The 72,089-nt window shown below is 44.2% G+C and overlaps 1 long non-coding RNA gene across 2 annotated transcripts; it reads left to right on the forward strand.

Moving 5' to 3' along the window:
* Positions 1-4,334: 4,334 nt before the first annotated feature.
* On the forward strand, positions 4,335-22,688 carry LOC148522860 (uncharacterized). 2 transcript variants are annotated; one of them, XR_015878501.1, is made up of 6 exons: positions 4,335-4,416; positions 18,061-18,102; positions 18,233-18,308; positions 19,638-19,761; positions 21,777-22,110; positions 22,537-22,688. It is a non-coding gene; the product is annotated as an uncharacterized LOC148522860 (long non-coding RNA). The 2 variants fall into 2 exon arrangements; XR_015878500.1 differs by lacking the exons at positions 4,335-4,416; positions 18,061-18,102 and having other exon boundaries at positions 18,117-18,308.
* Positions 22,689-72,089: the final 49,401 nt, after the last annotated feature.

Genomic DNA, 72,089 nt, shown 5'->3' on the forward strand with positions numbered 1-72,089 from the left:
CTTCCTATAGCTCTAAAGAGCTTTGTCCCGAGACACTGTCTTGAGACATACCACTGAGCTAAGCCATGTGGCTCAACTCAGTACAGTGAATCGATCTGCCCATCCCTACTGTTTAATCTCCTGTAACTGTCACTGACTTGCTCTGCCCTCACCGTGAGGCTCCGTCCCTCCTGTCTGTCACTACTCTGACTCGAGTCTATTCTACTGAATATACTCATTGCCTGTCCCTAGCCAAGACCCTGCCCCTCACACAGAGTCCCCGCCCCCTCATCTACCCTGACTGACTATTCTATTCCCTCCTGGCTAAGACCCCAGCCCTTGACCGAGACCCTGCCCACCCATATACCCTGTCTGAATCTTCTAATCAACTTCCTCATGTTCCTTGCCAAGACCCCGCCCCCTTGCCCCGAGTCTCCACCCCTTTCCCAGTGTCCTGTCTCTGAATTATAGTGCTGTACCCTGGCTTGGAGCTCTGAAGGGACCAGACACTTCCTCCTTCTGGTATGTTCTAGTGGATGGGTGAAAATGTTTAAATAATATCTAGGGAGATGGTATATTTGTGCAAAGGGGGAGGGTTGTATTTGTTTTGTTTTTTACTGGGGGGAAGGTTAATATTGTCTGGGCTGGGGATGGTGTATTAATGTGTGTGCAATGCATGGGTATTATTATTCTGTGTATGTGTGTGAGGGGTGTATTCATGTTATCTGTTGTATGTGGGTCAATTATGCTCTCTTCAACAATTATCTGGTGGTCACTGCGGCGCTCATCTGACGGTCACTGCAACTATCTGCATTGTCTGGTGGTCACTGCGATGCTCTCTGCAATATCTTGCGTTCACTGCAACGCTCTCTGCATTATCTGGCGCTCACTGCAACACTCTTTGCATTATCTGGTGGTCACTGCGATGCTCTCTATATTATTTGGCGGTCACAGGGATGTTCCCTTTATTATCTTACGGGATGTTCCCTTTATTATCTTACGGTCACTGCGATTCTCTCTATATTATCTGAGGATCACTACAACAGTCTCTGCATTATCTAGCAGTCACCTTTAATTTAAAATGAACTCCACAGTGCTGCAATCTATTTTCGTACTAAGATGGGTCTATTTCAAACTAATAGTAATTTTGTACATGAGTTTACACGAATGGTCATGCACTGCTGCCTGAATGAATTATCAGTTTTGTTTATAGTGTCATGATTTAGCTCAGTAATATATACTGTACAGCTTTTCCTAATAATATCCTATAGGTTTACAGGTTTACTTGCTGTTTATAAAGTTTGAAATTGCTTGTTTTTCTAACAGCCCGGGAGATTACAGAGAGGGTGACCAATGAGGGAGGTGTCTGTCGCCAGCAGGGAGGTGCAAGGCTGGAGAGGCACAGCTACAGCCCTCTCTATAAACTGGGTGCCCGCTGAGATTTTGTTATCAGCGTGCGCCCGGCGGCTCCCTCCCTGCAGCCAGAAGCCGCATAAACCAAATTTACTATCTTTTGCTTATGCAAGATTCTGTACAGCTAATGCGAGAATCCATGCGTTTTCAAGTGGGAAGCTGTGCCGCCCACTTAATTAAAAAAAACAACTGCCTCAACCTTCATCTTTAATATTTGTATTTGCACTAGCACTATGCTAGGTGCAAGCGATCCATAAGAAATAAGCTTCTGTTCTCTGTAAGCACAACTCAGAATTGCAGGGAGCTTTAGCTACACACCTATGACACTCCCATAAGACATATCTCTTGCATGTTGCATTTCATGCCAAACAAGAATCAACAGAGTTCTGTCCAGGGGCAGCGCAGTCCAAAATTCAAATAGAGGCACCACCCCAACTACCAGTGAGTCCCGGACGGCAATGTTTGGCAGCATTTGGGGAGGCAGTTGGTCTGTCTCCCCATTTGAATATTGGACTGTGCTGCAGTCCCAACTCTACAGCCGCCACTGGATCTGTCCGACTCAGAATTGATCGTAGGAACACAAAAATACATGCACTGTATGAGAAAAATCTTTGCACCCATTGAGAGATCTGCCAACTCAGAATCAGGCTGTGTTCTGAGGGTGAGGGGACATGAGGATTGTCTGTATTACATATGTTCTGAGCAGGGCCCATCCGTTATGCCAACTACCGCAGGTGCGTAGAGCACCAGCCAGCAGAGGGCGCCGTGTGCACAAACAGGACACCCAAGGGCTTGCCTTTTACCTCTCCCCGCTCCCGGGAGCCGTGACGCCAAGCAGCCATGCAGGCCATAAAGTGTATGGTGGTGGGAGACAGGTGAGTAGCCGGTGATGTCTGCAGGTGTACGGAAGCACGGTGGGGCCGCATCGCGCATTCCTGCGGGAGCCTCCGGTTACAAGCTGGGAGCCTCCGCTACTCTGGAAAGAGCAGAGGATCTCTTGTTTTTCCCCCACTGCCCCGTTTCATTGGTTGGTGCGGGACTTGGAGTCTGACATCACGGCGCGTGATGTAATTTTGCCTGCCACCGCGGTTTTGTGGGTAGCGGTGGCTTCCTATACTCAGCATGCCCTATCAGTTACTGGCATACTGGCACTGCCTTGCATGGTCGGGTGGACTGGGGAGCGCCTGCCAGAGCCGGGCACCTTTACACTCATTCGGGTCGGCAGCCTTGAAGCACTTGCTACGCAGCTGCGGCCACACCACACTCTCCTGTTCTCAGGACTGTTCTTCCGGCCAGGGTCAGATTCCACAGTTTCCACTTACTCTAAACCCCGCCCTCGGGACAAGGTAATGTAACCAGAGCTAACCAGCCACAGCAGCACTGAGCATGACCACGGCTGCACTTCCAGCTCCTCATCTCCACTCAGCAGTACCTCCCCAGTTAGGGATGGGACATCGAAAGAAAACATTGGAAGTACCGATGTTTTTAACATTGAATACAAAACATTATTTAGATATAAACATTGGCTCTCTGGAACCGATGTTTACCGATGTTTTTTTTATAAGCAAACTGTATTTAAACATATAATAGACTAATAAACTTTTAAAATAAGCTAATACTATATGGCATATGGCTATCTTCATGGAGGCAAACATATATTTAATACATACATACATAGCAGCACAAGAGGGTGTTTGTTTTCAAGGGAACTCCCGCAGCTATTCAATACACCGCGCTGTTTGGGCGCGCTAAGGATATTTTCTCGCACCCCCTGGGGATGCGAGAAATCCGACCAAAGTGCCGGGCGCGCAGCTGTTTTTCGGCTTAAGCGCGGCACTAACAGCCGGCTCTTTGGTCAGAGAATGCCGGTTATCGCGCCTTAACACCCTTGTTAAGGTGCGATAGGCATGACAACCGGCATTCTTTGACCACACAGCGCACTGAATTGAATAGCTCCGGGAGGTCGCTCCCGGCGCTATTCAATTTGCTTTGAATAGAATCGCCCCCTCTGTTTCCTCAAGTTCTCTCTTTCGCTCTGCCAGCTCCTCACCAATGATGTCACGCCAGACACTTGGCACCGCTAGGTCTGTCACATGCACAGTGGAAATGCAGTGAGTGCCTGACAGCGACACTGTGAGACTGACAGCTCAGTTACCAATAGATGCAGCAGCCAGACACCCCAAGCAGCCAACCAGTGTCCACTGAGAGCAGCACCAGTGACAGTGAGCCAGGGGTGGGACTGTCCTATCTATGTGCTGCTGCTAATTGGCTGATCAGAGTGTCTGTCACTCTGTCAGCCACCTCCCCCAGCAGCAGCATGCACACAGCAGCCATAGCCCAGTCAGTGTGTTTTGTACTCTATTTTTAAGTTGTAACTGACTATAATACAAGGAGAGAGCCAGCTGGCAGCCCAAAGCAGTGGCAGCACCACACAGTGTCACCAAAAAAAACCCAAAACATTGGAAAAGCAGGGAAAAACATCGGGGGAGAAATCTTGCAATGGTAATGAAACATTGAATCAAAAACATTGCAGGGTTAAACATCAAACATTGAAACCATTTAACCGATGTTTCCGATGAAACATCAAATGATTCCCATCCCTATCCCCAGTGCAGTGACAGTATGTGACTGAGCTGAAACTAGCGAGCTAGACAGACAACCTCCATCCCCCTCACTGCGGTGTGTGACTGTAAGTAGATGCGGACTGATGCAGAGTAGTACACCCCCTGCAATGTACACCCCTGTAGCCAGCCACTCTCCCCCCCTCAGTGTGAAATGATGCCATCAGCCCCCCCCCCACAGTGTGAGCTAATGTAGACAGCACCCCCCCTGTGAGCACCCCTATAGCCAGCTAGTCCACTCCACCCTCCCCCCCCCCCTTATGTAGTGGGTTTCCCAGTAGCCAGCCTCTAACCCCCTCCCTATAGTGTGCACACCCTGTATCCACCCTCCAACACTGATCTGCCTATGAGATTAGGTGCAACCAGCAGCATGCCCTAGCAAGGAAGGGGAGACTGTGCTCTGGTGAGTAAGCAAAGCATGTTTTACTGAAGTTATTGGTTAAAAACTTCAACTTTTAGATACGGTAACACAGCTATCTCCATTTTTTTGGTGTGTATATATATATATATATATATATATATATAGCTTTTTCCACTAGAACACGCCCCCTTAAACATAACTCAGGGGGAGCAAAGGAAGATATTCGCTTACCAAAAAAAATGGGCTTGGGCCGGCCCTGGTTCTGAGAGTTGGGAACAGCAGGACTGTCTGCATTACATGTGTTCTGAGAGTGAGGAGACATCCGTACTGTCTCTGTTACATGTGTCCTGGGAGTGTACGGATTTCAAGACTATGTTACATGTGTCCTGATTGTGAAGAGACATTGTGGCTGTCTATATTGCATGTATCTTGAGAGTGAGTAGACATAGTCACTGTATGTATACACGTGTCCCGAGAGTAAGAGGACATATGGACTGTCAGTGTTGTAACTGGGTGTTACAGTGCCCTGGGCTGGGCTGGCCTCGCCCCAGAATGCTTGGCATTATGCCGGGGAAGGGGGGGCTAACAGCGCCCAGAAGCACAGCAATGCCCGGAGTATCCTCAGGATGGTCCGGGGGAGCTATATAGACTGTGGTGTCATGTCTGGAGCTCCCAGGGGATGCTCCTGATGGCAACGCAGCAGCAATAGTGGCTGCTGGGTGCCATTCAGGCACCCTGCTGGCCAGATGCAGGTACTGTGAGGCAGCAATGGTGCCGTCTGCTGGGCCTTGCGCTCTGTGGGGTGGCATCACTCGCACACCTAGTTACGGCCCTTGGGGCTTTCTTGCTTTTTGTATTACATGAGTCCTGGGAGTGATGGAACATTGGAACTGTCTGTATTACATATGTCCTGAGAGGGAGGGGATATAGGTAATGTTAGTATGCATGTGTCCTGAGAGTGCAGGGACATTGGGACTGTCTGCATTACATGCAGGGGTGGTTTGGGAATTTAAATTGTCCTGGAAACATTTCTGAAACTGGCCCTATGTAGGCAAGGCCAAAAGCAAACGTTGGTGAGGTTAGCAGACCATTATACTTAGTACTGTCAGCATCCCAGTAAATGCTATACAGCAGTGATTCCCAACCCCTGTCCTCAAGGCACACTAACAGTACTGGTTTTAGTGATATCCATGCTGGAGCACAGATGTTTAAATCAAAATAATTGAGGTACTAATTAAGTCACCTGTGCTCAAGTATTGCTATCCTTAAAACCTGGACTGTTAGCGTGCCTTGAGGACCGTGGTTGGGAACTCCTGCCATATAGGATACTTCCCAACTTTCTAGATTTGCACAAGCACAGAAAAAAAGGCACAACCTACTATGAAATACCATGCCGACAAACCACTCCCCCATTTTCATCATGCTGGAGGCATACTCAGCACTTTGGGATAGTGCTGACCATGCCCCCAGTCCCTCAAATTAATAGACGCTGCACACATGTGAATGAGTCTTTTCTTACCTATATGATTTCTCTGCAACAGGGAACCTCCGAAGAAATTGATCTGCCCTTGACAGGCAGTGTCTTAAGTCAGTAATCACTATTCATGTAGGAGACCACCTGTTGGTGTAGGGATACATAGTACCAGAAACTTTGAGGCTGGGCAAAATGTGAGTTTCCCTGAACTGAATTATATTAATAAAATATATTTGCTATTTTTTTTTTACCATTTGTTTAAGTAATATGGTTTCTTTAGAATTGGTGTCTTACTACAGATTACTGTTTCCCAGCCTTTTCTTCTTATTCTACCTGTGTGTTTCCAGCACCACCCCCTGTGTCTATCTAGCACCGTACCCGTGTTTCTCTAGCACCATCTCCATGTCTCTAGCACCATCCCTGTAGTCACACCAAATCACCTCATGTCCCTCCAGTGCCATTTCCTTCCAGGCCTAGGCTGATCAGTTTGGGGCTGGGGCAGGGGAGCCCCATGCTGTGTGTCTCCCTCCTATAGTGTAAGCCTCCCAGCTGGTTCAGCCTGGTGCTGGTTATTGAAAAATCGGGGGGGCCCACGTCGGTTTTCCCCCCAATTTTTCATTACCAGAATGGGTAGAAAGGTCAGGGGCTGGCTATGCTTTTGCAGGAGGACCCTACGCAACTTTTTTCCATATTTTTACACCCTTTCTTTAGTGTACAACTCAAAAGCCAGCACAAATCAGTATGTGCTTCAGGACAAACATGCTGCTCACAGGTAGGTCTATTTATTTTATGTATTTTGCTGCAATTTTGGTGTGATTATGAGTGGCAATACGATTCTTAGTAAATCCATAATTTATATTGTTGTCAATGTTAACTATATTATGCGATGGTGTATTGCCATGTATTGGAGTGTGAAGTCATGTTTCTCCTGCGATTTGGGCTTTGGTAATTCTCCAATTTGCAAAATCACGTCGCAGAAAAACAACCAAAAAAACCACCAAATCTTACCCCTAAATTACAGGATTATTTATTCTTAGCAGTAGTGCCATACACGACCACCAGGTGTCAATGCAGTCATATTAAATCTGTATATTATTATTAATTTGCATTATATAGTGGCTACATTTTACTCAGGGCTTTAGAGAGAATGTTTATTAATGCACGTCAGTCCAGTCTTTGCCTCAGTGGAGGATACTAATCTCTTTATCTTAGATTAAACTAGGAAAGGATTTAAGTATATACCACAGACGTGTTTGTATATACTTGGTATGATAATAAAAAAATATATATATATACATATATATATATATATATATATATATATATATATATATATATTGCTGTCTACTATATAGTACACTGCTTCTTAATCCTACTCTTACCCCTGACCTGGGCCACTTACATTGGGCTACATAAAGTCTTTCAGACTGTGGCTAGGCTTTCCTTACAGGGAGAAAGAAGCATAAAGAGGTGACAGCTAAGCGAGAGGTCTAATACTGCTGAATAATACTTAAGGATCCGTGCCAGAATAGTGAAGAACCCTCTCGCCTGCGTCATGCCACTGTCCAGAGCACAAGGAGTTAACATGCCCCACTAATCTGGTCACACCATGAGCTGCACTTGCTGGTACCACAACTTTATGAGCCGGCATTTGATTTTCTCGGTGTGACACTCGCTGACACCGCAGAACAGCCTGGCATTTGCTCAGCACATTTGCAGAAGCTAAGTGGAATTACAACCATTACAATACATTTTACATACAAATTGGGAACAAACTTTCCTTTTAGCTGTCTCCCCTCTCTGACTTTCCTTTTCTGCTTATGTGACTTTCCTCCAAGCTGCATTTAATGTCGCCATGCAAAGGTCAGGCTAATCGAGAAAATTCAATCAACACAAAATGGATTGATAGGGGGCTCAATTAATTTGGCTTAGTTGCAGGAGGTTGAAAGCCGAAATCAGCGTAATAAAATCTATCACTGAATGCCACGCAACCATTAAGCCAATCACAAAGAATTAGTTGCTTTTATTTTTCTGATGGCTAAAATGCCATTAGCTGCTTTTATTGTATCTAAATATTTAGCAAATGAGGAATTAAATTTAGCATAACCTCAGTACTATCTCCCTTCTGCATAGTAGTTGATCAGTGACATTATGTTATGTCCTTACAGGTGGGACATTGCATTTTACAAACTGTCTTTAACCAAGGGCCGACTCAAGGAAAAGGGAGTTGAGGCAAATGTTTTTAGGCTCCAGATTTTGTTTGACCGACCTCATAGCTAAAGCTGCATACACACGTAAAGATTTTCTGTCCAACCATCCAACTAGTTGATTGGTTGGAATGAAAATCTGTTAAGGAATGAAAGCAAGTGACAATCAGCAATTTGCTCCCAAATGCCAGAAAATGGACAAAAACTGTTGTTTGAACAAATTGTTTAGATCAAACATTTAACAAACTTGTCTGACGATCATTTTCATCTGTTTTCTGGCATCTAGGAGCAAATTGCTGATCATCAGTTACTCCCATACGTTATCAGATTTTCATTCCAACCAATCAACTAGTTGGCTAGACAGCAGGCAGTGAGGTGTATGCTAAGTGGTAGATGGTGGCAAGGCGGACTGTTATGTGCACAAACCCCTTTCCTAAACTTGGCGTGCACTTTCCCCTTCAGCCTTTATAGTATGTACGTGTCTATACTATTGTGTCCATGTTCCTTCTCTGTCACCAATGGCGGTCCCTACCATTTTCAGTCCGGGGGGGCTGGGCGGGCTGCAGCTCAGGTCAACGCCGACCTGGACTCCATGATTATCAGTTATGCATGCACAGAAAATCTAACTAGGGGAAGAAAATAAAAAAACTTGCGTGCGCACAGAACCCAGCTTCTAGGGACTGCATCATCTGCAGCCCCTAGAGCCCACATAACGCTGGTTTTCTAGCAACCTAACAGCTTCACATTGGAAGCGCTACTGCCAATGGCCATCCGGACTGGCAATCCCAGGAGGAGAAAACAACTCCCCCTGGGACTGATAGTCCGGATTGTGATTAGAAGAAAAGGCTTCCAAATATGAAGTCAGTGCCCAGAGGCGCTTCAAGAGAGGAGGGGGTCCGTGTGCAGGCTCATATCGGGCCCACTCCTCTCCGGCGCCACAGTAGACTGACTTGTTCAGTTGTAAGCGGAAACCTATGAAAGACTCACAAGAAAGTAGACCATTCATAACTCAATATAATAAAGAAAATAAACAAAAAAAGATTCTGGAGAAGAACTGGAATATTTTACTTAGAGACCCCGTATTAGGTCCTCTTCTTCCACAAAAACCTATGGTTACCGAAAATCACAACATTGGAAAAGTATATTGACCTCCACAGGATAAACAGGATAATCTGGAGAGTACCTTTCTAACAAAAAAAAATGGTTTCTACTAATGTCAGAAATGCATTTGTCGCAAATTTATAGAAAAGTGTCCTAAGATCTGTGATAAAGATAATAAAATTTACTATAAACTCAAAAAAATACATATATGTAATTCCACATTTGTTATTTATAGAATCACCTGCAAATGTGGGTTATCCTATGTAGGAAAAACTAAACGTAATTTAAAACTGCGTATACAAGAACATTGAGGAATATCAAAAATAACATTAAAACTCATAGCCTCCCACGACACTTCGCAGAAGTGCATAACTCTATAACAGATGACTTTAAATTCACCATACTAGAACACGTCAAAATAGATGAAAGAGGAGGGAATAGAGCCCTCTTATTTCTCTGCTGAATAAACAGTCGGAATCTCAGTACCTCATACTTACCTACTCTCCCGAAATGGTCGGGAGCCTCCCGAAAATCGGGTTGCGCTCCCGACCACCCGGAAGACTAGGCAAGTCTCCCGGAACCAGCCGTAGCCAGCCCGCATCCCCCGTTGCCGGCAACTTAGTATGCAGTCCGGGGGATCAGATGACGTGATTTGCGTTAAATCGCATCATTAAAGCCCCGCCCCCTGCTGTACAGTGCCTATATTACGGGCTCTGCACAGTGGGGGGCGGGGCCACGATGACGCTTTTGAGCCACCACGCCCCCCACTCCATCCACCTGCTGTGTACAGAGAGTCGACCAGGCTGTCACCTCCCGGAAGGGACAGTCTAAAGGTAGGGAAGTATGCAGTACCTGGCTATACGTTCACAATTCAGGGCCCTAACTCGCTAATCTGATGAACAACCACAATACAAGCTGTGTGTAGTGCACTCCCTTTCACCACACTACTTCTATACTCCCCAACAGTACATTCATAAAGCAATGCAGTTACAGCAACAATGCAACTGTAAGAGGTGGGAGGGGGGTCCCCCTGAACTGGCTGAGTGGAGCCTCAGCTGCGGTGCCGGTGGACTCGGGCACTTACCTCCTGACTCCCAGACTCTCACCTTCAGGCCGCTCCCGTCGACGGTCCTGGAGCACAGGTCGGACGCGGACAGTCGTGAACTGGGTTTCCACTCCTGGCCCTGGAAAAGAACAAGGTGCTGAGGCGGGGTGACCTCCACTGGGATCAGTGGATGGTCATCATTGGCACTTGTGGCCTCAGACTGGCTACACCTACGTGCCAAGCACAAGGGTGTACCCCGAACGAAAACGCCCGACAGGGAAAAGGGAAGTTGGGTGACACACAACACAAACAGCAAACAAAACAATTACGCTCACCAGAAATAATCTTGTCCCTTTGCTGGACGAGTCCTGATCTCAGCACCTGTAGATGAACACAACAGCAAGAGCCCCGCACAGGACCCGATACAATAACAGATACCTTACCACTGCCTACCTTTAATGGGGGCCTGACTGTGGGAGATACAGCGACTTACCAACAGCCTACCTTTAATGGGGGCCTGACTGAGGGGGGGTGCAGCGACTTACCAACAGCCTACCTTTAATGGGGGCCTGACTGAGGGGAAGAACGTCCTGGTCCCAGCCCGGTCTACCTTTGATGGGGGCCTGACCGCCTGACCAATTTTCACGATGCTTCTAGGGCCTTCTGCCCTTGCGTACCTGTGGCCTAGCCTGACTGTCCCTTGTCCAAGGCCTAGCGCCGAACTACAATGATCATGGCCTAACGCCGACAGCAACAACTCCTATGGCCTAACACAGACTCACAGTGACCACGGCCTGGTGCCGAATTAACATACCCCACGGCCTAGTGCCGACTTACCATGAGACACGGCCTAGCGCCGAATTACCATGAGACACGGCCTACCGTCGAATTACAATGACCCACGGCCTAGCGCCGAATTACCATGAGACACGGCCTACCGCCAAATTACATTGACCCACGGCCTAGCGCCGAATTACCATGAGACACGGCCTACCGCCGAATTACAATGACCCACGGCCTAGCGCCGAACTACAATGACCCACGGCCTAGCGCCGAAATACCATGACCCGCGGCCTAGCGCCGAGTTACAATGACCCACGGCCTAGCGCCGAACTACCATGACCCGCGGCCTAGCGCCGAGTTACAATGACCCACGGCCTAGCGCCGAACAACAATGGGGCACGGCCTAGCGCCGAACCCTGGTGGTCTATGGAGGTGTGAGGGACTTACCAGTCCCGGGGCCTCCGGCGGAGCCGAGCCTGACCCAGCCTCCGCGAGGTCTTCACCGGAGGTGGAACAACGTCCGCCACCTCCAGGCTTCCTGCAGTCTTCACCTGGGCAGCAGTGGCCGGGGCTAGCTCTTTTGTGTCGCACACTGCTGCCCCAGGGCCTCCGGTGCCTTCTCCGTCCTCACTCCTGGTGGGCGCCGGTCTGCAGCTCTTCGCCCGGCGGGCGGCGGCCTGGGGGAGCTCTTTTTCGATGGCCGCCGCCCGGCGGGACTTCCGGCGTCTTCCTTCTCCTATCTTCGGGAGCTCTTCACCGCTCCGTCCCGGCCATCGCACTTTTTGTCCTCCTATCGCGCCAGCTAATTCAAGCCGACGCCAGGGGGCGGGGTGATGACGCGGCGAGCTACGATTGGCTCGCCGTGGCCATCCCCTGCTGGCTGCAGATCTGTGAGCCCGGATTGGTTCACAGTCGGCGCCACATTCAAAGGGGCACGTGCTGATTGGCTGAGTCTGAATCCACCAGGATTCAGACTTGCCATCATGCCCGTGGAGTAGCGGCGGCAATCCGCCGCTACCTCCATGCCCGCTGCGCCGGATGGGGGGTGGGATCACGACCGATCCTGACCCGCCGGCCAGCTTGCGGATGGGCCCCACCACACGCTCGAACGGGGCTGGGATCTCTCCGGATCCCACCCCACTCTGATGCCCGGGGCGCCCGCTGCCCCAAGGCACCCCCACCATCCAGGCGTGGAGGGTGAGGATGCCTAGTAGCAGGGTGAGTGACCGCACTGGTACACTCAGCCCTGCTACACAACCAGGGCCTGTTCTTCCATTACGCATGATACGCAGCTGCGTAGGGCGCCACATAGTGGAGGGCACCTCAGCTGCGTACCATGCGGGCCACGGGCAGTCTGTGTCTCTGTGACACTGCTGCACCCTGTGTGTAGCGCTGACCGGAGGGAGTTCGGTCAGCACTACACAGTGCCAAACACAGCCGCCGGCGCCAGCATCTGACTCTGGCTGCTGCTCCCACTGCCGGAGCTGGGCATCTTCCATCTCCCGCAGTGGGTAATGGGAGAGACATCATGACATCTCTCCCAGAATACAAAGCGGCCCGGAGGACTGGCGGAGGAGCTGATAGTGGCGGCCGGCCCAGGAGCAGGAGCGGAGTTTCAGGTAAGTGTTTTTTTTTTAAATTACGTTTCTACTGCGGGGGGGGGGGATTACTACTGGGGGCACTACAAGGGGGGGCTACTACTGGGGGCACTACAAGGGGGACTACTACTGGGGGCACTACAGGGGGGGGACTACTACTGGGGGCACTACAATGGGGGATTACTACTGGGGGCACTACAAGGGGGGATTACTACTGGGGGCACTGCAAGGAGGCATTACTACTGGGGGCACTATATAAGGGGCTTACTACTGGGGGCACTGCATAAGGGGCACTGCATGGGGGTACCACTACTGGGGGCACTGCATAGGGGGATTACTACTGGGGGCACTATATAAGGGCTTACTACTGGGGGCACAAGGGGCACTGTAAAAGGGGCACTGCATAGGGGGGCGCCAAAAAATATACTCGCTTACCAAAAAAAAATTTGGGCTAGGTCAGGCCCTGAATGCAACAGTACAATTATAGCACCAGACAATGAGCACAGTATTACCAATACTGCCAAATGTACTAGCCGGTGACAAGGCGCATAACTGCAGCAAGGGAACGCTGAGTCTCTGCATGATGCTGGGACGCAACATGGGCAAGTTCCAGTGCTGGATGCTGGGCCTTGTGTGTTTAAAAGGTGAAAGAATGTGTTGTGTATACATTTTAAAATATAAACTGATGCATTTAAGTTAACGTGCAGCTCTTCAACCAGGACTGCATGCATTGTGTTAACAAAGCTCAGTGTACTGCACATTGAAATGAACATGTTAAAATACATAAAAACATTTTAATGTGCTGCGTGCAGTTGTAGAATTGCATTTTAAAATGTATGAACTGTGCACTTTTATTATTTATACCCCTTTTCCACCTAAATTCCGGGTCTGACCTGGAGTTGGGACAAAGTTCTTATCCGGATAAGACCCGGAATTTTGCCTGTGCCCGAGTCGGCGCTGCTCACACCAGAGTCGGGTCTGCATAGACCCGGCTTTTCCAGAGTGAAATTGGTTGCTTGGAGATGTCGTCATCTCCAAGCGCCACTGAAGCCGGACCAATCGGCCGGCTAGCAGCGCACTCCAGGTCATCGTGACCCGGAGTGCGCTGTTCTCACAGCAGGGTTTCATGTTAAATCCTGCTAGTTACCTGGGTTGGATTGCCGGGTCACTCGACCCAGCGATCCAACCCTCTCCCCTTTTACACCAGGGAGCTGCCCAGATTAACCCTTCAATAACCCGGGTTTTAACTTCGGTGTAAAAGGGGTATTATTTAGTTTTATTTTAAAAGGAATTGCCATTTTAGGAATCACTTTGTTTTCTGACGTAGCAAATTATACGGTAATTATCGTGGCCCTAGTAAAAGGGTTAGTGTTTACTGACCAAAGCTTGTATAGAGTCAATGCACTCCAGACATTCCTGTATTGGGAGTTTTCTAATACCCCTTTTCCATTGGCCAGAATAACTGGGTTATTGTCGTGTCAACCCAGGTAGTGGCTCAGTGGAAAAGGGTCGTAGGATAAAATCCTGGGTCCATTGACCCAGCATTTCTTCCCAGGTATCGAGCAGGGTTTTTAGTGGGTAAACCCTGGTCAGGCTTAGTGGAAACAGGTTACCCAGGTCTTCCGACCCAAGACCCGTTTCCAGCACGGTGATTGGGTGGTATTCGGAAGCTGTCTGTGTGACAGGTGTCAGTGGGAGGGAGAGATTACAGCCTCCCCTTATGGTCCAGACCGCTCTGGTTTTTACCCCATCTCCACTTCATACGGGGAGGCTGTAATCTCTCCCTGCCCATCTCCCTGCTGATAGCTGTGATATCACAGTCTCCCAAAAGGACCCCCTCCTCTGATGGTCCGCTCCAGTCTAGTGTGCAGAGGAGAGCTGGAGTTTCTGGCGCTTGATGATGACCTCTTCTTCACCCGTGTGCAGTGAATGGTGCCGACCTGGGAATGGGAAATAGTAAACTGTGGGCCTGATTCAGAGCCGGACGCTCTGAACGAGCGCCCGCTCTGAATCAGGGCGTTTTTGGGGTTTTTTTGGAGCGTCCTCCTTGACGCTCCAATAGCTGTGGGTGACCAACCACAGCTTATGCGAGCGTCCATGATGATGGTCGCGATGGTCAAGACCATAGCGACCATCGGGCTTGCGACGAGACCCTGCGGTAGGGTCTCGGTGACCGCAAGCCCTGGAGTGATTTTGGCTCTATCAGAGCCAAAATCACTCCCACTGACATCACGAGTGATGTCAGTGGGACCGGACCCAGACGGTAGGCGTTCCCATGGGAACGCCTCCGTCTGGCAGCTGCGCCCCCGGCACTCCCACCAAAGGGGGCGTGCTGTCACTCACCATCAACAGCACGCCCCCTTTGGTGCGAGACCCGGAGCGACAGCTTGGCTGTCGCTATCCGGGTCTCGCGCATGCGCACAACGGAGCTCCCTCCGTCATGTGCATGCGCACTAGGGCACCATCGGCCCGCTTGCGAGCGGGTCTGAATCAGGCCCAGTGTTCCAAATCCTGGGTCAGACCCGGGATTTTGGTGGAAAAGGGGTATAATAAGGTGTTAAGGAAGGAGACAGTAATTTGCTAAATCAAATTGTGTTAAGGCAAACTGGTTTGGGTCAAAGATATATGAAAGGAGGAATGCAATTGACCAGTTCCTGTAAAATGTGCATTGTATGTAAGAGACAGTTGTCTGATTTCTGTTTATGGTGGGTACACACATAGCGATTTAAATGGTAACGTCCAACGGCCGTGCATGCTGGTCAACTTGCTCGATATCGAGCAGGTTACTATAGGGGACCCGCTATAGTCGTCGGTAAGTATATGGTGTGCTGGGTGATCAATATAAATCATCCAGCACACCAGGAAGGGTGCATGATGATCAGCCAGTGATATTGTATTGCTGGCTGATTGCTACGTGTGTATGCACCATTAGAAGTCAGGGCAGGCTTAACCCCAGTGGTGTATCTAAAATGGGTGCAGTGTGTGCGGGGTCCAGGGGGGTCCCGCACCGCACACACTGCACCCATATTATTTTAGACTTACCTGTTCGTGGTCCCACGTCAGGTGTCTGCGCTGCTCAGAACACCGGAAAATGGCCGCAGCTGCCATTTTCCGGCGTTCTGCGCATGCGCAGTAGAATCCGGGCACACTCTAGTGCCCGGAGTCTACTAAGGCTCCGGTGGCTGGCTAGCCTCGTCAGTCGGCTGCCGGCCACCGGGGAGAGAGGAGGGGGCCCCGCACAGGGAGTGCACACGGTCCCCCTCCTCTGTTAAGACGCCCCTGCTTACCCCTGTGGTGGTGTGTCTTAAAACTGGATAAAAAGAGAGCCTGCAAGCCCTAAAAGAGTGGGGGCCTGATTCAGAGCCGCTCGTAAGCGGCCGCTCGTTCGGTCTGAGCGATGTTTGCCCAACTGCGCATGCGTACGGATCATAATACGCATGCGCGAACCAGTCAGTGCGCCCAAAAATCGTTTGTTCGCTAAATAGCGAATGCCTGCTATTTTGAGTGACAGAATGAGGCGTATGTGGGTGGTAACGGGAAGGTGCTTGAAAACGGGGAGTGGAGATCCGATCGCAGGCGTGCTTAAAGGTCAAAACGGGCCCAGTATCCCCTGACTATATGAGAGGACTGTACTCCTGAAGAATATTTGTATGCTGTGCACCTCATTCAGACCCTGTCGCAAGCGCTGAGCGCTCGCAACCAGGTCGATGTTTTGGTCCTCGCTCCGGAGCTCACTACAAAAGAGCCGGCTGTCAATGTTGATCGACAGCTCGGCCTGTTTTGTAGGCGGGGTGGGGGGGGGGTGGTTTCACAAACGGAGGCGTTCCTTAAGGAACGCCTACCGTTTTGTGGGTGGCCGCACTGACATCAATAGTGATGTCAGTGGGGAGCTTCCTGCTCGATCAAGAGGAGGAAGCTCTCTTGGGCTTGCGGTTGCCGAGACCCAACCTTAGGGTCTCGTCGCAAGCCCCGATGGTCACGATGGTCTTGACCATCACGACCATTACCCTGGTTGGACGCTAAGCTGTGGGTGGTAACCCACAGCTTATCTAGCGACCAGGAGGCCGCAAAAAAAAGCGGCTGCCCTCATTCAGAGAGAGCGATCGCTTCTTGCGACCGCCTCTGAATGAGGGCCTAGTCTTTTAAAGTCTTATGAGCAATAAACATCTTGCCTTAATATGCCTACATCTGCTTGTGTCCTGTGACTACCAGAGGAGCTGTTCTGGATTGAACCCAGTGTCTGAAACCCTTTGCCAGCTACTCCATGCAGACAGGCCCTGTTTCAGAGCCGGACGCTCTGAAAGAGCGCTCGCTCTGAATCTGGGCATTTTTTTTTATTTTTTTGTGCGACCTCCTGGCCGCTCACATAGCTGTGGGTGACCACCCACAGCTATTGCGAGTGGCCAGGATGATGGTCATGATGGTCAAGACCATCGCGACCATCAGGCTTGCGACAAGACCCTTGTGGTAGGGTCTCGTGGCCGCAAGCTCCAGAGAGTTTCTGGCTCTAAAAGAGCCAGAAGCTCTCCCACTTGTGATGTCAGTGGGGCCGCCCACAAACGTCAGGCGTTCGCTTGGGAACGCCTCCGTTTGTGAAGCCACCCCCCGGCCACGTCTACCAAATGGGGCGTGCTGTCAATCACCATCGACAGCTCGCCCCCTTTGGTGCGAGACCCGGAGCGACAGAGCAAACATCGACCCGGTTGCGAGCACTCAGCGAATCAGGCTCACAGGTCCATAGTGAGGGATCAGTGGAAATCGCAGATTGCAACCAAAAAGTGATTGGAATTGTTAAATCAGATTGTTCAACATGTTGGATGTCATAGATCGATTGGGGCTGTAAATTGCTAGTGTATGGACATGATCAGCAGATTTGTAGACCGTTACTAGTAAAATGATGAGCCTATCAAGATTGGCAGATCTGTGTTTGCTGCATTTGATCTGCAAATCACTGAAAAAGATGGGCGCATATTGCTAGATTAGGAAATCCGAAAATCAGGCAATAAATCTTCAAATTGTTCAATGTGGTTTTCAGATTGCTGATGTATGGGGGCCTTAACTCAGGGACTAGTAACCACCCACTATTCTATCTGTGTCAAAATATGTGATCGCCTGGCGAAATCAGCCACAGTTCCTATCCTGGCCTAACTACCTTTTGATTTCACTCAGCAAGAAATCTACATTGTTGCCTTTCACAAATAATGTTGTGGAAAATATTATAGTTGTATCTACAGTAGTATAACAAACCACTATATAATAAAACTAAGTGATCAGGATTGAAGTTAGGGGGTCATTAGCTATATTACTAACTTGCACCTTACTGTATGTCTGCCATTAAATAAAAGTTTAAAGATTCTGAAAAATTGGTTTAGGAATATTGAGCATATGCCTGCTGAATTTCCCTTCCGAGCTGGGATAGTGCGATGGCTTCCAGGATGCTCAGGAGAGGAATAAAGTTTTAGCTTTCATATTTTGCAGATTCCTCTGATGTGAGTGGAATACAGACATCTCCAGATGAAGGTAATTATCTTTGATTTTGGTGTTTCAGCTGTGACAAGCTTAAATAAAAGAGAAGTATTTTAGTAGTAAGTGAGATGCTTTCATCCAGAGAAGCAAATGAACAGGTGTCTCTTAACCAGACATGTTCCAGCATTTCCCCAGGCACCCGGCAATCTTTCATCCACTGAATGACAAAAATGTAACAATTTCAAGATAATATTCACCAGGTGAGTGACAGCTGAAGAAAATGCTAATTGCTGCTGACTATTCCATGTACAGATCTCTTTATATGGTGACATAACAGAGCTCTGTCGCCTGACACAAAACTTAATTTCAATTAATTGCTTGCTTTGTAATTTGACCACTTGCTGAATATCAGGGGTATAATAACAGATGTGAAATAATACAGAAACACTGATTCCTTTTTCCCTGCAGTCATTACATATTCCAATCACAACCTTTCTCTTGATTTGCATATAAAGATTTGCATGCCAGGTGCATTACAAAATTATTTAGATTAAGATGAATATTAAGGGAACCTAATAACAAATTAGTCAGAAGGTATTCGGTGTCGGTTTGGTGCTGAAAGGGAAAAGGTGAGATCTCTGCAGTTCTTTAGCCTGAACAATTAATGCAATCAGAGTAGAATTAATAACTGATTTGCCAAGGCCCAGAGTAACAACAATTTGGAAAGCGTTTTCATAGCTTGAAAATCTTAGAGGACAATTTAATTAGCCATAAATATCAGAATTTTCCACCTGTGGAATGTTCTACCATCCCTGCACAATTTTCACAAGCTTTCACATTGAGTTTATTGTGCAGATTGATGAAATGCCTTAAGGCCCCCATACATCAGCAATTGATTGCAGCAATTTGCAATCGATTGTGTATAAAAATCTTTCCCTTTTTCAATCGATTGTGGCAATTCTGCAATCGAAGGGAAAGATTTTTATACACAATCGATTGCAAATTGCACGATTGCTGCAATCAATTGCTGATGTATGGGGGCCTTATGGGCTTCACAGATCGCAGATTGCAACCAAAAAGTGATTGGAATTGTTAAATTATGGCCCCCATACATCACATCACCAATCTCAAAACCACATTGAACAATTTGAAGATTTATTGCCCGATATTAGGATTTTCCAATCTAGCAATCTGCGCCCGTACATTACAGATATTGTTCAGTGATTTGCAGATCGATTGCAGCAAAGGTTCATCCTTTTACTAGTAACGGTCTGCAAATCTGCTGATCATGTCCATACAATAGCAATCTACAGCCCCAATCCATCTGTCAAATCCAACATGTTGGACATTCTGATTTAACAATTCCAATCATTTTTGGTTGCAGTCTGCGATCTGTGAAGCCCATACATTCAGATTTTTATACGCTATTGATTGCTGATGCATGGGGGCCTTTAGGCAAAACATTGGTGGAAATTATGCTGTAGTCCGCAGTAAAAAATGTAAGCATAAAATTATTGTGAAGTTTAGTTTATGAAAAATGTCACTTCTCAGTTCAGATTAAAGATAGATAATATCAATCTATTTTACAGGATATTTATCACTTTGGATTAGAGAAACCAAACCCACCCTAATTTACCTGAACCGAGCCGGACTTAAAAACGAGATGAAATGTCATCTTCCCAGCATCGGATCTCACTTGTTTTTGGATCCAATGTAAGTCCTTCCTGCGGTGATCTGGCGTCATTTGTCACAGGACCGCCGGAGGGGGAGGAGCTTAGGAGAGAGTGAGACAAAGAACCTGATTCATTACAGATTGCGATTGAGGTTGCGATTACGCATGCAGGTCTGCTGCAAAAATGTTAATGAATGCAATCGTAAAGCCATTGTACAGCCAGCATAGAGACGCCCACTACCCCAATCTCACATCCGTAATAGCTTGCAGTCCTGCGTATACATCGGGAACATTGAGCAACATCGGCACATCACGCAGAATTAAAGCAGGTCTGACCTTACTCAGAAATTACTAACCTCGTCGCACGCAGTAAGTACTTAAGCTGCGTATGCAGTTGCAGTGGCTAATTTATGCACGCCTATGCAACGTCAAACACGCACGCCTGCGTTTCTCTGACCACTCCCCCGTCACCACCCCCAAACACTGACCTCCCGTCACTCACTCTGCGATGGCTTTCTTTCTGCCTGGGGAATTGCAGGGTGATCACAATGCTAACTCACGCATGCGCACTGCGATGCATGCGCAGTACGCACCATCGACCGATCTGCTTACGTTGTTGCAGTTGCGAACCGCAAAGAATCAGGCCAAAAGTTCAAGTAATACTGGCCGAGCTAGTTTTTTGGATAGGCAGCCAGCAAATCGTTGTTTTGGTTTTTTTTTCATAGTGCAGGAACATCATTATAGTAATTATAGTAATAATAATAATAATAATTACAGTTGTGTGTGTGTGGTTTAAAAAGAAGAAAAGTGTTGCGCAGTGTGTGGGTATTTTTTTTTTTTTTAAACTTCAGGCTGTGATACTATGGGCCTGATTAAGACCCGGACGTAAGTGGCCGTACGCTCGTCCGCCGTACGAGCGGAAATATTTAAATTCAAGCGTTCGTCCGTATGTTCGCTCGTAGCTAATTTTCTCGCCCTATAGTCTCCCAACCCCTCCTCTAGCTTGCGGCCGTTCAAAATACCGACCGTTCGTCTCCTCTTTGGTTGCTTTGGTCGCTCGCACAAGTCAATTCCGGAAGTGGGCCTGTCAGATTTCGATTACCTGCTCTTTCATTCTGCAAACATACTTTAATCGTTTCATGGCAATCAATATATTAATTACCTTAATTGCTATTCACATGTTTTCAATCCTTTTTTTTTTTTTCATTGTCAATAAACTTTATTCTTGTCATTGTGTGTCATGTTTACCGCAGAATACGTACGGTTTCACCAATGTTTTTTTTTTTTACAAATTACATGTTTTTAGGATTGATACTATTGTTTTCCGTTGTTTTTTATAGGCATATTTTAGTACTTTAATTTGTTTCTTTAAATTAGCTTACGCATGTCACTGCATCAAGCCTATCATAACTCACATTATATTTGTGAGGCTGTAGGTCACATGACTCATACAATAACCAATACAATGCGTTCTGTTAATTTTCCAAGTACATTAGCCAATCAAATTTTTTTTAGGCCCTTTATTAAAACTGTTTTGTGTAAAAAAAAAAACATTGCCATCATGAGAGCCTCCGTGTTTAGTAGGCGGGAGCTCCTGGTCCTCATCGAGGTTATGGACCAGAGGATCACTAGCCAGCCTCCCCCCATCACCAACCTCCGCAAACGTATGGCGTACGCGGAGGTGCGCCGCCGCCTGCGCTCCTTCGGCTATCGCTGAAATATCGGCCAATTGGAGCGCAGGAGGTCGGATCTGCGCTGCCGCATGCCACGCCTGCTGACATGTTTGCGGTTGCAGATTTGTGAAAGTAAGTGTATTTTTATTTTGCTTTTTTTGCGGCCCAACCTGCGTGTGCATGTTTCCGGTATAGCCCTGTTTGTTGTTTTATGACATGTCTATGTGTGCATGTTTCCGGTATAGCCCTGTTTGTTGTTTTCTGACATGCCTGCGTGTGCATGTTTCCAGTTGTTTTACTGTTTAAACATTTTTTGTGTTGTACATTTGTTCACAAACCCCTCCCAAAATAATCAGCCTAAACTTTTTTCATCAATCATTTAGGGGCTGAGCGCAGACTCCTGCATTGCATACGAAGACGCCGCCGGGCTCGTCCCCTATCCCCCACTCCCAGCCAAAACTCCTCTCCACAACCTTCCTCAAATTCCCCCTCCACCCCAGACCGCCCAGTACCTGAGGCCCCTCTCTCGCCAAATTTTCCCATCCCGACAAATTCTACCTGCCTCCCCTCTCTTTTCATCACCCTCACCTCCCCCCACCCCTCTCTTTTCATCACCCTCCTCGCTGACCCAGATCTCCCCTCCTTCTTTGGACCAGCACTGGCCCACCTCAGAGGAGGAGGATGTAGGGGCTCCAAGAGCCGGCATACAGATGACTGGTATGTTTCCCTTTTAAACTATGGTTGCTTTGGCATTTTTTGGTTTTTGGGTGATGTTGTCCTTGTGCCTGTGCATTTCCAAATTTTTAAGTTTTTTTAATGGTTGGGATATATATTTTTGCAAGACAATGTCTTGGATGTTTACCACTGAAACATATCACACATGTCCAAACACTCATACTTGTGTATTCCTAGTTTACTGTACCAAAAATTTTTTTTTTTTGGCGTACTTCGCTCTTTTTTTGGTTGGCTTTTTGTGTGTAATTTTTCTAGTTTGTATTTATACCATCTTTGCGTTTGCCATTACTTTTGTTTTTTTCAAAAAAAGTGTTTCTTTGTTTAAACTATAGTCTGATTTTTAATTTGTTGGCAAACATCTAATGTAAGGTGTCATTTTATTAATCCACACATTTTTTTTTCCCACAGAGGACCAGAGGCGGCTGCAATCAATGCAGGCGGGATTGCAAAGTTTGCAGGCCCATCTCATCGCCATGCTTGTGGTCCTTGACCACATGTCGGCGGTCCTTCATAATTAATATTTTGTTTTTTTTGTCCCCCCCAAATAATGTTGTTTCAAATAAAATTGCGTTGTATTTTAACAAGTCTCATTCCTTGTCTGTAAATATTAGATTGTTTAACCTTCCATAAGTCGACTATTGGAGCATGTTTTTTAATGTAAGGTAAATTAGATTGTAGAAAGCGCAAGTAAGTATGTAAGCTGGCACATTAAACACCTAACAATACCAATAGGTTTGTAGAATTACCAGCATTTTTTTTTTTTTTTTTTTGGTGGGTAATGTAAATATTAATTCAAACCTGCTTAGGCCTAGTTTATAAAACATACTGTTTCACCATAATACCTTTGGTGTTTGTTTTTTGCCACAAAGCATGTTAAACTACTTAACAATTTAACACATTACAGGATTAGCCATTATGAAAGTTTGCATTTTTCGGCCCAGGTAACACGTGCTTTTAATTTACCAAGGAAAAGTCTTTTTAACGTCAAGAAAAAATTTAATACACACAAATAATAAACAGAAAGTGAATTGTGACAAAACAATTCACACAGTGAAAACACACGCCAAAAAACAAACAACACCCCAAAAAAAAAACAACACCACTCAAGAACTGTTGGAAGAAATAGCAGGCCAGCATGAATCCACAAATGAGGCGAAGAAATAATTGTTCCCGAAGTTATATCCAATGTGGCCACATGAAGACAATTTTGGGGATCAGGTAGTAGGCATCGTTTTTTCGGGTAATTTTAGGGAATAAAAGTTAAAATTGGCCATTAAAATCTTACATGTCTACATTGTGTCAATTAACTAAATGTTTTACAATAATTACCTAAAATATCTGGCCACCACATCATCGCGTATGGCCCCCCCACATACTGACCTCCGACCAACCTCGGGGGAGCCATCAAGTAAGGCATCCTCTGGCTGCATTGGGACACCACTCCTTATGGCGATGTTGTGAAATATCCCACACAGGACCACAATTTTCAAAACCATATCCGGCAAATACATGAGCTCGCCACCAGAGCGGTGGAGGCATCTGAATCGGCCTTTTAAAAGGCCGATACAGCACTGGTGGCTGTAAGTGCGGAATTATACTCACTTTGTGGCCCTGGTGTGGGAGCCAAATAAGGAGTGAGCAGCCAGGGCGTGCAAGGGTAACCACTGTCTCCTGTGAAAAAACAAAAACAAACATCAGGATCATTGTGTAACAAGCTTTGCATTGGTTGCCACGGAAGGTGTCAACTTACCCAGAAGCCATGCATCACCAGCTTGTAGGTTGTCTAATTTGTGCCAAATCCCTGATTGCCGGATGACGAAGGAATCATGTGCACTCTCGGGGAATTTGGCATTCAGGGACAGGATCTGGAGGGAGGCATCACATACCACCATTACATTCAGTGAATGAAAGTGTTTGCGGTTCCTAAAAATAGCCTCCAGCCTTGCTGGAGGCTGAAGTGGTATGTGAGTGCCATCCTCAACCCCTATGATGTGTGGGAAGCCAGCTATTTGGTAAAAATTGGCCTTCGCCACACTAAGGGAACCCATATCCACTGGCATTTGAATAAAATGATGGAGTTGTTTAAAAATGGCCTCCATCACTGCCCTCAGGATTCTTGAAAAGGAGGATTGGGAGATTCCGGCAACTATTCCCACCGTGGTTTGAAAGGATCCTGAGGCACAGAAATGTAACACCGACATTAATTGCGTAAGTGGTGGTATTGCTGTAGGACTGACAATTTGCCGTTCAAGATCACTCTCTATTAATGAGAGAGTTTCTAGGATGATTTGTGGAGGAAGACGGTATCGTCTTAAGACCTCATCATCTGGCATTCCAAAAAGGGTGACACGTGTTCTATATATCTGGGGCCTTGCACGCCTACGAGGCCTACGCCTGGGACAAAGTTAAGGTTGGTCGGGTTCTGGAAACATGGCCAAGATAATACGACCAACATCAACGTGAAATGGTAAGCCAGGTAGTTAATGTTTGAGACAAATGTGAACCAAAAAAACTACTTATCTTTTCCAATAAATCCAAAGATGCTTACAGGCCGGGGTATTGTCATGAGTAGAAAAACATACATTTCAAAATTTAAAAATATATTTAGTTTAAAAAAAAATTTTTTTATTCTAAACACATTTTTTTTTTCAAAAAAATATAGAAGGGAGCACACATTAGTTAGGAAATGCACGCTACATTTAGTGGTAAAACATGACTACATTTTTTACACCAAAAAAACATTATTGCGCTAAATAGTTAGCATTTTTTACTGGTTAATAAGGAAACATTAGTGCGCTAAATAGTTTGCATTTTTTACTGGTTAACAAGGAAACATGAGTGCACTAATTAGTTCGCATTTTTTACTGGTTAACAAGGAAACATTAGTGCGCTAAATAGTTCGCATTTTTTACTGGTTAATAAGGAAACATTAGTGCGCTAAATAGTTCGCATTTTTTACTGGTTAATAAGGAAACATTAGTGCGCTAAACAGTTCGCATTTTTTACTGGTTAATAAGGAAACATTAGTGTGCTAAATAGTTCGCATTTTTACTGGTTAATAAGGACGCTTTTTTACTGGTTAATAAGGAAACATTATTGCACTAAATAGTTCGCATTTTTTACTGGTTAATAAGGAAACAGTGCGCTAAATAGTTTGCATTTAAAATTAAATACAACTCTAACTATATTTTGCTAAAGAGTACGTTATATTTCTTGTTAAGACATTATTGGTTAAAATCAAAATAAAAAATTACTATGCAAAACATATGCGAAGACCAACACATCGAAATTGTAACTTCATGAACCAAAAAAAACTTACCAAAAACCGACAAATAAGTCACAGTCCAAAAACGTCAATGGGGCAATGCCTAAATAACTAAAAAAAAATAAAAAATAAGTACGAACATTTGGTTATTAGATCCATTATTTTTTTAAGGAGGTTTTTAAAAAGACTTACTCAAAAAAGAACCAAAAAAGAAAATAACCAATTAAAAAAAAGCGAACGGAAATTAAAAAAGTCACAAAACCAAAACCAATAACAAACTCCAAAAAACCGCCTCAAACCACAAACCACGCCAACAATCCACTCCTCCAAGCTAAACCTCCAACATTCATCACCCGCCACCTCGACTCGAGTCGCACCAAGCCATAAATAGTCTTTATTTTCCCGCTCAAATTAAGGACGGATAATAGGAGCGCACAATCAATGATGCGGACGAATAATGCTGACGCATGTATAAATACGTCACTGAAATTCACAAATGGTCTGCTGTAGTGAAACTTTACTCTCTAAAATGGCTACATAGCAGCAAAACACTGGGCAAGAGGCGCCCGGTAAGTATTTGTCTCTTTTGTATTAAAGGATTATTTATACCAATAATTTTGGGAACGTTTGACATAAAAATTTTAAAAATGTTTTTTACAAAAGGAGTGGAGGATGCCATGTCAGAGGCTGCTGGGCCTAGGTGGCCTAAGAAACAAACGAAAAAAAAAAGGCAGCCACAATTCACAAGAAAGGAGATGGAGGTTTTGGTCCAAATGTGCCATGACAACCTGCCACAGGCAGAAAGGAATATGGGTGCAAGCCAGAAGTGGAATATGTGGGATGACATAGCCAGTGCTGTCAATAGGGTGGGTGAGTTTGACCGTGCAACCCGGGATGTCAAATGCCGGTACGTAAAAACTACATTTTAATAAAAAGTGGTTACAGGGACAAATACTGCAGGAATAATGCCAACTTTTTCACCCACAGATGGAGCGATTTCAAATATCGGCTGAAGCAAAAACTGGCTGATAGGGCTAGGCATGCAAGGGGGACAGGTGGGGGTCCCACCCCTGTGTCATTGGAGCTTAATGACTTGGAAGAGCTGGCCCAGGGGTGTGTGCAGGATGAGGAGGTGTTTGGCGTGTCCAACATGGATACGGACATGCCAGACTTTGCGGCTCCTCATGTTGTCCCAGGTAAATGTTGTTATGTTACCAACTCTGAAATGTGTTTGTGACAATATCTAGATTCTAATGTTACTCTTTTCTAATTTTTCTCACAGAGACACAGGCGAATGAGTCTGCTCCAGATGGGAGCCTTGGCCGCAGAATTTCTGCTGGCTCTGCAGGGGAGGAAGCAGTAGATCCGGCTGGGGACCCTGCAGAAGCCAGTCCAGGGCAATCCCCCTCGCAGGCAGTGGCCCTCCTCACGGATCTCAATTTTAAATCGGATCACCACACGGAGATTCTGCTGAGGATGGATGCCAGTCTGCTACGGGTGGCGGAGGCCATGGAGCAAAATGCTGTGGCCAACGTGACCATTGCTCAGGCCCTGGCCGCAAATACTGGGGCCAACATCAGGATTGCAAATGCCCTGGAGCAGCTCGTTCGCCAGCACATGGTGGAGCCGGCCTCCCTTCCTGCCGGAACATCAGGACCCTCCACCTCTGGCACAACATCAGCCATCCCTCCAAATGTGCCTAGCCCTATGCCTAGTCCAGAGGCCCCAACGTCTGCCTCTGGACAGGCCAGCTGAAGGACCTCCCGGACCCGGTCAGGCTCCCACCCTACCCCGGCCAAACGTCCAAAAGGCGATGTTAGCACTGGCTAATTTTCCCACATTCCTTCTGTGCTTGCCCCATATTCCTTAAGGGCCAAAACTTCCCTCTCCTTTCTTGTGAATTGTTTTTAAATTGTGTTATTTAATGTTGGGCAACTGCCACTATTTGTGTTTGTGTGTTTTGTTATTATTTTTTAAATTTATTTACGTTATCCAGATGTGATTTATGACAATTACACATAAAAAAAAAAATGTGTTTAAAAAATAAAACATATGGCAAATCTGCTCAATAGTATTGTGAAATTATTCAAAAACTGGTTCATACTGTAGGTAATCCCGCAAAAAACAAAAAAAAAATGGAAATCTACACATTATTTTGGATTCCGAAACCAAAGGGTTAAAAACCATTTAGGAGGAAGAGACCATCGTCATTGCGGTAGAGAATACCAGACCACAAGCTGAACGAGCAGTTTGAATGGAAAGTGGATCAGACAGTGACGTATCACTTGTTCCGTTCACATTGGCCGTTCGCATGAGATAATTTATGTACGCCCAAAAAACGCCTCGACACGCCTGCGTTTTCCCATCTCCACCCCCGTCAACGCCCCAAAACGGGCTGTTCTGTCAATCACATTTGACATGTCACTTCCTGTTCGCTATTCGACGAACGACGGGAAAAAATTGTTCGCATTTAGCCGTACGCACATGCGCATTGTTTCACTGGCGCATGTGTGGTTGCACAACATCGGTTCACTACGAGCGTACGGCCGCTTACGAGCGGCTCTGAATGAGGGCCTCTGTTTTTAACACTAATGGTCAGTAGGTCAAGGGCCATTGTTCTATTGATTAATCGCTGTGATCCATATTGAGGCCTGAAGTGTTTTCAACAATAAAAACCATTTTTTTACAAAAAAACAAAATGTCCACAGACTGCGATGCACTGTGCAGATATTAAGGCGCCTTACTATTATCTGCACAGTGCATCGCAGTCTGTGGACATTTTTGTTTTTTTGTAAAAAAAAGTGTTGTTATTTGTTGAAAAAACTTAAGGTGTCGACATGGATCACGATGATTAATTAATAGAACACTGAGAGCATCAACCAAGCACTAACACTGCAGCTACTTCCACCAACAATCATGATGATACCGCTTCAACGTCATCTACAAAAGGCCATGATCAAGGGCATAGAGGGTTTCAGTCAGGGCTAAAATCAAAAACATATTTTACATTGCTAAAGAAAAAACACCTCAAATAAAGGGAAAGTTTCCTGCAGAAAAACATGAAATTGCCAACATACCATACACCACACGCAGTGGAAAGGAAAGGCTCAGGATTTGTCTTTTGCTTCTGAGTGTTCCGCAACTGTTGTCAGTCAGGCATCCTCTCCTGCCTCACATGACGAAGCAAGTCCGTCTCACTAGTCTAGAAGAGGTGTCAAGAAAATGAAAACTAGAATATCTGTGCTGATAAAAACCACTAAGGCAGTAGGACAAACTGTGGGTCTGAATCAGCAAGGAACGCAGTTGCTAATACGCATGCAATCGGTCGATTAATTCGCATTGCGTATGCATCGCAGTGCGCAAACTAGCAATTGCGATGGGAACTGCAATTGCAGAGGCTACGTAGACCCAGAACAGAGTGACTGACAGGAAGTGCCATTTGTGGGTGGTGATGGGGGGTGGTCGAGCAAGCGCAGGCGTGCCACTGCATTTCAACTCCATTACATGGGCGTGCACAAATTAGCCACTGCGATACCAGACGCCGCATGAGGTATCATAGCATGTGCAGAAGTTGGCAATTCCTGAGTGAGGTCTGACCTGCCTTAACTGTGTGTATTGGTCCGATGTTACTCAATATTACCGATTGTTTCGCTATGTTGCCCTAGTATACGGATTTGAGTAAGGGGAAGTGGGCGTCCTTATGTCAGGCTGCGTTCACAATGTGAATGCACACATTTAAATAGCACCGCTGATATTAGCAACTGTGGTATGTACGTATGAGCAGAATTGCGTTCCTTGCTGAATCAGGCACAGTGTGTTCAGAAATGTCACAAATCCCTGAGGTGTGAGAAGTGTGTCTGCGAGTGCTGTGTGTGAGCCTGACCATTCTGATACTGTACATTTCTGAACCCTCTGCCAATCAGGGGATGAGCAGCACAAGTAAAGATGCTGACCTAGAAATTGAGGATGCTCTTGTGGAAGTGCAACAGTATGAGGGGAATATTATATAGCTGACGCCAGCGCTAATGAGGATGTTGATGATGAGGATGTTGTTTGTGTGAGGCACCAATGGAAGCAGTACTTGCCCATGATAAGAAGAAGGCAATTGTCATGCCTGGACATAAGACCAAAAAATCCACCTTTTGTATGCGTGGAATTATTTTTACCCAAATCCTGACAACAATTGTCAAGCCATCTGTAGCATTTGTAAAGCCACAGTAAGTAGAGGTAGGGACTTTAACCATCTAGGAACCTCCTCCCTGTTATGTCATTTGATGCACATTTGATGAATGTAGAAGATTGCAGCACCTGCAAGAACAGTTAAATTTGCCAGCTGAAGCAAGAGGTAGTAACAAGGTGGCATTCCACCCTTTATATGCTTCAGCAGATGAAGGAACAGCAAAAAGCCATCCAAAGCTACATGAGCCATGACACACGGAGAATGTACCTTACTCCAGCACAGTGGAGAATACTTTCCGTGTTCTGCAAGGTGCTGAAACCCTTCAAAGTAGTCATCTATGAGTGAGTTCAGAAACTGCCAGCTTGAGTCAAGTGATTCCCCTAATTAGGGGTAAATTTACTAAAGTGATAGTTTTTAGAAGCGAGTTTTATAAGTGATGTTGCCAATAGCAACCAATCAGATTCTAGCTATTATCTTCTAGAAGGTGCTAGTTCAATATTAAGTAGAATCTGATTGGCTGCTAGAGGCAACATCACTTTTAAAACTCACTTCTAAAAACTCACTTTAGTAAATTTACCCCTTAGACTTTTAGAAAGGCAGTTTGAAAAATTGACGGAGGAAATGAAACAAAGTGATTCCGCTATATACAGTATATTGGACTTGTAGATCAAGTTCTTTATTTGCTTCACAAGGATCCAAGAGTTGTTAGCATTTTTAAATCAGATCAATACATTTTGGCAAATGTGCTTGATCCTAGGTTTGAGTCGTAAGTCATGTCTTTCTATCAAATGGACACAGATCTTAAGAGACGCAAAAAGCTCCTAGCAAGCAAGTTGTCAGCTCAAGCGGCACTTGACACTACGACGTCTCCTCCTTCTGTTTCTCCAGCAACTGTGGCTGCCAGGAAAATCTCAACTTTCCCAAGAGACCCACTGGTGATGCAGATGAGTCAATATAATATTTTGACATCTGGTTGGGTCTAAAAGAATAAAATTAGTGACACCTCTACCGCGACTCCTTCTGATATGGTCACCATCCAAAGAATGGTGGAGGATTATTTTAATGAGGAAAAAAAGTCAATTTGGAGGCTCTTGTACAAACTGTCTTGCATTACTTAAGCTGCCCACCCTCCAGTGTGTACTCGGAAAGAGTTTTCAGTACAACCGGGAACCTTGTCAGTGATCAGCATAGGAGGCTAATTCCTCAAAATATGGAAAAGACAATGGGAAGACTTTTTGATGGCAATTATATCAAAGTACAGAGGCACCTGTAATGATGGATTCCAGCGGGGACTAATTAATATTGTGTGAAGATTATGTACACACTGATGAGGGTGAGGATGATCAGGGCAATGACATCTTGCCTCTGTAGAAATCATTACCAGCAATGTCAACTGCCTATTGGTAGCTTGTTTTGTGGGGGCCCAAACAAACCAAACACTTCAGCCATAAGTGGCAATAAACCTATCACTGAAGTGATTGGTTCATTGAACTGTCCTGTTTAACATACAACATAAGGGTGGGAGGACAAAGCACAATTCTATTTTGCCCTTTTCTTTGCATTATGCGTTCTTTGGAGCATTGATGACGAACAAACATTTTTATAGTTATGAAATTAGAAAGAAAATGTTGTATTATGCGCTCACCTATCTGTAACATAAATAGTATTGCAATGTAGCTGTGTAACTATATTATTCTCTATAAAAATATTAATAACAATGATGAAGAAATGGCAAGCACTATCAATATAATTATGTTTAATACGGGAGACACAATACTGTATTACTTATAGTAGCTGTAAAAATACTGGATGCAGATGGTTGTGTGGGAAAATTAGAGACTCCTTTAGGGTGTCTTTATCCGTAGTGACCTCAAAAATAAATGAAGTACGTATCCACTATAACCTTTGAAATGTCCAGCAATGGGATAAAGGTGATAGGTGTGCACTTTGAGGGGGTTAACTTCCGTAATTAATTACGTCACCTTATGGTGAATGATAGTCAATGATGAATCAATTAGATAAAATGGGGTGAGGGATGTATCCTTGTATATAAAAAAACTGTATTGGGTGACTAGCACCTCTGAAGTTCTGATTGCGTTCACCCCGCCGTGTGTTAGGATGTAGGGAAACCTAACTTCTAGGTTCCTTTCCGTATGTGAACCATACGTCTCCTGGAATGTAATATGCTCTGTAGCAGTGTAGCAGTATAATGAGGGGTATGCCTGTATAACCGCGGCGTCCTGCGTGGGAGGCTTACCCGTCGAAGTCTTCAGCAAATACTAAGTCCTGCTAGTGGCAGTCCGGAGGTGAGACGGAGTGGTAGAGTCCCGCGATCCACTGGGCACCGTCTATCCGACTGGTGACGCGAGCAGGGGCTAACCTCTGGATGTCTCAGTCTGTACTGTGTCGGAAGGAGAGATCCTGTCTCCAGCGGCAGCTGGCAGCTCTGGTTTCCTGCTGGGTCTGTATTTCCATGGCGGGTGAAGGTCCATCAGAGCCCGCCGCTGTGATCTTCTTGTGGTCGGCTTGGGGCAGCAGACAGGGTGCCCCGGCGGCTACTGCTTTTGGTCCTCCTTGCCGGCTTCTGTGATTGGGTGGCCGCAGCTCTCATAGGGGAGCACACAACACACTGAATATAATTTAACGGGCCAGGTGTGATGTCACACTGGCTCCTAAATTTGAAGTCCCTCCCTATAAAAGGATAGCTCTGAGCACTATTCAGTGCCTGAGTATAGGCTCCAAAACCATACTCCAACATTCCTAGTGATCCCTACTGTTCGTTCCTGAACTTGGCTTTGCTTGTGACCTGATTCCATCTACTCCCTGGCACTGTGCTTCTTATTCCGGTTTTGACTTTGGCTTTTCTCCGTGACCTGTTTACGTCTGATCCATGGTACCATCTTGTCCATTTGGTTCCGACCCAGCTTGTCAACTCCGTTTGTATGCCTTCATCGTACTCCGCTCCAATCCAGAGTGCACCAACACCTGTACTAGAGAACCAAGCCTGAGCGTTACGTCCGACACACAGGTCGCTGGTGAATAACGCCGGCACGTTATACTCCGCGCCTTAGTACTGGGTCTCTCTAATCTGGAAGTACTGGCTAGAATCTACTAACCATCTGTGAGTTGTGACAGGTCCCAATACTTAATTTCTACAAAAGTAGGTTAAAATTTTAATTTTCACCTGCTTTTTATACTAATTAAGTGATGATGAATATGGCCCAGTAAAAAGAGTTAAAATTGGGTTAAATGCACAGACGTAAAGGAGTAACTAAAATGTGTTATTGAAAGAATTATTGCTACACCCATGTGAGTCAAGAGCCTACAGAAATCCAAAGCAAACGAATGATGTAAAATATCTAAAAGCAATTACTGTCTTATAATAAAGATTGAAAAGCTTCATATATAATATCTAGTCTGTAGGAGTCTAACTCATGCCTGGATATTAGCGTTAGTGTCATGTACTTCAGTGATGGGCAACCTAAGGTTCTCAAGCTATTGTGAAACTACAAGTCCCAGCACAGTATACTAGGACTTGTACTTGTACAACTAATAGGAAGCTACCAGTTGCCAAATCTGATGGACATACATTTAGCATCTGAATAAAACCACAGTCCTGCTAGTCAATTGATAATTACAGTACAGCAATATTGCATATTATTCTGCATACCTCTATGGGGTGCGAGGAACAATCTTGTTGTCATATGAAAACCTGACTATTTTCTATATAGAGTATACTGTAGTGGGTGTTTAGTTTCTTGGTGGTTTATCATCCATCTTAGTGGTATTCTCTTTTATAAATAAAATAATATAAATAAAAAACCCAGATGACCCCAGCCTGCCAGGAAAAGTCACAATAATGCCTATGGCCAATAAGATGTATGAAACTTTTTACCACCTTCTGTGGTGCAAACTGTTTTTAAAGAATTTATCAACACGGCAGGTACAATTCATCAAGTGACATTTTTAAAGTCTATTCTTTTCCTTATGGAAAAGCTTTAGTAGTGATTATGACACATTTTGTGTTCAAAACTCTAAATAAAATTAACTGAATTGAATGAGGTAAAGGTTTTTGCAAATGGGGCAGTGTACCCTATTGCTACCGCAGCTGCAATCCCATACGTAACTGCTGTGAGAAAATATGTCAATATCGCAGCAGTTGGGATATGTATTGAGACACCACCAACATGTTTGCAAATCCAGGCATCTGCGTACAAAGATGCAGCATCCTTTGCAGATCATTCGATGCTAGCAGTCCAGTTTAATTCTATGGTCGTGCAGAATGGCGGGATGAAGTGAGATGCTAGTCATATATCTTGTGTATGTGATTGCAGATGAAGGAAGTGACGCGCCCCCGAAATGGTAGCGACACACCTGCGTTTTAGCCGACACTCCCCGTTACCACCCACAAACGCTCCCTGAATGTCAATCACATTGCAAATAAGTACTCTGTGTATACTCTGAATCAGACCCATGATTCATTTGCATGGCAAAACAGCTGATGGAATTGGCCCCCTTTAAATTTTCTACCATTATTTACTTTTTCTTTAAAATACAATATTTCTCCTCATGTCTCTGGTTTTACAAATACACTTTTGGTTGTTGTGCCCACATCCAGGGTTGGACTGGCCCACTGTGATACAGGGGAAATCCCTGGTGGGCCCTACTACCTGAGGGTCTATCCCCTCCTCTAGGGATCAGGATCCACAGTGTGCACTCAAATTATACATTGTTACTCTGTGGAGCAGGACCACTGATGAACATGGCTCCTTGGTTCACTTCTATAGAAACTACACCAGGATTCACCCTCATTCCAATCACAGTGGATGCTCATGACACAAACCTCTTGTTGACTGTTGGCTTTAACACAATGAGCACAGGGCCCGTTTCAGACCTGCTCGCTAGATGCGTTCGCTTGCAGCCAAAGTATGCAAATCCCACGAGCACATGGCAAGGCATTAGCATGCCCACTATGTTTTGGTGTGCGATCGCGGTGTGTATTTAGACGCCCACCAGCCTGTCTGAAGATGCCCACTTATACACATCATCTCCAGGAAGTGTATGCAACAATCGGTAACATCGAGTTCCAATGGAAGCGAACGCAGCACTTATGGCTGACCGTAGCATTGTGAGTGCATCAGTGTTTAATTTAGCCATGTCACGTGTATTATGACGCTGCGTCTTAATTATGCACGCCTCTGAAATGGTGTTAAGACGCTCAGACACGCCTGCTTTCGCACCACCACACCCACGTTTTCATCGACCATCCCCTGTCGCCACCCATAAACGGCTTTTCCTGTCACTCACTCTAGCGAGCTGGTTATGCGCAGTGAGTGAATGCTTTTTGGTCACATGGACTAGTTTGCACAAGCCCACTGCGACTTATACGCATGCGCACATTGCAAACATCGGCAGGCTACGTGCGAACTCAGCCTAGCAATCGAGTCTGAATCGGGCCCACAGTTCCTGCCAGCGAATGGAATGGCATTGTAGCTCTGTGTTCATTCATTAGCCTACAATTAGGTCATCCCAGTGGTAATAGCTCAAGTAGTTAAATATATATTATTTTGCAATGGCATGTACTTTTACTAGACCTAATGCAGTTTTCATTGAGTTTTAGACACTGGCTGGTCAGTATTGGGGTCTCTTATCACATGTAGAGTGCATTCATGTGGTTTATATGGACAGGATACCCATCATGTGCTTTATTAATATACTTCTATTACATTATGCTACATTCCCAGGATTATGGTGTATTCACTACAGTGCATTGCTGTTATCAATATGGCACATTATCATGCATTCACTATCAATATTTACTTTATATAATTTGTGATAGGATCACTGGTAAAGTGGTCTGTGGCAGGTACATTTGTCCCAGATTCCTGTCTTATGTGTTTTAAACCCCCAGGAGAAAGTCTGCAGTGTAGCAGGCTTGAGTCTCGGCTTTTTGAAAAGCCGGTTTGGGACCTGGGGGTTGTGGGTGAGAGGAGAGGGAGGGCTCCACCCACGGCCACTCCAGGTTTTGGGCCTTGCAGCCTGGTAACTGGCTTGTTAGGGTTTCCACCTGAGAGTGGCCAATATAAGCCTAGTTTGTTTAGGGCTGAGTGTCTCACCTGGGAGAGCAGGCAGGGAGTTTGCTCAGAGACACTTGAAAAACCTATCTGTAAGTGTTGTGCTGTGCCTTTGTTGCTGGTGAGGGCACTAGGCCCTGCCAGGTTCTTGTAGTGAGGGAACCAATTGTAAGGTTAGAGCCCCGACAGGGCTAGGATTTCTGTTTATGGTTTCTTTATGTTATTTCTGTTTTGCACAATAAAGACTGGCGCCGACCAGCTTGTACTCGAATCCAGTCTGGCGTACTGTTTCCCGGCTGCTGTGTGTGTAAGGAAAGAGTCCTCTACCCAGGAGAGGGACCCCTAGTCTGACTGTGTCACAAATTATAAAGCAGTATACACTCTCTAATGGTCAGCCAAGCCTTTGGCTACTTCCCCTCGGGTGGCTGACCACACCCCTTAAGCATGGGCCCCTACCACTGCATTCCCCCCGGTGGGCCCTTTGTGCCTCTGTCCAACATTGCCCGCATCCTCCAGTAATTGTGTCAACAAACCTTAGTTGCATAGGTGCAGGATCTTCTAAATTAAATCGGACCCTGTATACATATACAAAGAGTAAAGCAATCTGTATTTGCTTCTAAGAAGTATTTGCTTGGCACATGTATTATGCTGTCTATATATTATTACTTATTTTATTGCTCTGAGTTATTTTGCACTGCACACAGTAACATTTATGTGAATTATGTATCTGAAAGCTGGCAAGTGTGTGCTTGTTGGGAAAAAAACTGTCAAAAATAAGACCAATACAAGGATGTCATCCCTTAACGTGAGATATAAGCAGAGGCGTCACTAGGATTGGTGTCACCCGGTACTGTAATGCATGGTGACACCCCCCCCCACAAAAAAAAAATCGGGACCATGGAGCTTAGCTCCACGAACTCTTCCCCCTTACCAGTCCAGCAGTCACACTGTGCTCCTCACGGAATGCCAGGCGCACCCGGCAGGCGTGTCGATGCCACGCCCGATATTCTGGGTAGCAATGCTTAAAGTGGTCCTAGAGATGTGGTGGAACGACCCCCCCTCCCCCCGGCGATTTATCAATAAAAGGACAGCGTGCGCCTAAGACATGTAGCGCAAAAAGGGGCGTGATCTTGAAAGAAAGGGACATGGCCATACAATACTATCCCTAAGTCAAATTACGCCACACAGTAGCACAATCTTATCCACATTACACCGCACATAGTGCTAGAGATTCACATTACACCATAAAGTAGTGTCCCTTATTTATGTTCTGACACACAGTAGTGCCCATTTCACACAATGACCACGTTATTGACACTTATACACAATGCCCATAGTAGTAGTGCCCCTTATTCAATGCCCCCAGTAATAGTGTCCATTATGCAGTTTCCCCTTTAGTAATACCCCTTTATGCAATGCCCCCTGTAGTTGTGCCCAATATGCAGTGCTTCCTGTATTAGAACCCATTATGCAATGCCTCCTATATTAAAGCCCATTATGCAATGCTTCCTGTATTAGAGCCCCTGATGCTGTGCCCCCAGTAGCTCCCCTTATGCAGTGCCCCCTATAGTGCCCTTATACAGTACCCCAGTAGTGCCCTTACACAGTACCCCCAGTAGCACCCCTTATACAGTGCCCCCTATAGTGCCCTTATACAGTACCCCAGTAGCACCCCTTATACAGTGCCCCTATAGTGCCCTTATACAGTACCCCAGTAGTGCCCTTATACAGTACCCCGCAGGAGCTCCCCTTATGCAGTGCCCCCAGACAGTAGTGCCCCATATACTGTGCCCCCTATACAGTACCCCCAGTAGTGCCCCCAGAACACCCCCAGTAATGCCCCTTATGCTGTGCCCCCTCCCCTGTGCAATACTTACTTACCTATCTTCAGGATGTCCACTCCAGGCTGGCTTCCACCAGGAGGGTTCCGGGCGCGCACCTCCTTCTTCCTCATGCCGCGCGAGTGATGACGTCACCGCGGCCGGCGTCCAGAGCCACACACAGGCACATAGAAATGCTCTGTGCCTGTCTGTGGCTCTGGACGCCGGCCGCGGAGAGAGAACTAAGTCACTCCCGGCGGCTGCTGCAGAGTGCAGGACCTCGGAGGAAGGGGGTGTGCTGGCAGCAGGTGCGGCCGTCGGGTCTGTATGCTGCTGTTTTTGGTGTCACCCCCTTGAAGGGTGACACCCGATGCGGGCCGCACCCCCCGCACCCCCCTTCTGACGCCACTGGATATAAGGAAACCTAAACTGCTGATACTTCAGGAACTTTGATGTCCATTTGTGCAGCTAATACTGTATCTGTCAGTGAGCACTGTAATGTGTTACATGCTCATTCAGTGAGATGTGTTGGAAATACAGACAGCAATTTAGGCTAAATAATATAATCTGTTTACTCCTTCAAGCCATGAGCTGTTATTGTGCTGTATTATGTTGCATACAGAGATTATAATGGGAATGTATATCTATTTCAATAATTTCATTATTTATATGGAACAACAAAACATTTGCTCGCAAAGATCTTCTTGTTGCTAACTGTTATTATGCTACTCACTCAAATGTCAGAATAATTAAATATAACATACAGTATATCAGAGGAGATAGTAAATCAGAAGTCAGTGAGTTCAAGGACTTAGTGAACGGGCAGCAGGAAAAGGTCCACATATAGCATAATCTTTACAGCACTTTATTATTGATTTGTTGAAGTTTTTCAAAAGCCATTTAAAAGGTGTATACAAATTAGTCAGATGAACCTTTCAGTTAAATAACTGACTAATAACTGAGATAATGCTCCTAAAGAAATATACTTAATGAAAAAGTTATTTTAGTATTTTAATGATGAAAAAACATGAACTCTGAGTGTGGAGCAGTTTGATCTGATAATCATTTTACAGCATCTTCCACCCTCCATTTAGCAGTTTATTAATAACCACGTGTCTGTACACAGTGCTGGATTACCAAATAGGCAGAGTAGGCACCAGCCTATGGGCCCCATGCCTTTTAGGAGCCCCGTGACAACGCATCAAAATAATATTGATTTGATCGTGAAAGAAAATTACAGTCAAACTTTCTTAAATTAATTCCAAAATCTAGAAAAAATTAATCATCCCAAAGAAACAAAAACTTTATATTAAAGACTCTATAGAGAAAATACTGTTTTAACAACTTAAAGTACATAAACCATAGACATCAGATTCACATTACAGTTTATCTCTTAAAAGCTCAATAATAAATGGTAATAAATAAAATGGAGGATGGATTGAGCACTTAATGTGATGAGGTAAGTTGCCTAGTTTATGTTTGAAAGGGTGAATGGAATATAATGAAAGTTAAAACGTGGTAAAAAGGTAGTAAATGGCAGCCCCACAGATCAACGCGTTTCAGCTCACACGCCTTTATCAAGATAAAGGCTTGTGAGCTGAAACACGTTGATCTGTGGGGCTGCCATTGCCTAGTTGTCTAGGAGGAACCTTTACCAGAGAGGTGAACTGCTTGAGGGGTAGCTATAATCACCCCTTATGCTTGTTACTGTGCCTTTCTTAAAAGGTTACCTATGGTATGCTGCCATTTTATTCATCCTATGTTTTTTTTAATATATTTTGGAAATAAATGTGGTAATACTGCACTATGAGAGATCGTATTTTGTGATTTCTTTGAGATGCTGTAAAACACTGAAGGGTTATTTGCGCTAGTGTGTTTGAAGATTATCGTTAAAGAAGAAAAAGAGAAGTTTGTTTATATTTTCAACACTTTTATATTCATCTGAGAATTTTATAGACTGAAGACTTTATGTAATTTTACCTCATGAGGAGGAGCGCTTGAGACTTTGCTTTTTTCATTTTGATTTTCAGTGACGTGTGTAGGTCACATTCTTAGGCTACACTCTGGTGTGCATTGGAGCACGGGTGTATACACCTTCTTTATATACATGGTTTATTAAAATTATTGGTAAAATTAAAAAAGTTTTAGGAGATATTTTGAGAGGAGGGCCTTGAGATTTCGACTGCCTAGCGGCAGTCTCTATATCAGGGATCTTTTTTTTAAATTTATTTACGACTTAATTTCAAATCCAGCACTAAAAGCATTTTATGAATAAGAGGGGACATGTGATTCTTTAGAACAAATAAAGTTTTTTTTATATATTTATGCTATAAATAAAGAAGTCACAACACTAATTATCCTTGACAAAGTAGCCAAGCGATACGAAACATGTTGGACTTGACCGGGCAAGCCAAGATACAGCCAACTGACAGTGTGAACAGACAATCGTGATGTGGTGTCTAACATCATCACTAGTAGACGCGACCGCGATACACCTGGCTCCAAGCCGTTCCGGGGATGACTGCTGCATCGGTCTGAAGAACCCGGACCAAGTAGGGTAAGAGATAGGGAAACCTACCACTAACCCACAATTGTGCAAAAGAATATAAACACTACTGTGCTGGATTAATGCATTTTATTTAATCTTATTTTCATTTCTTTTTTCCTTTTATTCCTTTACTACCTTTTTACCACGTTTTAACTTTCATTATATTCCATTCACCCTTTCAAACATAAACTAGGTAACTTACCTCATCACATTAAGTGCTCAATCCATCCTTCATTTTATTTATTACCATTTATTATTGAGCAGCTTCTCCATATTAAAGCGCACATAACCTACCCCATTTTAATTGAAATGTATACAGAAGGTACAATAAGTATTGAACACATGAACATTTTTCTCAGTAAATATATTTGTAATGGGGCTATTGTAATGACATTTTCACCAAATGTCAGCAATAACCCGGGCAATCCACACATGCAAAGAAATCAAACCATAGATATCCATAAATTAAGTTATGTGAAATGACGCAGGGAAAAAGTATTGAACACATGAAGAAAGGGAGGTGCAAAAAGGCATGGAAAGCCAAGACACCAGCTAAAATCTATCATAATTAGAAAGCAATCCTACTCCTTTTCAGTGCAAATTTAATGTAAACTGGTTCAGTCCCAACTGATGGCCTATCAAAAGGTGTCTCATTACCAAGGTGTCACACAAGAAACATCTCATGATCGGTAAAAGCAAAGAGCTCTCTCAAGACCTTCACAACCTTATTGTTGTAAAACATACTGATGGCATTGGTTACAGAAGGATTTCTAAACTTCTGAATGTTCCAATGAGCACTGTTGGGGCCATAATCCAGAAGTGGAAAGAACATAATTTCACCATAAACCAGCCACAACCAAGTGCTCCTCGCAAGATTTCTGACAGAGGAATGAAAAGAATTATCAGAAAAGTTGTACATGAGCCAAGGACCACTTGTGGAGAGCTTCAGAAAGACTTGGAGAAATGACACTGCACATCACCCCAAAAACACCATACTGACAATTTGGAGGTGGGAACATGGCATACTTCATATTGTTGAAGAAAGGATGAATGGAAAAATGTACTAAGACATTCTTGATAAAAATCTGCTGCCATCTACCAGGATACTGAAGATGAAACGAGGGTGGACATTTCAGCAAGACAATGATCGCAAACACACAGCCAAGGACACTCTCAATTGGTTTCAGAGAAAGAAAATAAAGCTGGTAGAATGGCCCAGCCAATCACCTGACTTGAATCCATTTGAAAATCTATGGAAAGAATTAAAGATCAGAGTTCATAGAAGAGGCCCACGGAACCTTCAAGAATTAAAGAATGTGTGAGGAACAATGGGACAAAATCACATTTGAGCAATGCATGTGACTAGTTTCTCCATACAGAAGGCATCTTGAAGCGGTCATTACCAACAAAGGCTTTTGTACGAAGTATTAAATTTCATTAAGTGTGTTCAATACTTTTTCCCTGTGTCATTTCACATTATTACACATAACTTAATTTATGGACATCTATGGTTTGATTTCTTTGCATGTGTGGATTACATGGGTTGTTGCTGACATTTGGTGAAATTTCATTACAATAGCCCCATTACAAATATATTTACTACGAAAAATGTTGATTTGTTCAATACTTATTTTACCCGCTGTATATGTTGACAACCCGCAGTCAATTACCAGATATGTTTGGTTGACTCCAATTTCCATAATTTCAGCTGGTGTCATTTTGGAAATTTGGAAGTGATTTAGCTGTGTTTGGGGGTACTATGTTGCTGTATTCCTCCTTTTGGAAGCGCTATATTGACCCATGTAATGTCAATCACTTTTCGTTTGATAGGAAGCAATTTGTCATTTTTATGATTATTCTGGAGAGCTTAATTAAAAAATAAATAAATAAGCAAAAATCCAACAGACTCAGTCGCTTTGTACATTTTATAGTTCATGAGGGGGTTGGAAATTGGTCTAATTCAGAGGTTCCCAAACGCGGTCCTCAAGGCTCCCCAACAGTTCAGGTTTTAGAGATATCCATGGTTGAGCACAGGTGGTTAAATCAATATGACTGAGGTACTAATTAAGTCACCTGTTCTCAAATAGGATATCTCTAAAACCTGATCTATTGGGGAGCCTTGAGGACCGTGATTGGGAACCTCTGGTCTAATGTGTTGAGATTAATCAATTGGGAATTTTGGGAGCTCTGTAAAGCTGGGCATCCACTATACAATTTTCTGTCAGATATCTGCCCAATCTGGCTGGTTGGAATGAAAACGTGGTAATGTATGGGTACAAATGACAATCGTCCATTTGCTCACAAACAGTGGAAAATAGCCAAAAATGGGTGTTCAGACAAATTGGTTAAAACACACAAATTTAACCAATTTGAAAAAAATAAATTTTGTCCTTTTTTCAGTGTTTAAAACCATATGATCGACTGTCATTTGCTCCAATATATTACCAGGTTTTCATTCCAACCAGCCAGATTGGACAGATATCTGACAGAAAATTGTATAGTTGATGCTCAGTTTTACTCATTACAGCAGAATAAAAACACTGTATCAGGCACTAATGGAAGGTCTGTAGGGAGTATGTGACGTTCTGCGCTGGGCTCCGAATTCAGGAAAGAGTAGAGTCCATCTCCTCCTACTTTCTTATTGCAAAAGCAGAATTTATATGTACTTGCATTAACAAAACAAAACATTTGGATCCCTCACATTATGGCTGTCTAGATTGTGTTCTGATGATGTGTGCGGTATAGTATTTCAATCTATCTCTTCACTGTGGTGGTGGTGTTGTTGTTGTTTGTTATTATTTATAAGGTGCCAACATATTATGCAGTGCTGCACATTTAGCTGTTCATAATATAAACAGATTACATACAATGACATGAGCAGTGGGAAAAGATAACCCTGCCCAAATTATCTTCTAATCTAAGAGGTGTGTGGAACACTTGATACATGAGGTAGCAGAATATAAATTGCAGCTACATGCGTCTTTGTTAAGAAGACAGCAGCAACATCACCTGCCAATATATACCATTGGTGTTATTGTGAAGCTGCTTTGGTTGATATGTGAAAACAAAAAAGTTGAACCAGTCATTGAAGAAATTTTAATACAGTCAGCTGGGCAGCAATGAGGAAAGACATTCAGATGAGGAGCTGAGCCCCTTCCTCTTCTGGTTCTGTCTCTCACTGTTGCTGCATCGGCACTTCTTTGGTTGTCCGTTTGTGCAGCCACCCCCCCGTCCCGCCTACAAAACGGGGCGAGCTGTCGATCAACATCGACAGCCGCCCCGTTTTGCTGTGAGCCCTGAGCGAGTGAAGTTCTCACTCGCTCCGGGGTTCGCACACGCGCAGTGCGCACGCCGCATGTGCGCACTGCCTGACCATCGACCCACTTGCGATCGCAATGCGCTCGCGAGCGGGTCTGAATAAGGCCTGTAATCCATTATCTCAGCATATGATCGCTTCTCTTCCTCTGTGGCATGTAGAGGGAGAGGGTAGGTTGGGATTTTGAAAGCAGAGATATAGACTCTGGAGAGCCATAATTTGGGCTTATCTGATTTATCTGTATTTTGTATGTAGTTTTGCATGTCAGACTCACTTATGTGACATTTCCGTTTTAAAAAGTTTGTACAAAGAAAACCCAGCTAACCCAGCTGTACATTTTATATTTTGTTTTATTACTGACAGTTAAATGAACAGCATAAAATGTATTTTCATTTATATATTTTTATTATCATGTATTCAATTTTCAATCTAATAGGTATAATCTAGACTGGATAGTTCTTCCAATATAATCCCCTGATAAATCCGTGACCTGCACTTTAATTGCTTAATATTATAAGGAGTCAACCATTTTAAACTTGGATTATGGCCCTTAAGAAATTTATGGGATCCAGTTATCTGCACAATAAAGCCGACCTGATAAGATAAGGACATTCTGAGATTGCTCATAAAACAAGAAACTGTAATTAATGTTTTGGATGTAAAGTACTTAGAATGTTGCATGTTGATGAAGGGTGATCTGTCATGTTGTAAGGTGCCATTTGCCATTCTGCACTTTGGTTACATGTTACATGATAACACTTTGTACTGTAGGTTTGTGAAATGTGTAGTCTGTAGACTATGCAGTCATCATTACACTACTGCATTAAAAACTAAAATAGCAAATCCAGAATTCCTGCTGCTAACATTTCCTCATGAGTTTTTCCACACCAGTGACTGAAGGTGTTAGGTACAAGGTATAATATACCAGGAAGGTACAAAGCCTGTAGGTTAAATTACATGTTCTCCTGTCTTCCATTCTCTGTAAACCACTCTCCTTACTTGGGGTCATGAAATAAATTCCACAGTGTATGGAATGTCCTTTTCAGATATAGTAAGACCCATTGACCATTGCTGATCATCCACTAGTGGATCCTATGACAGACCTTTGTAATCTGTACCTCATTAGGGGGCATATTCATTATGTTAATTATTAGTGGCCCCTTATAATTAACATTCTTACTCGCGATCCGAAAGGATCCCTCTTCGCAACCTGGGAGCAAACGCCATCTGAAGATGGCAAGAATGTTACTGCAGTCAAACAGCGAAAATATAGTATTTTTGGAGCTTGATGAATTTAAGTCCCTATACTAGTTTATGGGGACAGTGGGACCTATTCATCAACACTAAAATAATTTTTTTAAGGACATTTTCCTTAATTACCGTTATTTTAGTATTCATGAAGACACTTAACACAGGAGATATCACTGTATCTCCTGGTTAAGTCCGCCTGCATTAATTTCCACACTCCCCATACATTAGTATGGGATATGGAAATTATGCTATTGATCAAATTCCGAAAATAATGTATTTTCGGAATTTGATGGTGTTACTATATGCCACTGTCGGGTGGCGTACAGCGGGTTACACTTACCTGCTGTCAGCTGGGCAGGTCTTCCTCAGCTCTCTCCGTTGCTCCTTGGTCCCTCCTCTGGCTCCAGCTGCTGCTCTAACACTGTGTTCTCCCGGCAGAACACAGTAAAGATTAGAAAAAACAAAAAACTTTTTTTCCAAACTTTACTGTGTTCTGACGGGAGAACACTGTGTCAGAGCAGCAGCCAGAGCCGGAGGTGGCTGCAGTGGCCATGTAAGTGAGGGACAGGGAGGTGAGCGGAGGGGTGTTGGGACACACACACAATTACCGCAGCTTTAGGAAGTGCTGCGCATGCTCTGCTTTTATGGATGCAATGGCGCATGCGCAGCACTGATTACAGCTGCGGTAAATTAGAGTAGATAGGGAAAAGTATCTATTTCCCGAAAAGCTGTCATCACAAAAATCACAGCTTTCGGAATAGATACTGTTCAAGGTGATGGATCTGGAATCCGGGCACCACGTAGTTAAAAGCTTTCAGCTCCCAGGATGCACTAGGTCCACTCTCTGTATACCCCGCCCCTGAGCCAGAGGCACCTCAGTTTTGTTGGTGCCCAGCCGGAGTCGGTCACCATTACGCAGGGGGCTGCTTAGGCAGCCCTAAAGCTTATTATTTTATGATTTAATTATTGTATTTTTTACTAACTTAGAGTGCGCAGCAGCAGACTGTCCATGGGATGTCTGCGCTGCCGCTCCGGTACCGCGATGCCAGTGCAGATCTGGGGATCTTGGTGGGCAACCCTGGGTTCCTGCTAGCCGGCCCCGTGGACGGATCCAGACTGCAAGCCGGACGACAGGGGACAAGTAAGAATGGGTCATTGCTTGCGGTGACCAGCACTGCAGCAGTTATACCTCCAGTCTCAGGGGACAGACCGGAGGTGCCGATCGTGGACGCAGGCTCCAACCACCGTGATCTACCAGACAACTAGGGTACACATTGGGTGGGAACCAGTGTCCTGGTGGGTAAAAAATCGGCAAGGGGAGGTCAGCTTCCCCGTTAAAGCGGCCCCTCCCCTTAGCTCTGGGTGCTATTCCACAGAGCTCTTGCTTCCCTGAGCTGCTCTTCTCCTCTGACCAAGCCCCCTCTGAGGTCTCTGGTGGCCATTTTCTCTAAGGCACAGCCACAGCATTCACAGGGATATGCAGGGTCCGGTCCTCCTACATACCTCTCCCTAGAGTCTGCGTATCTAGCACTATAGCCTACCAGACACTGAGTCTGTGTAGTTGATTGTAGTGCCAGTTTGCAGTTATATGTTATTACTACATTGTATGTGACTAATGCTAGTGCTGCCTGTCTGTTTTCTTTTTTACTGTCAGCATATATCTTTCCCTTTTTGTTCTGACTTTGCCCTAACATACAGGGATTTTCCTGTACCTCACATATATAGAACAACCCAGCGCCTGTACTAGAGCCCCCCAGGGCTTCATTTTCTCAGGTTCTGGCCACTATTGCGGACTTCCTGGCGGTTCCGGCTGTCCTTCCCCCTATGGGGTTATCACAGCAGGCCGTAATTGGGGTTGTCATACCAGGACCTTACAGGTACCTACTGTTCCCCCACCATGGGTAGGGTAGACATACTCTCTAACTCTGCAGAATCTAATGGCTACATCTAATGCCTTTCAAACCATGTGGCAAGGTGAGAAGCCCTCACACAGTAAGCCCTCTAAGCGTCCTGTGTTATCGTCACAGTCCATGCAACTCTCAGATTCTATTATTATCTGAGGAGGCATTAGATGCTGATCTCTCTAACCCTCTGGAGGAGGATGAGAGTTGGTCAAAAAGAAATATTCCTGTCTTGGTACGAGCTGTCAGATCCATCTTATTAATAGAAGATGACGAGCCAGCCCCTTAAATCTAAGCATGTTTAAACGACAAAGTGGCTTCAGCAATTCCCTCTATTGGATCAACTAGCTGAACACACGGCTGCCGTCTGGCAATCGCCTGCTAAGAGGTTTCAACCACAAAAATGTCTGACCTCATGTTACCCATTTCCTGTGACTTGAGACATTGAGCAAAATGGGAAACACCCCATGCGGTGGATTCACATGTTACGCGTTTAACAGCGCTACGTTGTCTATTCCTACAGTTACTTCCTTGAAGGATCCTATGGATAGGAAAGTGGAAGCTTGCCTGAAATCGATATAGTCTCTATCAGCGACTGTTGCCGGTCCAAACATGGCTATTGCATGGATGGCTAAAGCTATAGAGAGCTGGGCTGACGCACTTGAAGACTTTTTTTTCCCTCAAATGCTTTTAGGGATCAGATGTCTTTTGTTGCTCACATTCGAAATGCAGCTTCCTATATTGGAGAAGCGACATTGGATGCCAGTCTCCTAACCTCCAGAGTTTCGGCTGCGGCTGTGTCTGCGCGCCGTACCCTGCGGCTATGCTCATGTAAGGCAGAGGCGGATTCCAAGAAAGGCCTAGAAGGGTTACGCTACAATGAGGAGATCTTGTTTGGCCTAGACCTTGACAAGATTGTAACCACGTTGGCAGCATCATGGGTACGACCTCTCATTTCTCAGACTGCCTCCCCACCAGTTTTTCTACATAGGCCCTCCTTCAGACCTAAACAAGGCTTTACAAATCCAGAAAGCCATACAGTGCTTGTTGCAAGCAGGGGTAAGTGTGCCAGTCCCACTATCTCAGTGAGAGACTGGTTATTATTCTACTCTCTTTCTGGTTCAGAAGCCAATTGGGTCTCATCGGCCTATCCTCAACCTCAAATCCTTGAACAAATTACTCAGGGTACCCAGGATCAGGATGGAAACCCTACGCCCCATCATCCTAGCTATGGAGCCTGGGGACTTCATGGTATTTCTGGATATTCAGGACGCGTACCTACAGCGCCCTTACATCAGCGATCTCCGGTTTGCTATACTACAGCAACACTTCAAATTTCAGGCTCTGCCCTTTGGACTATTCACAGCTCCACAGATGTTTACCAAAATTATGGCTATCATGGCAGCCCACCTACGTGGTCAGGGTGTCCGACTGTTACCATATCTGGATGACTTGCCACTCTAGCAGGATCCCCAGAAGTGCTTCACTGCCATCTGCAGTTAACCATTGCTTTCCTGCACCAGCACGGTTGGTTAATCAACTGGAAAAAGTCCTCCCTGAATCCCCCACAGAGAATGATTCATCTGGGAGCCCTGCTGGATTCTTAGGATCAGAGAATCTTTCTTACATCAGACAAGGGACCTCATTCAGAGTCTCTCGCAAGATGCAATCGCTCGCTGGCAAAAAGAGGCCGGATATTGTAATGAAGTGCTCACACTGCATCTCGTATGGACGCCCACTATGTTTTAGTGAGCTACGGCAAAGTGCGCTCGCAAGTGTCTAAAGACGCCCCCTTGCCACTCGCAACAGACGTCATCTCCGAGAAATGAAGGATTAATCGGGACCATCGAGAGCCATCAGAGCTGCTCGCAGCCCTTGGGGTTGCCTTAACCTGTCGTAAGCACTGCGATTTGTGCTGGCTGAAATACATTCAGGTGACGTGTACCATGACGCTACTTTGTAAATTATGCGCGCCCTTTAAACGGCGTTTTGGTGGCCTGACATGCCTGCGTTCGCACAACCACTCCCCCGTTCACAAGCACCTTACCCTGTTACCACCCACAAACGGCATTTCCTGTCAATCAACTATCGGGAGTCACTTCCTGCTTGCAAGCCATACAAGCGGACTTGTACGCACATGCGCACAACGAAGTGCATGAAAGCGTGGTCTGTTAACATCGGCCACATACGAGCGAGCGCCCGCTTGCGAGAGACTCTGAATGAATGAGGTCCAAGATCTCCACACTTCAACTACGAGTGCAAAGATGTCTCCACAGTCGGCGAGTGTTGATCTACTCAGCATTGCAGGTTCTGGGATTCATGGTGTCCACCTTCAACATTGTGGAATATGCTCAGTTCCCTTCCAGGCCTTTGCAAAGGCTGATACGCTCCAGATGGAATGGGTGACCTCATCAGAGCAAAGCTTAGATGATGGTGCTCTCTCCAGAGGTTCGTCTGTCTCTATCTTGGTGGCTACAGACATATCATCTAACCAAGGGTCGCCCCTTTTGGATCCCGGACTGGGTAATCCTAACAATGGATGCCAGTCTCTGGGACTGGGGCACAGTGATCGGTCCACACTCCTTTCAGGACCATTGGACATCTGTCAAATCAATCCTGCCTATCAACATATTGGAACTTCGAGCTGTCTACAGGGCCCTCCACATGGTGCAGCACATACTTCACGGAAAACCTGTACAGGTTCAGTACGACAATGCCACAACAGTGGCTTACATCGTCCATCAAGGAGGTACTCAAAGTCAGGTAGCAATGACAGAAGTGTCCCGCATTCTGACATGGACCGAGGGTCACATCCTGACCATTTCGGCAGTATTCTTTCCAGGAGTTCTCAATTGGGAAGCAGACTTCCTCAGCCATCATGACGTGCATCCTGGGGAATGGTCGCTTCACCAAGAGGTGTTCAACTCCTAGTGAACAGATGGGGCCTCCCAGAGGTGGACCTCCTGGCCTACCGACACAATCACAAACTGCCTGTGTACGGGTCCAGAACTATAGATGCCAAGGCAACCTTTGTAGGTGCATTGTCAGTGACGTGGACCTTCCAGTCTCCCTTCTTCCTCATAAAAAATATATTAAGGTATCCTAGAGAGAAGGTATCTATCTTCTCCAATATAAGCACATAAAAAATTATATTAAGGTATCCCACCACAGCGTCCACTCAAAATATATAATCAACGGATACTTATACTTATCAGTGATGTCTTGGATTTCTCGTCTCCAAGAAATGATTAAGTATAACAAGTGTATACCATAACATGTGAAAGAAAAAAGGAAGAAAATCTAGTGCAGATAGTTTGGTGATTTATTTCATTACAAACACATATATAGTGGGCCTTGTTCCAAAGGCAAGTTGTTCATACTGTAAAATGGACTGCTTTCATAAAGAGCACTTAATTAATAAGGCACATTTATTCAAGCAAAATTAAGAACAAAATATACACATACAATACAATACGGGAAATAGCTCTATGTATATAATGAGCTTTCCTTAAGCATAAAATAAGTACATCATGATCACAGGTGAGTGAAGTTGGCCTCCTACCAGAATCCAGAAAAACAGATGCATGTAATAACTGGAGAGATGTATCTGACCCGGGTTCAACCTCAGCTATCAGTCCTCATCTGCCCTCCAGTGGTTCTGGGTAGGTCCTGTAATGCCCCTCTTCTGCCAGCGCTTTTCTACCAATAAGGTCTTTGTCAAGGCAATGAGGGTGTGCTACTTCTGGGCTAGCTAAATACCCCCATCAATCAAGATCTAGATCACTGGAAGTAGCCATCTTAATTACAATTTATATTACAAAATATCCGAAAATAGGTCCATACATAGGGGATAACATCAATCACTAGAATAGTTAATCATAAATATGTAACATTAATCTATTTTAAATGTCAAACAAAATATATAAGCCGCATATTTTCAAACCACAAGTCGCCGCACATCTGACTTCCGGTCACATACATAAACAAGTCCATGTGTCCCACCTGGCACGCGTCTTCCCAGTCATTCCATCCAATGGGAGGCTCTCCGGATGGAGTGTTTACTCCACGGATGTAGAAGCCCCTGAAGTAAACATCCGGACACCACGCCATGATGCCGGAAACAATGTCCCGCTACTCATACTCCGAACACCGGAAATGTGCAACACAGCGCAAAGGTGTCTGGAACTTGTAGTTGAAATGTCCCATTATTCCCAGAAGTGGCGTAATGGCTGCTATAATCTGCAAAACGGAAATACACATCATTCAGCCCAAAGGAGCCTGGAACTTGTAGTTTCAATTTGTGGATACAATTCTTAACACAATATCTGCATAACCTATGCTTTAAAAAGACCACTCTAAAATAAAAAAAAATGTTTTAAAATTACCATAAATCCTAAAAAATGTAAACATATAACATATAAAAGGAATAAATAAATACTGTAATAAATACTTTAAAAATAATTTAATCTAAAAACCATTTGATCTCAAAGTCCTTATTGATACCCATGGGCTGCAAAGTTAAGAGAATATATGAGATCCATCTCTGCTTTAGCTAATTCTTGAATTAAGTTATTGTTTCTCCAATTGACTTTCACTTGTTTTAGCACCCCAAATTCTTTTAATCTCCCCAATATTCTTATTATGTATATCTTTAAAATGGGATGACAAGGCATGGGTTTCTAAGCCTTTTTTGGTATTGCGGAGGTGCTCCGCAAGTCTAATTTTCCAAGGTCTAGATGTTCTTCCAATATAATGTTTATTACAGTTACATCCTATGTAATAAACAACATTTTTGGAGTTACATGTGGATAAAATCCTCTATTTTTTTCTCAATACCATTTATTTTTAAACCCACACATTTCCTCTCCCCCTTGATTGTCTTACACATCATACACATCCCAGACCTCTGGAAGCCTTTAGTCATAATTCTTCCATTGATATTGGGGGGTGAAAGAGCACTTTTAGTCATTTTGTCCTAGATGTTTTTTGCTCTCCTGTAGATGAATTTAGGTCTTTTTGGGAGGAGTGATTTTAAAATCTGATCTGCTCTTAAAATAGGCCAATGAGTTTTTACAATGCGTTCGATCTGCTTATATTGTGAATTATAGTCTGTAATGATGCCAACTTAAAGCCTTCTTCAGGATTGTGGATTTTCTTCTCCTGAATTAACAATGTGTCCCTATCAACATTTGTACACTTTTCCATGGCCAACCGAACCTTCTCTTTCTTATATCCACTGTTATAAAAAATTTTCATCATACTCCTCACTTGTTCCTTAAAGACTTTATTTTCTGTACAATTTCTTCTAAGCCTCTGTAATTGGCTGTTTGGAATCGAATCCAGTCAATTTGCATGATGGCAGCTCTGAGCGTCTAAAAAGGTTCCTGAATCCGTGGGTTTTGTTTAATTGCATGTTATTTATTGGCCTTCTTGCACATAAATAGTTAAATCTAAAAAAATAATCATAGAATCCCTAATATTGAAAGTTAATTTGATTATTAAAAGTATTGTCATACAGATATTTACAAAATTCCTCCAATTCTTGATGGCCTCCTCTCTAGATAAAAACATCATCTATATACCTAGCCCATGTCACCAGATTTGCCACATATTTAATGTTATTCCACACGTGTCGCATTTCCCACATGCCCATGAAAATATTCGCATAGCTTGGGGCGAATCTGGTGTCCATGGCTGTCCTGACTTTTTGGAGGTAAAAATAGTCCTTGAAATGAAAATAATTATTTTATAAAATGAAAGCTATCCCTTTCAATAAAAATTCTTTTAAAACTGTCGTATACTCACTATCCTCTAAAAACATAGATACTGCTTCTAAACCCATTTCATGTTGGATGATAGTATAAAGTGAACAAACATTGGCAGTAATAAATAAATAGTCTTCCTCCAATTTAATGGTTTTTAATAAATTTAAAACATCAAGGGTATCTTTAGGATGAGATCTGTTTTTTAAAACAAGGGGTTGTAAAAAGTGATCTATAAATTATGAAAGGTTAGCTGTAACCGAATTTATGCCAGAACAATCGGTCTGCCGGGAGGATTATTTGCATCCTCGTGGTCTTTCGGTAATATATACAGTACTGGTATTACTGGTTCATCATTAATAATGAACTTAGATTCTGTTCCTGTTATGGCCGATTTTTCCACATATTCTTTAACGAGATTTATCAAATTAGTTGAGATTCTTTTTGTAGGGTTTCCCCTTAATTTTTTTATAGGTAATTTTATCTGACAATTGTCTGTGGCGACTTCTGGTTTGAAAATATGTGGCTTATATGTTTTGTTTGACATTTAAAATAGATCAATTTTACATATTTATGATTAACTACTAGTGATTGATGTCATCCCCTATGTATGGACCTATTTTTGGATATTTTGTAATATAAATTGTAATTAAGATGGCTCCTCCCTGTAATCTAGATCTTGATTGATGGGGGTATTTAGGTAGCCCAGAAGTAGCACACCCTCATTGCCTTGACAAAGACCTTATTGGTAGAAAAGCGTTGGCAGCAGAGGGGCATCACAGGACCTACCCAGAACCATTGCTGGGCAGATAAGGACTGATAGCTGAGGTTGAACCCGGGTCAGATACATCTCTCCAGTTATTACATGCATCTGTTTTTCTGGATTCTGGTAGGAGGCCAACTTCACCTGTGATCACGATGTACTTGTTTCATGCTTAAGTAAATATACATAGAGCTATTTCCCGTATTGTATTGTATGTGTGTTTATGTTGGTCTTAATTTTGCTTGAATAAATGTGCCTTATTAATTAAGTGCTCTTTATGAAAGCAGTCCATTTTACGGTATGAACAACTTGCCTTTGGAACAAGACCCACTGTATGTGGTTGTAATGAAATAAATCACCAAACTATCTGCACTAGATTTTCTTCCTTTTTTCTTTTACATGTTATGGTATACACTTGTTATACTTCATCATTTCTTGGAGATAAGAAATCCAAGACATCACTGAAACGTATAAGCTAAGTATCCATTGATTATATATTTTGAGCGGGCACTACGGTGGGATACCTTAATATAATTTTTTATGTGCTTATAAGATAGATACCTTCTCCCTAGGATATCTAACCCAAGCTGCCGTGAATACTTAACATCATCATGTTTGTTTCCCTTCTTCCTCAAGTTCAAACAAGACGTAGGCACTGTTCTGCTGGTGACTCCAGCTTGGCCCAGACATCATTGGTATTGAGATCTTCAGAGTCTCTCCATCGACACTCCGTTCCTGTTACCTCAATGACTGGACCTGTTGTCTCAGGGTTCTTGCCTTTACCTGGACCTAGGTCATCTGGCTTTGATGGCGTGGCTCTTGAGACAGTGAGTGTGGCATACATATTTCCAATGGTGTAGTACCAGAAGCTACGACACCAGGTGTTTAGGATTTCCAGAGTCATGGCCTTCCTTTAAGCTGGATTGGCCCTAGGACTCTGCCTGGCCTCACTGAAAGTGCATGTCTCTGCTCTGTGCATTTGGTTCCAGCATAGACTTGCTCCACTAACGGATATCCACACCTTCTTTCAGGGTGTCCTCCAGATTCAACCTCCTTTTGTCCCTCCAGTGGCTCCTTGGGATTTGTCAGTAGTTCTTTGCGCCCTTCAGGGCCCTCCATTTGAAAACCTGAATTCTGTGGAACTCAAGTGATTAACAGCAAAGACTCTTTTTCCTTAGCCAGAAGAGTGGTAGATTTAGGGGTCTTCTCCTGTCGCTCCCCATTTATCATTTTCCACCAGGACAGGGTAGTACTTAGGACTCGCCCTGGGTTCCTTCCTAAAGTTGTTACTAGTCTCCACATTAATAAGGAAATTGTAGTCCAGACCTTTCAATCACCAGACCTCTCAGCAGGTGAGGCCTCCTTGGATGTGGTCCGTGCCCTCAGGATATAGGTGGACCGTACCAGTTTCCTTTGGAAGTCAGACTCCTTGTTTGTGCTCTGTGGATTTCACAAGAAGGGATGGCTAGCCAACAAACAAACATTGGCTAGATGGCTTCGTATGACTATCTCACAGGTTTATATGGAGGCAGTCCTTCCTGTTCCGGTTTCTGTTAATGCTCATTCCACTCGTTCTGTGGGTCCCTCATGTGCAGCTCACCATGGCACCTCAGCTGTTAAGCTGTGTAAAGCAGCCACGTCTTACAAAAGGTCTTCTGTCCAGACCTTTTGTAAGGTTCTATGCCTTTGATACTTCCGCCTCTCAGGATGCTTAGTTTGGGCGCTGGATTTTCCTCTCGGTGAAGGAGTGTCCCCACCCTTAAAAGAACTTCTTTGGGACATCCTCAAGGTCTCCCTTGAGAAGAAAATGAGAGTTATGGTAAGAACTTACCTTTGCTGACTATCTTTCTTTGAAGTCCACAGGGCACCCGCCCTGATGCACCTGGCTTCACATGGGTTATGTTGCTGGTCACCGGTTTTCCGTCTCCTTCTTTGTGAAAATGTGATTCTTGAGTGTACCAATCTCCCTTCTCTCTTATCCTTTGGCTTATTACGAACTGAGGTGCCTCTGGCTCGGAGGCGGTGTATAAGGAGAGTGGATCTAGTGCATCATGGAAGCTGAAAGCTTTTAACTGCATGGTGCCTGGATTCCAGATCCATCAACTACACCACAAGGTCTGCCTGTGGACCCTATGGACTTCGAAGAAAGAGAGTTAACAAAGCTAAGTTCGTACCATAACTCTCATTATCTCTTGCGTTACGTTTATGATGAATGACCCCAATACTTAATTTCTATCACAGGAGAAGAAAATGTAAATATTCACTTCCTTTTGTAGAATTTAAGTTATAATGAATATGGCCCTAGGGGTGTCTCTAGCTGCAGTCTAAGCTCCTCAAAGAGATCTAGAAGGGTTTGGATCAAAAACTTTTCAGTTATGTTCCATGAAAGACTTGACAATTATCCACCATCTGGTGCAAAACATTTTTACAAAATCATCCCCAAGTGTCATGTGAAAGTATCACTCAGTATCTAATTATCACTACTATTACGTATTCCTAGCCAAACAATGGTCACCATTTCCACTCACACAGAAACTGGCCTAATCCATTCATACTGTATCGTCCAAACACACCCAGCAACGCCACACCGCAAGTATTTTGCACTGAACCTCAAGAACATCCTATTGGTCCCTACCCCAGTGAAGCTCTCCATCTATATTCACAGCCATTCACAAACTAGGGTTAATTTTGTTGGGAATCAACTAGCCTACCTGTATTTGTTGGAGTGTGGGAGGACTTTGGAACATCCAGATGAGATCCAAACAAACATCGGGAGAACATACAAACTCCACACAGATGGGGGCCAAGGTTAGAAAGAGACCGTGCTGGCCCTTACAATGTTTGGGAGAGTAAAATTGTAAGCTGTAGTTTCAGGCTTGGATATAAGAAAATTAAAGTGGCAGAATTCAGTAGTTAATAGAGGATATAGATAATCAGTGGCTTGGTAGATAAGAAGACACTCATAGGACCTCCATTGGGGTATTTGTGTAAAAGAAATACTGTATTCTGAGCAGGAAAGGCTGTATGATCTGTATGAAGGATCTGGAACATCTGCTTATGTACTTTGTAAAGCTCTGTGAACACCTTGTGGCACCATATAAATAAAGGATTATAAGTGGAGAGTTCAGTGAGTTTTTTTCAGGATAGTCTCTCAATCCCTTTTATTTGCAGCAGCCCAAGGACGGGTAGCTTGTCTAGTGTTTATATGTTTATGTGCAATATAGATTAACAGGCAGAAATTTGAACTAGTGCCGGTCTCTGATAACAATTTGCTTGGTCGGCAGAAGCTGTGCGAAAAACATCAAGAACATGTCATAAGAATTAGCACTGTTATACAGCAGATTATACATATATAAATTCATGTGCAAAACAAGTTTCTTAAATTGCCTTTTATGATATCATGATGCAGAGATTACACATTGTACATTATCATTTCACTGCACAAAGTCCAATCTGATCTTCATATTGTGACTTCAGCCAGGCTGCATCTCTAATGACAACCCCAGTCACTTACACCTGCAACAGAATTCTGGCCATAGACACAACAAGGTCTCACAGATATGTGTTAAGGTGCGAACACGCAACGATTTTTTGAACAATTTGACTATAACAACGTCATTATCATTAAATCGTTTGTAAAATCGTTCATCTTTTTAAGCTGAACAATGAACGATAATCGTTCATGCGCGTTCACATTTGTAATTTGTAGTTCATCGTCCATTCTGACTGTCCAATAAACTATTTTCGTTCAGAAAATCGTTCATGTTGTGCAGAATGTACGATAAACGATGAACGATTTCCATTCACTGTATGCATGATTAAAAAATCGTTAAGCGTTTTTGAAAATCATTCATTATTTTAGTAACCAACGATTTTTAGTGAACGATTTTCGTTCACTTTTTCAAGGGAAAATCTGAACGAAAATCGTTTACTAAAATCGTTGATTAGTAACATCGTTGTGTGTGTATGCAGCTTAAGGATGACATATATAGGATTTAATCAAGTTTTGATGACCGTACATGTTGTGGTCGCTTTTATAAAAAAAAGATCAGATTAAGATCAGCTGACCACATCACACATTATAAGATCTGTATGGCATTAGTCACATAAACATTACAGGCTTAAAAAAAATAATTCTTCAAAGTGCTCACCACTCTTGTTCAAATCAGACCTATATATCTGATAGTGTGCAACCCAGTGTCACATACACACGTTTTGAATTTTGTACAGTTTTAGAAATTAATGGTTCTGATGTAAATTTGTCAACAGTAGGGGTACCACTTTTGTTCTGTAAATCTGGGAGGCGTGGCCATGCACCCTCTCAAAGGGAAATAGAAAGACTATGGCGTGCTGCGCACTGCAAAGGGGGACACTGTCAACTCTGCAGCACTGTTGAGGGGGTCTAATGCCTCCCTCAGTAGCTGACCAAGGCCCCACCAACCTCTACACTGGGTAAAGAGTACCTCTCCTCACTGTGCCCTGGGCCACCAGTGTCTCTCCAGCACCCTTGTGTTTCGACAGCCCCCAGTATCTCCACAGTAGCAGCCGCAGCCCTCTTCTGACTACTCCTTTTAGCACCACGGCTCCTCTCCGCCCTGGCTCCTTTCAGCTGTGTGACGCCATGACATTGCAGGCGCTCCACCACAATAAATAAAATAAAATAAAAATACTTTATTGCATCGGCCAGTGCTGGAAGTTCATGTAACAGCAGCTCCTCAGACCTGTACATGCCAGCACCCTGCTGATCACTTCAGCGGTGCAGCGCAGGCATCGGTTAGAGACGGAATATATTTAATCAATACGGGACAATCCTGTATTATACAGGATAGGTGGCAACCCTAATCACCATCTCAACACTGGGGCATGGTATATAATACCCACATTATATTACACCTTTTGAGTTCTGTTACTTTTACAAAAGCCATGCACTTTTAATATCCTGTAAATGTACAGTGTATATTATAACTGATCACTTTTGTTTTGTTTTTTTCCACAAGTCTGATGTTTTTAGCGGAATCGGTATGTAATGCCGGCAGCTGTTTAGCCGCTGGATCAAATACCGACAACTGCAGCCCGACGGGTCGGAATCAGCATCAGGTAAGTAGTCTAAGCCCCCCTCTTCCCCCCCTAACCCTAATCCTTCCTTAGGGGTGCCTAACCCTAACCTCTCCCCTTAGTGCCTAACCCTCACTAGTGGTGCCTAATCCCCCCGATTCCCTACCCTAACCCTCCTGGGGGGTGCCTAACCCTAAGTCCTCCCAGGGGTCCCTAACGCTAAGCCTCTCCCCCTACCCCCCCTCGCGGATACACGCTAAAACACCCGGCTTACCTTCGTTTGGTAAGCTGGGTGTCAGGATTTAGTAGTGGGGCTAATGATAGGCGTCGGGATTTCAACGCCTATCTTTAGTTCCATGTCGGGATAGCGCCCGCCAGTATCCTAACTACATCCCGTTTTTTAGCATTGTTCAATTAGAATTAAAGTGAAGTTTGCACATTAACAATTAGTAAGACAAATGTCAATTGTTGTTACTAAATAATAACTTATAGTTATAGTATTTATGAGCCCCATCCCACACCTCCCAATTGTCCCAATTTCAGCAGGACCATACCAATTTGAGGGGACTGTCCTGCAGTCCCATTATCAGGATGCTCTTCCTGATTTGAGTTGTGTTTGGGGATTCTTTTGTTGCCAAAGCTACTACTGCTGAAACTAGCATTTCACTAATTATCTGTGATTTTCAAAACACATCTTGTTTAATGTGAGTAAATGCATTATAGCAGTAGTTCCCAAACTGTGCGCCGCGGCACCCTGGGGTGCCTTGGGACCAGAGCCGGATTTAGACCTCATGGGGCCCTAGGCAAGATACCAGTTTTGGGGCCCCCCTCCCTCAAACAATCCATAGCACTATATGTGAGTTCCTGATTCATGCCCCTTACATCATCTTTTTGTTTTTCCTCTTTATATTCAGCTTTTTAAAGCTTTAAACATTACGGACATTAAAATGGAAAGAAGCCGGCTGTCAGTATAATGTCTGCCGGCTTCCCGATTGCATCCTGCTTCAAAGCAGTGGTCGAAGTGAGAAATTTGAAGTGGGGGTATGGAGCCACTCAGAGGCGTGCACAAAAACTGGGTGGGTCAGCCTCTATCTATAACCCTTTGCACCTCTCACTCCCCCCCCCTCTTCTTGTAACCTTCTGCATCATCTTCTTTTCTCATGTGTAATGGGTTTGAACAGCTGAATTGCTCAGACAGGTGCCTGTTACTTTAGATGCCACCCAGAAAAATTTAATTTCCTCCAATAGGCTTTGCATGGAAAAAAAACAAAAAACACACATAGGCTTTGCAAGAAATAAAAAATGCCCACATTGGCACCGATAAGAAAATTTAAAAGGGTCCCCACAGGGAAAAAAATTAAAACATATTGTATTTAAATGAAGAAAAACACACACATACACACACACACTGACACCAATAGGAAAATGTGGGGTACACGGAGGTGTTGGGGTGCTCAGGGGTGGTGAGTAACACAGGTGTGATGGGATACACAGAGGTAATGGGATACACAGATGTAATGAGTTACACAGGGCTGGTGAGGCATACAGAGATAATGAGGCACACAGAGGTACTGAGGTACACACAGGTGGTGGGGTACACCGAGGTGGTGAGTGACACAGAGGAGGTGAGTGACACAGAGGTGGTAAGGGATACAGAGGTGGTGGGCTACAGAGAGGAGGTGAGGGACATTCAGGTGGCGGGGTACACAGAGGAGGCAAGAGATACCGGGGTGGTAGGGTACACCAAGGAGATTAGGGACACAGGGCCTGATTCAGAGCCGGACGCTATTTGCGCTCGCTCGTTCAGAAAAAGGGGCCGGATATTTAAATTGAGCGCTCGCTCTTTGCGGTCTGTTGACGCCTCTATGTCTGAGCGAGCGAACGAAACATGCGCTTGCTATTTTGTAAAGACGCCCCCTGGCCGCTCGCATCCTACATAATCTCCGCTATTTATTTGATTAATCTAGTACATCGAAAGGCGTCTGAACTGCTCGCAGTGCTTGTGGTAGGATTTTCCTACCGCAATCATGCGAACAGTTCAGGCTAAGAAACAACCAAGTGATGTGGTCGATGACGCTGCTTTGTTAATTATGCACACCCTTAAAATGCCTGTTTTGACCGTTTGGCACGCCTGCGTTCGGATCACCACTCCCCGTTTTCAAGCACCTTCCCCTGTTACCACCCACAAACGCCTCATCCTGTCACTCAAATTAGCAGGCACTCGCTATTTTGCGAGCGCTCGATTTCCGACCGCAATGACTGGTTGGCGCATGCGCATTATGACCCATATGCATGCGCAGATGTGCGAACATCGCTCGAAGTGAACGAGCGGCCGCTTACGAGCGGCTCTGAATCAGGCCCTCAGGGTGGTGGGGTACACTCTGTAGAGGAACAATAATGTATAACTGTGAATCCTGGTATTACTCACCAGTTGCTTCTTTACAGAGCTGAGGAGGAGGCTGTCTGACTGTGAATGAGGGCTGTAAAGTTGGAGTGTAGAGGGATCCATCTGGAGCAGTGATGAGGACTTGGAGGGAAGCAGGGAGCAGTGCAGGAGACAGTGGCTGAGTGGCAGCAAATGCTAGGGAGGAGGAAGCCCCAGCAATTAAGTGGCCCCAGGGCTCAGCCAGCCACACCAACAATGCTCCAGAGCCCCGAGCTGCTACCCTGACAGCCCCTCATACAGCCCACCGCAGCACCTGGCTAAGGCTCTCTCAGCACATTCTTGCTACGCTGGATAGCCCTTCATGGTACTTCTGCAGGCCTGTGTCTGCCTGTCTCACCCCTGAAAAGTCTCTGCCTCACTCACCCACTGGGTAAGCCGTGCATGTGCAGTGTGAGCAGCGGCCCGACGCTGCTAGCAGAGTGGCTGCTGGATGGGATGATGGATGGGAGGGACAGAACGGTAGGCCGCGGACCGGGTGACGGAGGCAGAGCACACTCTCCTTTCCCCATGTGCAGGCGGCCATGAACACAGTCCCTCTGAGAGAGCTCCATGCAGGACTCTCTGGGACTGGAGGCGGGACCACGTGACACCATGACGTCATGCGGTACTCACGCAATGCTCCTCTGGGAGCACTTTGATCGGTGATTTTTTCAGGCAAAGGGACCCATCCACGGGCCCCCGGGTTCCACCGGGACCTAGGCGAGCGCCTAGGATGCCCAATGGGAAATCCGGCCCAGCTTGGGACACTTGCAGGGGTGCCTCAGGTTGGTGGCCCGGCACCAAATCAAATTACTTATGGTCAATGTAATGTAAATATGTGAACAAACAGAAGTACAAACCTGTCCACCACCACATAACTGAGCCTATGGATGACAGGAAAACACAATTTACTTCACTTTACTATTTTACTAAAAAAAAAATCTGACTTTCTCAATAACAGACTGAAACTTAGGAGTGCCATAAACACAATGCTGATACTCTAATGCAGTGGTTCCCAAAATGTTGTGAATCACGGCCCCCTAAAGAATCCTACAAGTAGTAGTTTAGGACTTGCACCAGCCTCCCCCCTGCAGCATGGAGTGCCCCCATTAGGGACAATATCTCAAGTCTCCTTAAATGCTCCTTCAGCTGCAGAAGCAGCTCAATAAATGTTGACAGTAATCAAACCCTTAATGGAGCAACAATTCCAGGAATTTAGAGATACTTTAAATGTGATGGTATTACAGATTGAATCTAACAATCAGAGAATTGGGGCCTTAGAGCAGAGAGTGAGTAATCTGGAAGTCTCTATAATGGGAACCCAGGGCCTGATTCAGAGCCGTACGCTATTTGCGGACGGTCGTTCTGAAAAAGGGGCTGGCTATTTAAATTAAGTGCTCGCTCTTTGCGGTAGGTGACGCCTCTAAGTCTGAACGAGCGAACAAAACCTGCGGCCGCTATTTTGATAAAAACGCCCCCTGGCCGCTCGCATCCTACGTCAACTCCGCTATTTATTTGATTAATCGAGTACATCGAAAGGCGTCTGAACTGCTCGCAGTGCTTGTGGTTGGATTTTCCTACCGCAATCATGCGAGCAGTTCAGTCTAAGAAACAACCAAGTGACGTGGTCGATGACGCTGCTTTGTTAATTATGCACACCCTTAAAACGCCCGTTTTGACCTTTTGGCACGCCTGCGTTCGGATCTCCACTCCCCGTTTTCAAGCACATTCCCCTGTTACCACCCACAAACGCCTCATTCTGTCACTGAAATTAGCAGGCATTCTCTATTTTGCGAGCACATGAATTTCGACCGCACTGACTGGTTCGCGCATGCGTATTAGGAGCCGTACGCATGCGCAGTTGTGCGAACATCGCTCGGAACGAACGAGCGGCCGCTTACGAGCGGCTCTGAATCAGGCCCCCAATCCCAAACAGAGAAACAGGAGAAAGTTATAAAAAACCTAATAGAAAAAATTGATGAGTTAGAAAATAGAAGTCGCAGGGGTAATTTGAGATTTATAGGGATACTGGAGGGAGTGAAAGGCCCAGAATTAATTAATTACCTTCAGATAGATTTGAATCAAGAATTGGGGATCCCAATTAAAGAATCTCCTATAATAATAATAGAAATAGCACATAGATTGGGCCCAGAAAGAGGTGACACGGATAGTCGTCCTAGACCTGTTTTAGCTAAATCAGGTGATAAAGAAACCGTTTCAAGAACATACCGAAAAAAGGATATGGTAAGGGACCAAAAGATCTTGATATTCCAGGATTTCTCAGTATCAGTGGCACAGAGGCGGAGGGAATTTTCCCCAGTGTGTAAAATTCTATTTGAAAACCATTATAAGTTTGTTACTGTTTCCGGCCAAACTTAAAATCATAGTGGAGGGAATAGTTCATCTTTTTGAAATTCCAAAACAAGCAGAGGAATTTGCTGCATCTTTGATATTAAATAGGAGCTTTCCATATAGGAGCAATAGGTAAACATATAATATGAATTTTATCACTATTGCATTTGTTACCAGGGATGTTGTTTTTTTTTTTTTAATTTCCTCCCTCACTAGTGGGAGTTCTCAAATAGAGATAAGAATAAGGGAAAGAGGAAGGAAAAAAGAGGGTGAAATAATTAAAAAGCACTATATTGGTATTTATATTGGAGGGCCCCATATTGATATTGAGATTGGTATAGAATAGATTTTATAGATTTCGATGGACCATAGTGGAGAGAAAATTTGAAAAAAGGAGGGGTTTGGATATTTTTAAGGAAAATGAACTCAGTGTTTAAAATATGTATTATATTTGTACATGTGAATGTAAAGGAACATGGTTGGCGAAAGGGTGTAAGGTTATAAAAGAATGTTGGATTTGGGAAATAGGATGAAAGGTATCCAGAATGGGGTACAGGTAATCGCATGGAACGTCCAGGGTTTAAATTCCCCACTAAAAAAAAATATATTGGCATACAGTCACCCAAAAATATTAAAGACTTATATGAAATAAATATGCCAATAGTAATACGGGAAGCATTGAGTTAGATGGATAATTGGAAACATCTAATATTATTATATATGGGAAGAATCCATTTAATTAAAATGATGACATTCCCAAAAATATTATATCACTTACAAATGTTACCCATACTGTTAACTACAAAAGATGAAAAATTGATTTACTCAACCTTTAGGAAATATATTTGGCAAGGGAAAAGAAGCGAGGATGAGTTTAATTAAACTGCAGGAAACTCCAACAAAATGGGGGAGTGAATTTTCCAGATTTAAAAAACTATAGTTATGCTGGAATACTAAGATTTATTTGAGATTGGATACACCAAACAGATATGTATACGGATATAGAGATTGATAAACATTCCCTACCAGAATAACACTTGATGTTATTTTTACATAGTCGTAAATCAGAAATTTGTAATATATCTTTTTATAATTCACTTCTTGTAACGGCATGGAGAATATGGCACTTTATTAGGAAAAAGAGAGGGTTAAAAGGTAATTATTCACTATTCTTACCACTAGTACAGAATATAAAATTCTAGGAAGGAAAAGTAATCACACCTTTTAATGATTGGAGTACAAAAGGGATAAGGAACATTAAAGAACTGGTAGATGTATCTAACAGGTCTTTATTAAATACACAGGGAATATTAGATAAATTCCCAATACCAAAATCACAGTTTTTTGCAATTTATCAGGCACAACACTATATAAGCTCAGTGCTGAGGGAACTGAGGGCCTGATTCAGAGCCGGACGCTCTGACCAGAGCGCTCACTCTGAATCAGTGCCCTCCTACCTAAAAATGGAGCGGCCTCCTGGCCGCTCGCATAGCTGTGGGTGACCACCCACAGCATATGCGAGCGGCCAAAAAGATGGTTGCGATGGTCAAGACCATCGCTACCATCGGGCTTGCGACGAGACCCTGCGGTAGGGTCTCGGTGACCGCAAGCCCTGGAGTGATTTTGGCTCTATCAGAGCCAAAATCACTCCCACTGACATCACTAGTGATGTCAGTGGGGCCGGACCCAGACGGTAGGCGTTCCCATGGGAACGCCTCCGTCTGGCAGCCACACCCCCGGCACGCCCACCAAAGGGGGCGTGCTGTCAGTCACCATCGACAGCATGCCCCCTTTGGTGCGAGCCCCGGAGCGACAGCTTGGCTGTCGCTGTCCGGGTCTTGCGCATGCGCATTGGGGTAACATCAACCCGCTTGCCAGCGTCCTGCGCTCACAAGCGGGTCTGAATGACCCCCTGAGGACATAGGATTGGATTAATTCTTTAGACACACTATTGGGTAACCCAACGAATGGTAAAAAAAAATTTCACTTGATTACAGGGTGTTATATATACTTTTAGAGTTGATGAAATCGTCAAGAGGAATATCCTCATGGACACAAATTTTCTCTCACTTAACAATCGACACGATATTAGAAACACTTGATTTTTCGGCACGGGTAATGTCTTCATCAATGTACAAAGAAATGTTTCTTGATATTTATCATAAAGGATATATTTCTTCAAACAGAAGGGTTCTGATGGGACTAGACGAAACTGGGAGTTGTCTAAAGTGTGGTATGGAAAGAGCAACATTTATGCATTGTATGTGGTATTGTCCTTCTATTGCTAATTTTTGGGAACAGGTATATCAATTTTCGATAACATATATATTGGATGATTTGTTGGTTTTGCTAGACTGGGCAGTGTTGGGAATCTATTCAGGAGTCACGAAAATAACAATGAATTGTAAAAGATTATTATTGATAATATCAGCAGTGGCTAGAAAATGTATTCTGCAAATGTGGATGCAAAAAGAACGACCGAATATGTCTATATTCAAGGCTAAAATGTATTATGTTTTTCGTATGGAGTGGTGGGAAACAATGATAAACAAAGAGAAGAAAGCAAATTCATTTTTTTTCTATGTGGGAAGGTTATATAAATTCCCTAACAATAGATTTAAAAATACAAATATACAAGTGTTTCCAATCGACTCAATGGTATGAAACAAGATCATTAATGGGAGATATTCCAATTAATATATAAGAGATTTAGCAAGATTCAAGGAGAAAATAGAAAGAAAGAGGTTGAAAGACGACCATGTTCCTATATTTGTAAACCTGGAATGGGAAATATTATGATATGTATAAAGATGTGAGGTAGTCAAAAACACTGACATTTTAATGATATTGAAAGATATGATGTAAGTCCTGAATAAAGTTTCTTTAAAAAAAAAGAATCCTACAATGAGATATTCATTTGCATTTTATTACTGAAAAAAAATGTTAATGCAACAAAAGTGGTTTAAACAAAACCAAACTATTAATTAACCACTTAGCTGACTTATATTTTTTCCAAAAACCGCTCAGAAATTGTTGGGTTTTTTTTTTATGATTGAATGAAGTCAAGAAAGTCAATTTAAAGTTATCCAACACTATTTTATTAAAAATATTTTTTATTTTTGTTTGAAACACAGTATACCATTAAAAATAGCAAATTTACTGTAGTGGTGACCATCAATGGCTGTGTTTCAACAATCGAGTTCCATATATAATCAATTTTATTTTCAGATGTATCGGATCATCGTAATGATGATCGGGACAGACTAGGGTAAAGAGGGACAACTAGGGATGGCCATCGGAGGAGTATCCATTGATGGTCACCATCAATGTGTCCATCGGTGATTACCATCGATGGCACACAAACATTTTATGGTGAACCATCGATGGTTTGCACCGCTCAATGACCAGTGGGCTGCAGACCAACAAAAACAAGGGGTGGGGCCTATCTGCCACCAGAGGCAGGACTAAGCTCCGTCCCATCAAAAGAAAAAACACCAGCTTTCACACATCCATTGATGGTGGAGAATCATTGGGTCTCTGCCATTGATGGCAAAACTATTTAACATTGTGTGGCCATGATCAATGTTTTGAAACCATCGATGGTTGATGGCCATCCCTACCCCAGGGAATACTAATTTTATGCAGTGAGTGGTGGCAGGTTGGCTTTTCCCAGCAGCTGCTCCTCTGACAGCATGTTAAACAGGTGGCTGCTTCTCTCTGCAGCCGCCAGGTGCAGTGAGAGGGCAGGCGCATTTGACTACTTGTTTTCCCAGTGGCTGCTTCTCCCTGCAGCTACCCAGTGGGGGGGTGCCGCCAGGATGCCCAATCAGTGTTGGGCACGGTGATCGGGACTCACTAGGGGAGGAGCCATAGGTGAAGAGGGGTCAGGAGGTCCCTCTGACACCAGCGGCTGCTGGACTATTATCTTCCAACAGCCGCCCACAGGGTGTGTCTGACCGGTCGCAACAGTTGCGACCATGTCAGGGAAAGCCCAGCTTGGAGTGGTCGCATCTGATACGACCATGCCAGGCAAGTGGTTAAAAAAAAAACCTGCACGCACATATACATGTATGTGTGTGTGTGTGTGTAATATATATATAATATGTGTGTGTGTGTATGTACAGTATATATACACATGTGTGATCACTGGCCACAGTGATCGGGACAGGACACCATTTCTGTTGCAATAATGGCTGCCCTGCAGATGTGCTGGGAGCAGGCTGCCGCCGTGTGCCCAATCACTATGGCCAGCAGTAATCAGGACACACCGGAGGGGAAGCTGAGGGTGTAGAGGGACCGGTAGGTCCCTCTGATATAGGCGGTTGCAGGAAGATTAGCTTCCCATACCCGCCTAGTGGGCTTTCTGACTGGTTGCGCCAGATGTGACCATGTCGGGGAAAGCCCAGTCTGGTGTGGTCCCATCTGATGCGACCATGCCAGGCAAGTTGTTTAAATCAACCAATGATTAAAACTGATTTTCACTACTCACTTTTAAATGGTGTGTCCAGGGGTGGGGTAATAATGAAGCAATTTAAGGCAGCTGCTCTCTTGTAAGTGAAAGTTGAAATAATTTATAAACCACAAGACTTATGCTGGCCATACACCTGATCAACTTTCCTCCAACTAGGTCAAAGGAAAATGTTGCCCTGAGCTCCACATGGTCTAGAACTGGCCCTGTGTAGAATTTCCAGATTTGGTGAATTCCAACTTTAAGAAAGATTAACCTTTTTAGATATTTTAAGATTATTTTTATGCATGTATGTTGCTAAATAGATATGACTCCTTTCTCTAGATCTTGTGGGCCCAGAAAGTAGTGTGCAGGACCTAGATCCTTCATCTTGAAGTTTTGTCCCAACAGCTGCTTTACACTTGAGATGTGCTGTTCTTGGCCTGGATGTACAAAGCCCATTTCTTGCAGTACAGCATCTAGTCTAATGCAGCAACAATGACGCCTCTATCTTAAGCTGGTTACACATTAGATATTTTTTCTAAACTATTTGTCATTTTTCAGTGTGTACGCTTCTTCATCGTCGTCTGTCACATCTTCAGATCTGCAGTACATACTGCTCAATTTGAGGATATGACTGATGACCCCATGCATTTGGATACGGCGGGGGAATGACATATATCGTGCTGTCCTTCACCAGATTGTCGGCTGGGTACACAGGTTGTCTAATTTGTACACATCTTTAGACCGTACAATACATGAGACAGACTTCTCCCTCTTGGAACATATTCTCACCGTAATGCTCTAGAGGTTCCATGTTCATCTCCTCTGTTAGTTCTCAATCAAACAAGCCGATTTAGGGACAAATGTAAAAGGGTGAGAGTTTAAAAATGTGAGAGTTTTCTTTTACATTTTCTAAACTCAGCCAATGTAATAAAGTCACAGAACATGCATACTTGCATGTTTGTCAGACTCAAAAAACTCAAGATTTTAACTCTCATCCTGTATTGAAAATACAACTTGATCAATGTGTTCGTGCGAGAGTTTTACTGCTAATCTCTCACATTTTCTAATCTCTCACCCTATTACATTTGGCCCTTAAAGTCTAATTGGTATAACCAGGGGTTAAAGTGAAGAGGAACGTGGTGGAACTGAGGGCCTGATTCAGAGCCGCTCGTAAGCGGCCGCTCGTTCGCTCCGAGCGATGTTCGCACATCTGCGCATGCGCCAACCAGTCATTGCGGTCGAAAATCGAGCGCTCGCAAAATAGCAAGTGCCTGCTAATTTGAGTGACAGGATGAGGCGTTTCTGGGTGGTAACAGGGGAAGGTGCTTGAAAACGGGGAGTGGTGATCCGAACGCAGGCGTGCCAAACGGTTAAAACGGGCGTTTTAAGGGTGTGCATAATTAACAAAGCAGCGTCATCGACCACGTCACTTGGTTGTTTCTTAGCCTGAACTGTTCCTACCACAAGCACTGCGAGCAGTTCAGATGCCTTTCGATGTACTCGATTAATCAAATAAATAGCGGAGATGACGTAGGATGCGAGCGGCCATGGGGCGTCTTTACAAAATAGCGAGCGCATGTTTCGTTCGCTCGCTCAGACATAGAGGCATCAACAGACCGCAAAGAGCGAGCGCTCAATTTAAATAGCCGGCCCCTTTTTCTGAACGAGCGAGCGCAAATAGCGTCCGGCTCTGAATCAGGCCCTGAGTTCCGTCACTTGTAATGGTAGATGGAACTAGTTCCACCTCCGCCAAGTCCCTGCACAGAAGTCCCACAAACAGAGAGACACTGTCTACCTAGGGAGTCTCAATTTCTTCAGAGGTCCCTCATTTCAGAGAAACCAGCATATATGTAAGGAACGAATCAAACAAAGGCAATACATAGGGGTTGCAAAAAACATTAGGCATCCAAGTGACATAGACTAGTTTGTGGGGACCCCATAAAAAACTCAGAGGCATGGCATAAAAATAACATTGATGATATACAACTTTTTTTTTTTAAGTGATCTAACACTGTAGTCTCAGCTGATGGCAGGAGTGCTAAAAAAGCATCTAAAATGTATTTCATTAAGTAAAAGAATCCAGTTCTGGTGCCCGTACCCATAGGTAATCTTCTTATTAGAATATAATATAGGGTTGCAGCAAACTAAACAAACTCTGTGTATGTTTGTATTGAAGAGACAACAAAGAAAAACTGGTAATTCGTGCTACCTCTATATATGATCTCAATTAGAACCAAGTAATTGGATATAAATAAACATATAGATTGTGAATATAATCAAAATATATGTTTATTAACCACTAAGAGGAACCCATGTTGTCCTTAGAGAACATAAGGGGGCCCCCACGTTGCTCTATCAACACCCGTGAGTACTCACAATTACAATAGAAGTATATGGGCTGGTGAACTTGAGACACGATCTGTATATGGTCGCATTTTCTCTGCCGGGCTGAGTGGAACTACTATATCTTTTTTGCCTAGAGACTGTGTTTAAATTAGCCATAACGGATTGAGCTCTCCACAAAGGATTAACACCTTGATGGATCTGTCTGCACAGTTGTTAAATTACAGCTTGAGGCTAATTAAGCAACATTAGGAACAAGCCATTGCATGTGATCTGATACATGGATATCGCTACTAATGTTTAGATCGCTGAAGCTTATGATCAAACACTGGATTGAATGTGTGATTTTATTATCATTTTGTGGAGGATTACGATCTCCCTGTTTTTAGTTGATAGTAATTAGCTTCAATATACGTCTGCTAAAATGTGAACAGCTACACACTTAGACAAAGACATTAAGCTTTTTATATCTGTTTTTATACATTTCCATCTGCAAAGGGCTCACAGTGATTAGCAACAATATTATATCTATATGATACAGTGTAACATTGTGATATAATATTTAACTAATGGTGTTTATATTGTTTTTTAATATAATGGTGCATACACATGGTCAGATTTGACAGATGAACGATTGAATGATTGAACGATTTTACAAACGATTTGAAAGATTTTACCAACGATTTGAACGATTGAACGATTTTTGACTCCATTAAAATGACTGAAATCAACCAAAACTGACTGCAAACACATGAGATGTCAGATATCATTATTTGACCAACGGGAATGCGCATCATTCATCGTTGAAGGCTCATATGTCAGATTTTCCTTCAGATATGAACGATTGAACGATTTTTAAAATCGTTATCGTTCAGATCTGAAGAAAAATCTGACTGTGTGTATGCACCCTAACTCATGGTTTATTTCTTATGACAACATGGGTTCCTCTTAGTGGTTAATAAACATATATTTTGATTATATTCACAATCTATTTATTTATATCCAATTACTTGATTCTAATTGAGATCAGCGCAAATTATCCGTTTTTTTGTTGTCTCTTCAATACAAACATACACCATTAGTCATTGCTATATCTACCTTGTACAATATACTGTTATACCCCCCGCCATTCACTTTACCATTTACAGTTTTCATACTTGTTTTGGCCTGTCAGACTAGTGTGGTGGGGGGGAGGGGGGATTTGTAGACGGTGTGGGAGATGAGTTCCACCACCTCTCCAGGACCACTTTAAGCCCTGGGTATAACAGTATATTGTACAAGGTAGAAATAGCAATGACTAATGGTAATGTATTGAACCTCGCTACAGCAGATTAGGTTTCACCGTAGTCAACTGCAGATCTTTGAGTATAACCCTTTACGACAAGACTAGCTTTATAATGAGCAATGCTCCTGTCTGCTTTCATCTTTTTGCAAAAGCTTTTGACTGTTTTGCGGTGTCTTGGTCTTTTAACTAGGGATGAGCAGTTTCGTATTCTGTGGAATCCGAACTGCTCCGAACATTGGGGATCCGAGTCCACCCGAGCCGCGGCTCAGATGTTCCAGCCTGACTCGGATCCCACTGCGAGGCCAAACGTCTTCCTCCGACGTTGGATTCTCGCGAGAGTTCGGCTCTACATAAGGCACTGAGACCGGATACATTGCTTGCAGGCATGGAACAAGGAACTCCGTCCATGCATCTGTGTCTAATAAAAATTAATAAACCTGTATAAAAAAAACACAAAACAACGGCATGACCCCTTCCCCAAAAGAGCAACCAGCCCCGGGGGAACAAACAATGTAGGGGTCCCCTGTACTTAAACACAACCAGCAATGGGCTAGTCAGAACCAGCCCTGGTTGCCAAAATACGGGGGACAAACGATGTAGGGGTCCCCCATACTTTGAGCAACCAGCACTGGGCTCTGATCCGATCCCGGTTCTAGAAATACAGGGTGAAAAATGCGTAGGGTCCCCCTTTATTATCCAGAACCAGCACCAGACTTTTTCTAGCGGGGAGCTAATGCCACAGCCAGGGGAACCTTTTCACCGGGCCCCCAGCCGAAGCATTAATCCTGACCACTAGTCAGCAAAGGCCAGGGATCCCTGGGGAGATGGGGACCCCCCAATAAAGGGGTCCCCCTCTAGGGCAATCCTGGCCTTGGCTGATAGCCCGGGGCTGATAGTGTTAAGGGGCCTATCCATTTGCCGACTTTCTGCACGATGCGACCAAAACCAGGAGGTTTTGGTTGGAACATGCAGAAAGTCTGCTAGTGGATAGCCGGCAAGGACCAGCGATGCGCGTGCACGCTGGATCCTTGCCGTCCCTGACTGTTTCTCCAACATGTCGGTCAACCTGATGACAGTCGTCAGGTTCGTCATGTTAGGAGATAGGAAGCCGGACATGCAGCAGCGGCAGCACTGAAAAGACATTCAGTGAATGTCTTTCAGTGCCGCT

This window comes from Taudactylus pleione, unplaced genomic scaffold (assembly GCF_031769625.1).
Source record: "Taudactylus pleione unplaced genomic scaffold, aTauple2 ptg000138l, whole genome shotgun sequence".
Classification (NCBI taxonomy): domain Eukaryota; kingdom Metazoa; phylum Chordata; class Amphibia; order Anura; family Myobatrachidae; genus Taudactylus; species Taudactylus pleione.